The sequence below is a fragment of the Anolis sagrei genome, chromosome 2 (genome assembly GCF_037176765.1).
Source record: "Anolis sagrei isolate rAnoSag1 chromosome 2, rAnoSag1.mat, whole genome shotgun sequence".
Lineage (NCBI taxonomy): Eukaryota > Metazoa > Chordata > Lepidosauria > Squamata > Dactyloidae > Anolis > Anolis sagrei.
Window position 1 is genome coordinate 303120207 of NC_090022.1, and position 71630 is coordinate 303191836.

Here is a 71630-nt window from a genome sequence, read left to right on the forward strand (position 1 = left end):
GAAAAAGGCCTGCTTCCTTATGGCCGTGACCTGGGCCTCCATCGTCAGCCATGAGTCCAACACAACCCCTTTAAGGCTTTGAACAGTGGCTGATGGAACCAGAGCTTCCCCGTCGAAATCAGGCAGAGACTGGGTTAATTCTGGTGGCTGGCCGGGCCAGAGGATCTCCGTTTTAGCAGGATTCACTTTGAGTCTGCTCTCTCACAGCCAACTCATCACTGCTTCCAAACACAGCCTAAAGTTCTCAGGAATCGCAGTTGTTTCAGGTTTGAGACGCAAGAGTAGCTGGGTATCATCTGCATACGGGTAGCACTCTCGGCCAAAGCTCCGCACCAGTCCAGCAAGTGGCCGGACGTAGATGTTAAATAACAGGGGCGAGAGGAGGATGGCACCCTGGGGAACTCCACAGCAAAGGCAGGAGCCATGGGCCATCTAGTCCAACTCCCTTCTGTTGTGCAGGTAAAGCATGATCAAAGCAACCCTAACAGATGGCCATCCAGCCTCTGTTGAAAAGCCTGCAAGGAAGCAGATCTTTTCATGGTCAGGGAGTTCTTCCTAATGTTCAAGTGGCATCTCCTTTCTTGACATTTGAATCCATGGCTCCATTGAGAGAGACCTAGTCTCCAGGGCAGCACAACACAAGCCTGCTCCCTTTCCCTCATGACAGCCTTTCAAATATTTAAACATGGCGATTTACATGAGATTGATAAAGTGCACCCCAAAATTATTAGAATAGAATCATAGAATCAAAGAATTGGAAGAGATTTTGCATTTTGTTTGTTTGCTTTTAATGCAATACAACTGTTTTGGTTTGCTCCTGACACGATAAATAAAAAATCCAGACCGCCAGACATGCCAGTAAGGTAATGCTCAAGATCCTGCAAGGAAGACTCCAGCAATACATGGAGGGAGAGTTGCCAGATGTTCAAGCTGGGTTTAGAAAAGGCAGAGGAACCAGAGACCAGATTGCCAATATCCAGATGCTGGAGAATGGAGAAAGGCAGGGAGTTTCAGAAAAACATCTACTTCTGCTTCATTGACTCTTCTAAAGCCTTTGACTGTGTGGATCAGAATAAATGGTGGCAAGTTCTTGGTGGGATGGGCATCCCAAGCCCCCTTCCCTCTCTCCTGAGGAATCTGTACAAGGACCAAGTGGCAACAGTCAGAACTGACCACGGAACAACAGACTGGTTCAAGATTGGGAAAGGCGTACGGCAAGGCTGCATCCTCTCACCCAACCTTTTTAACTTGTATGCAAAACACATCATGCGAGGATGTGCGGGGCTTGAGGAATGCAAAGCTGGGGTGAAAATGGCTGAAGAAACATCAACAACCTCAGATATGCAGATGACACCACTCTGATGGCCGAAATGGAGGAGGAGCTGAGGAGCCTTCTAATCAAGGTGAAAGAAGAAAGTGCAAAAGCCGGGTTGCAGCTAAACGTCAAAAAAACCAAGATGATGGCAACAAGAATGATTGACAACTGGAAAATAGAGGGAGAAACCGTGGAGGCCGTGACAGGGTTTGTATCTCTAGGCGGGAAGATGACTGCAGACGCAGACTGTGGCCAGGAAATCAGAAGACGCTTCCTTCTTGGGAGGAGAGCAAGGTCCAGTCTCGACAAAATAGTGAAGAGTAGAGACATCAGACTGGCAACCAAGATCCATTGCCTAGTCAAAGCCATGGTATTCCCTGTAGTCACCTACGGATGTGAGAGCTGGACCTTCGGGAAGGCTGAGCGAAGGAAGATTGATGCTTTTGAGCTATGGTGCTGGAGGAAAGTTCTGAGAGTGCCTTGGACTGCGAGAAGATCCAACCAATCCATCCTCCAGGAAATAAAGCCCGACAGCTCACTGGAGGGAAAGATACTAGAGACAAAGTTGAAGTCCTTTGGCCACATCATGAGGAGACAGGAAAGCCTAGAGAAGACAATGATGCTGGGGAAAGTGGAAGGAAAAAGGAAGAGGGGCCGACCAAGGGCAAGATGGATGGATGGCATCCTTGAAGTGACCGGACTGACCTTGAGGGAGCTGGGGGTGGTGACGGCCGACAGGGAGCTCTGGCATGGGCTGGTCCATGAGGTCACGAAGAGTCGGAGACGACTGAACGAATGAACAACAACAAAAGATGTCAAGCACTGGTTCAGGACCTGAACAGCAGCAGGTGGGAAGGAGTGATAGAGTTGAACGTCATCTGCGTACAAATGGCATTGAACTCCAAAACTCTGGATGATCTCTCCCAGCGGTTTCATGGGGGACAGTACAGAACCCTGCGGGACCCCACAAGACAATGACTGTGTGGCAAAGCAGGTATCCTCCAGCAACACCTTCTGGGAACGATCCTCCAAGAAGGACTGGAGGCACTGCAAAACATTGCCCCCAAGCCCCATTCCCACCCGGCCTCCCAGAAGGATATCGTGGTCTACAGTATTGAAGGCCACTGAGAAGTCCAGCAGAACCAACAGGGACACACTCCTCCTGTCCAGTTCCCAGTGTGGACCATCTACTGAGGCGACCAAGGCTGTTTCAGTTCCATGGCCCAGCCTAAAGCCAAACTGTGAGGGATCTAGATAGTTTGTTTCTTCCAAGAACAGCTGGAGTTTCGAGGCCACCACACTTTCCAAGACTTTGCCCCCAAAGGGGAGAATATGAACCAGATCCTAGCCAGACACCTTCTGAGCCAACGAAGAGTTTGCACAGGAGTCACCGGCCCAGCGTACCTGTCCGAACGTATCTCCTTCTATATCCCGCCTAGGAATTTAAGATCTTCTGGAGGGGCCCTGCTCTCGGCCCCGCCCTTCTCACAAAGGAGACTGGCATGGATGAGGGACAGGGCCTTCTCGGTGGTGGCCCCCCGCTTATGGAATTCACTCCCCGGGGAAATTAGAACATCGTCATCCCTCCTCTCTTTCAGAAGGAAATTAAAAACATGGATATGGGACCAAGCCTTTGGGTAATCTGGCAGACGGACAATGACGACTAAAGCTTTGGAAACGGACTATGATAAGCGGAATGAATTTATTAATTATGGACTTGGCGAAACGATGGCCACCAGGCTGGCTTTTTATTGTATTTTTATTGTATCAATGTAATGTTTTAATTATTATAATTACTGTTATTATGTCTTTTATTGTGTGAATTGTAGGCATCAACGTGTGCCGGTTGGAAGCCGCCCTGAGTCCCCCTTCGGGGGTTGAGAAGGGCGGGGTAGAAGTCCCCGAAATAAATAAATAAAATAATTGAATAGCTTTGTGATCACAATTGCACAAAGCTCTTCAAGACTCCTGTGCAAACTCCTCACCATTCTTTTGTCCACTGACATCCTCTCAGGCCTTTGAGAATAAACCTTTGATTTTGCCTTCAACCTGTCTTAGTCATAGAATCATAGAATCATAGAATCCTAGAATCCTAGAGTGGGAAGAGACCTCCTGGGCCATCATCCAGTCCAACCCCATTCTGCCAAGAAGCAGGAATATTGCATTCAAAGCACCCCTGACAGATGGCCAGCCATCCTCTGCTTAAAAGCCTCCAAAGAAGGAGCCTCCACCACACTCCGGGGCAGAGAGTTCCACTGCTGAACGGCTCTCACAGTCAGGAATCATAGAATCAAAGAGTTGGAAGAGACCTACTGAGCCATCATCCAGTCCAACCCCATTCTGCCAAGAAGCAGGAATATTGCATTCAAATCACCCCTGACAGATGGCCAGCCAGCCTCTGTTTCAAAGCTTCCAAAGAAGGAGCCTCCACCACACTCCGGGGCAGAGAGTTCCACTGCTGAACAGCTCTCTTCCTTGTGATCAGATGGAATCTGAGACAGATGGCATTGAACTCCAAAACTCTGGATGATCTCTCCCAGCGGCTTCATGAGGGACAGTACAGAACCCTGTCTCATCTGTCCACTTGGGAAGCTTGACATGCCAGGCTCCAAACACGAGGTTCTTGTGTGGCTTCAAGTCATTTTAGACTTAGGGCAGGTATGGGCCAACTTGGGCCTTCCTCCAGGTGTTTTGGACTTCAACTCCCACAATTCCTAGCAGCCCATGCCTGAATTAGGGGGACGCTGGTGCCACACTATGGCAGAGGTTTCTCAGTGTAACCCAAATACAAATCAATCAATCAATCAAGCACCTCCAAAAGAATGCAGGATCTGGAAAATAAGATGGAACACAGGTCAACTTAGTTGCATTTTAAGTGCGGTGGATTTCAGAACCCCTTTGGCCATATTATTGAGTCACTCACAAGGATGTCGTGTAATTAACATCCTTAATGTCCAAGTCCTGAACCGGTGCTTGGCCGCTGTGACGGACTGGATGAGGGACAACAGATTGAAACTTAATCCAGACAAGACAGAGGTCCTCCTGGTCAGTCGCAAGGCCGAACAGGGCATAGGGTTACAGCCTGTGCTGGACGGGGTCACACTCCCCCTGAAGATGCACGTTCGCAGCTTGGGAGTTCTCCTGGACTCATCGCTGAACCTGGAACCTCAGGTCTCGGCGGTGGTCAGGGGAGCTTTTGCACAACTAAAACTTGTGCGCCAGCTGCGCCCGTACCTTGGGAAGTCTGACTTGGCCACGGTAGTCCACGCTTTGGTTACATCCCGTTTAGACTACTGCAACGCTCTCTACGTGGGGCTGCCTCTGAAGACTGCCCGGAAGCTGCAGCTAGTCCAATGCTGGGCAGCCAGACTACTAACGGGTGCTGGGTACAGGGAGCACACCACTCTGCTGTTACACCAGCTCCACTGGCTGCCAAATAGCTTCCGAGCACAATTCAAAGTGCTGGTGTTAACCTATAAAGCCCTCAACAACTCCGACCCTGTTTACCTCTCCAAACGTATTCTCCCCTACGAACCACCAAGATTACTAAGATTGTCTGGAGAGGCCCTGCTCTCAGTCCCACCAGCCTCGCAAGCGCGCCTGCTGGGGACGAGGGACAGGGCCTTCTCGGTGGTGGCCCCGCGACTCTGGAACTCTCTCCCACTGGAGATCAGAACTGCCCCTTCTATCCTGACATTCAGGAAACAGGTGAAGACGTGGTTATGGAGACAGGCATTCGACGAGTGAGCCAACACCCTGAGATACGGATGGAGGATGATGAACAACGATTTTAGTGTGACGACTGACCATTGTAGTTATGGATTGTAATGGCTGTTTTAATGTTTTACTGTAATATGAATTATGATGTTTTATTAACTGTATGCGATATTATGGTTGGAAACTGGTCTGAGTCCCTTAAGAGAGGTGAGAAGGCCGGCATACAAAACTTTTAAATAAATAAATAAACTAACATTGGGACTCAGGCCAAACAGAGGGTGAAAGGTCCAGCCAAACTCCAGCCAATGCACCTGTGCCCACCTGAGATCACAGGGCCTTGGGTAGCTTTCTGTGAAGGCCATCCTGAGGCCAGCAGGCTGAAAGCTTTGATGCTGAGAAGCAGAGGTGCAAACTGTCGCAGCTGACACAAAGGGGAAGTTGCCGGGAAGACGGTTGGGGTTTCCCAGATACGTGAGTCCCCTGAGGCATGCCGTGCCCTTTCCTCGCTGCCACATCACAGCCACACGTGGTTCGTGGCTCTACCCACAAGCACCACAGCCTCTCCAAGAACCTCCATCTTATGGCCAGTCACAACCAGAATGTCAGGATCCCATTGCATCCAACGTCCAGACCAGTAGTTCTCAACCTAGGGTCCCAGATGTTTTTGGCCTACAACTCCCAGAAATCCTAACAGCTGGTAAACTCGCTGGGATTTCTGGGAGTTGTAGGGCAAAAACATCTGAGGATCCCAGGTTGGGAACCACTGGTCTAGACCACTTTGCATGGTGACTTACCACCTGGCCCTTGCTTTCAGGCTCTGCTCTTGTTGAAAGTAACCATCAGAAGTTCACTTTTTGGAAGGACCCATGCCTGTTGGTTGGTGTGCCCCTTGAGACCCCGGCCTTGTGATTCCTCATGGAATGGGACCAAGGAGGAGGGGCTGCATGCATGGGGACACCTTTGCTTGCAATGAGGGAGGTGGGCTGCAGCCCCCTTGGAAAGACAGGAGGGAAGGTGCGCATAATTACACAAGGAAGCACCAGGTAGGACTTTGCAAGAGATGTCATGTGGCCTCATCTCTGGGATCCTGTCAACATTCCCAACAGGTGTCTTTTGGGTCACGTTGGAGAGTGAAGAATGCCTGAGAGGGGACCTTATCCCACCTCACCGCCCTTTGAAAACATGTCTAATACATTCATAGGATCATAGAACAATAGAATCAGAATCACTGAGTTGGAGGAGATCCCATGGGCCATCATCCAGCTCAACCCCATTTTGCCAAGAAGCAAGAAAATTGCATTCAAATCACCCCTGACAGATGGCCATCCAGTCTTTGCTTTAAAAGCCTCCAAAGAAGGAGCCTCCACCACACTCCGGGGCAGAGAGTTCCACAGCTGAACGATTCTCACAGTCAGGAAGTTCTTCCTCGTGTTCAGGTGGAATCTCCTCTCTTGTAGTTTGAAGCCATTGTTCCATTGCGTCCTAGTCTCCAAGGAAGCAGAAAACAAGCTTGCTCCCTCCTCCTCCCTGTGGCTTCCTCTCACATATTTATACATGGCTATCATATCTCCTCTCATCCTTCTCTTCTTCAGGCTAAACATGCCCAGCTCCTTAAGCCGCTCCTCATAGGGCTTGTTCTCCAGACCCTTGATCATTTGAGTCGCCCTCCTCTGGATACATTCCAGCTTGTCAATATCTCTCTTCAATTGTGGTGCCCAGAATTGGACACAATATTCCAGGTAAAGTGGTCTAACCAAAGCGGAATAGAGCATGGGGAGCATGACTTCCCTATTCCGCTTTGGTTAGACCACATCTGGAATATTGTGTCCAATTCCGGGCACCACAATTTTGTATCTTTCCATTTCATTTTTTCTGCCTAAGTGAAATATCTTGCATTTGTCCCTGTTGAACTTCATTCTCCCCCCCAAAGGGTCCCTATGCCCAGCCCCAGACCAGCTGCACCCAAACACCCCACACTTTCTCCTCTCTCTTGCAGGATGAGGCACCAACTGGTCCTCATCACTGTCTGTGTGGCCCCCGGGGAGCATGGGCCTGGCACTTCCCCCCATCAAGGAGGGGGCCTCGCACCCACCCCGACCACACCCCTCTTCCCACCCCACACAGAGGAGCCCTTCTGCTTCTGCTCCACAGACGGACTGCGTGGGAGCTCTGGTTTAGCGCTTGGCCGGCCCCATCTGTTCACCACTCTTTGCAGAAGCACAGTGGGGCTGGTCTTCAGGAGCACATCCTTGCCGTGGCTTTGGCTCCTGCACCCTGAGATCAGCTCCCAGGCACGGCCTCAGGATGTCCCAAGGCAACGACGTGACCTACGCTGACCTCAACTTTGGGAAGACCCCTCCAAAGAAGGCCCTCCATTCAGGTATTGAGTTGGGTGGCTCAGGATGGCAGACCCCAGGTCTTTCTTTCCAGACTCCCATTGCATCCCATTCCCATCACATCCCATCTTATCCTATTCCATTCCATTCCATTCCATCCCACCACATCCTATTCTATTCCATCCCATTCCCATCCCATCCCATTCTATTCCCACCTCATCTCATATCATCTCATCTCATCCCATTCTATTCCAAAATGTCATGTCATGTCATCCCATTCCATCTCATCCCGTTCTATTCCCATCTCGTGTCATGTCATCCCATCCCATTCCATTCCATCCCATCCCACCCCATTCTATTCCAATCTCTTGTCATCTCATGCCATCCCATGTCATTCCATCCTATTCTATTCCATCCCATTCCCATCCCATCCCATTCTATTCCCATCTCATGTCATGTCGTGCCATGTCCTCCCATCCCATATCATCTCATCCCATTCTAATGTCATCTCATGTCATCTCATCCCATCCCATTCCATCTCATCCCGTTCTATTCCAATCTCTTGTCATCTCATGTCATCCTATCCCATTCTATTCCATCCCCATCCTATTCTATTCCATTCCATTCCCACTGCATCCCATTCTATTCCCATCTCATGCCATCCCATCCCATCCCATTCTAATGTCATCTCATATCATCTTTCCCACTCCATCTCATCCTGTTCTATTCCCATCTCGTGTCATGTCATCCCATCCCATTCTATTCTAATCTCTTGTCATCTCATGTCATCCCATCCTATTCTATTCCATCCCATTCCCATCACATCCCATTCTATTCCCATCTCACCTCATGTCGTGTCATGTCATCCCATCTCGTCCCATATCATCTCATCCCATTCTAATGTCATCTCATGTCATCCCATTCCATCCCATCTCATCCCATTCTATTGCCATCCCATCCCTTCCCATCCCATCCCACCCCATTGTATACCAATCTCTTGTCATCTCATGTCATTTCATGTCATCCTATCCCATTCTATTCCATCCCCATCCTATTCTATTCCATCCCATTCCATCTCATCCCATTCTATTTCCATCTCATGTCATCCCATCCCACCACATTCTATTCCAATCTCTTGTCATCTCATGTCATCCTATCCCATTCTATTCCCATCTCATCTCATGTCATCTCATCTCATCCCATTCCATCTTATCCCATCCCATCCCATCTCATCCCATCCCATCCCATTCTAATGTCATCTCTTGTCATCACATGTCATCCTATCCCATTCTATTCCATCCCCATCCTATTCTATTCAATCCCATTCCCATCACATCCCATTTTATTCATATCTCATATCATCTCATCTCATCCCATCTCATCCCATCCCATTCTAATGTCATCTCATGTCATCCCATCTCATCCCATTCCACCTCAACCCATTCTATTCCTATCTCATGTCATCCCTTCCCATCCCACTCCACCCCTCCCCACCCCACCCCACCAAATCCCATCCCATCCCATTGCATTCCCATCTCACCTGGTTGTTGTCTTTTAGAGCCAAATGAAGGGGATCTTGCCTATGAGAACGTTTATGGCCCTGGGGCCAAAGAAGTGGAGGAAGAAGAGGAGGAGGAGGAGGAGGAGGAGGCACCTGGGAGAGGCAAGGCTGCAACAGGTGAGCCCTGATTTCCCTTCCCAACTGGCATGGATCATTAGGCCAAGGTGGGGCGGGGGGAGAGGGAAGAGAGGAAGGTTGGCCCAAGCGCACCCTCCTGCCTCTTGGTCCTGGGCTGGACTGAGGGTCATCTTGGCCAAGCACCAGGCTCCCTGGTCCATACTTTGAAAGTAGCTGTTCTCCTCCAGAAACTTTGTTTTTGTGGCTCCCACAAATTAGGTTCAATTGTGTTGTTGTAGGTTTTCATGGCCACAATCACGGGGGTTGCGATGAATTTTCTGAGCTGTCTGGCCATGTTTCAGCAGCATTCTCTTCTGATGTTCCACTTGCATCTGTGGCTAATGGCATCTTCTGTTGGCAGTGAAGCAAGTGGAGTGTGTGTGTGTATATATATATGTGTGTGTATATACTGTATATACTGTATATAGTCAAGTATAAGCCTAGTTTTTCAGCCCCCTTTTTACTCGAGTCAAGATTATTTATTATTTTACTCTGTTATTAATATTATTTTATTACCTTTATAATTTTACTCTATTTATTATTATAATTGCATTTATTATTTTTCTCTATTTATTATTGTTTATATTACATTTATTATTATTCTATATTTATTATTATTATTATTACATATATTATTTTACTCTCTTAATTATTATGGGAAAGATAGGTGAGCACGTTTACATGGAAGAAGGTGAGAATCATGGTTTAATCGGAGTTGGACAGTCTTATCTTAAATTACAGTTTTATGTAAATATCCAAAAGCATTTAACCTACTGAAAATTACAATTAATGTAATTTTATTGGTATCTGTTTTTATTTTGCATTTCCCACCCTCGCCTTATACTCAAGTCAATACATTTTCCCAGTTTTTTCTAGTAAAATTAGATGCCTCAGCTTATATTTGGGTCGGCTTATACTCAAGTATATATGGTGTGTGTGTGTGTGTGTGTGTGTATAAGGCTCGGGCAATCCATGGTTCTAAATGGTTCTAAAGTACTTACAAAACTAAAGTAACTCTAACAAAACTCTCAAAATTTCATAATAAATGGCAGTTCCTAATTGGTTCTGTCATTAAAACCACCAATAATGAAATAATAATTAAATTTTGAAAGTTTTGTTAGAGTTCTGAAATTTTCACCACCAGAACTTTAGTTTTGTAAGTACTTTAGAACCATTTAGAACCATGGATTGCCCAAGCCTAATATCTATCTATCTATCTATCTATCTATCTATCTATCTATCTATCTATCTATCTCAGTGGAATAATGTCCAGGGTGGGAGAAGGAACCTTGGTCTGTTTGAAGCAGGTGTGAATGTTGCAATTAGCAAGCCGGAATAGCATTGAGTAGCCATGGAGTTTGCAAAGTCAGTCAGTGAGGGTACCTGCATAGAGATAACCTAAGGGCTTTATTGCCCAGAAGGAAACAATGGAAATGAACAAAATCTGGTTACGAGTATCTAAAAACACCAGAATCAAGACAGTAAACAAGGAACACCACCCAGAAACAGGGGAACTCCAGGCAGTCAACAATCAAGTGCCAGTGAACATCTCCCAAACAGAGGGTGCCTCCAGGCAACAACAGCCAGGCTACCTCTATACAGATACCCTTACTGATTGACTTTGCAGCTTCATGGCTACTCATAGAATCATAGAGTTGGAAGAGGCCTTGTGGGCCATCCAGTCCAACCCTCTGCCACGGAGCAGGAAAATCCCTATGATTTCCCCTCTCGTGTTTATACATGGCCCTCATTGTGTACATGGCTAGGGAGGGCCTGAGGACAGGAATTGTTGAAGTCCAAAACACCTGAAGGACTGAAGTTTGCCTATGCCTGGTGCAAAAATGCATATGTAGTAATGGGTAAACTTTCACTTGGTTCATCTTTACATGCAAAAATAGGGCATTTCCATATTTTCCTCTCTGGTTGCTGAGAATCCTCTGGTTTCTAGGCGGATTCCATGCACAACTGGCCCTTGGCAACGCCATCTGAGGAATCTTCTGCACACAAAAGTGCACGGAGATGCCCTGTGCACAAAACCCTCCAGGACAAGTTGCTTCTTGAAACGCTGAAATACGGCTTCTTCCATTTCTGCCCATGCATCGAGGCATGATGAGTGCAATCTGTGTTGCTACAAGGACATGCAAATCGTGTGGATACCCTCCAGTGCCCACACACAAAACACATTTCCTAGGCCCAAAGCAGTGTTTTGTGTAAGAGTGGAATGTTTCCCGTACAGGAACTCTCAGACTACGTACACATTTCTCCCCAATCACATGCGTTTCTGAGCAGACACATTTCCTCATTGACATCCCAAAGGGACCCTGGCAGCTGTCCTCCTTTAAGTGCCAGGACCCCCTTCTTCCTGCCAGGTCAGCTGTCCAGAAGGTTCCCCCCCCCCTTGTGCACTTTGTCCGCAATGGGTCCAGCCCCAGGCTCTCCAAGAGGGTGTTTTCCTTTGGCCAGTTTGGTTCTGGGTTCTGGCAAAATTTTGCTGCTTTTGCAGGCAGCAGGGTCAGCCTCTCCCTACCTCGGATTCAGGGGTTTGGCAATGGCCAGGGGTCAAGGAGCCACATTGGCAATCCAGGGGACTTTTGGCAAGCTGTGTATCCCACTAGTTTTCCTTTGTATCCCTCCCCTTCCAATCCCTCCAGTGTCCATTGGAGTGTCCTCTGAGCAATTTGTTTCTGTCGTGACTCAGCCTGTGATTGAACCTGTGAATGTGTTTCAGTCTCCTGATGTTTCTGTGTCTGATGTGAGTAACAAGGAGGGAAACCAACCCCCTGTTGCTGCTGATGTGGGGGATACTGGGACTGACTCTGAGGTGCAAGATGGAGACACTTTGGTCAAGTAGTTTCATGCAGACACTGACAGAGAGGCTTCGGTGCAAAGGGCAGATTCTCATGAGAATGTTCCTGTCCGGCCTTGGAAGAAAGGTTTACTCCCTCCGCCTGTGAGCTCTCCAGATTCTAGTTTGGAAAACAGTCTGGCATCTGGTCAAGTTCATGAGGAGTCAGATAAGCAGAGTCGGTGGCTGGAGATTAACCAGAATCGACAAGAGGCCCAATGTTTATGTAGATCGTAAAGAATTTGTCAGTTAAAGTCAAAGACAGGAGGAAAACGAAACCAGTTTTGAGGATTTAAGGTTTGCCTGTAGGAAATCTTGTCAGATCAGACATCAGTTGGAAACCAAGCACAAGCCTCATGGAATTCCTGTTCAAGTGGTCTCGTCTTCATGGATTTTTCTACCCTTTCAAGGTGACTAGCAGCGTCTGGTCTGTTCTTGCTTCTTGTTAGATTCCTGTCTGGATAATCATTGCCTTGGATTGTATTTTCATGCTTTTTGGACATTGCTTTTGATTGCTACGTTTGGACACTGTTTTATCTTCATCATCATCATCATCATCATCATCATCATCATCATCATATTTAATTAGTTATTAATTGCCCTCCATCCGAGATGCTCTAGGCAATTTACAAGCTAAATTGTAAAGGATAAAAATACGTACATACAAATATTGATAAATTAACATAGATCAAATCTTGAGGCCTTTGAATGCCTTATTGCTTTGTGGAATCTGATCTATCTTTCCAAGCATTTATTTCTATTGGCTTTTTTGCTAAGCTTTAATAAAAAGGATTGTTCCTTCACTCAATGTGTGATGTGTTTATACTCAGAGGGGCTAATTCCTGTTGTGGAGTGCAACAGCTTCTTTGGAGCCCTCGGTGGCACAATGGGTTAAACCTTTGTGCTGGCAGGACTGCTGATCGACAGGTCAGCAGTTCAAATCTGGGGAGAGCTGGTTGAGCTCCCTCTGTCGGCTCTAGCTGCGCATGCAGAGACACGAGAGAAACCTCCCACAAGGATGGTAACACATCAAAACATCTGAGTGTCCCCTGGGCAACGTCCTTGCAGATGGCCAGTTTTCTCATACCAGAAGGGCTTAGGGAGCTGTCTAGGTTTAGCCTGGAGGAAAGAAGGCTGAGAGCAAGGGACACAAGACCCATGTTTACATATCTGAAAGGAGGTCCCATTGAGGAGGGAAGGAGCTTGTTTTCTGCTGCATTCGAGTCCAGGATACAATGGAGCAACAGATTCAAATGGAAGGGAAAGAGATTCCATTTAAACATTGGGAAGAACTTCCTGGTGGTAAGAAGAGCTGTTCAGCAGTGGAATATGCTGCTTCCTGGGAGACCAGAGAAGTCACCTTCCCAGGAAGCAATCCAGGAATCACTGGGGTGCTGTGAGTTTTTCAGGCTGTGTGGCCATGTTCCTGCAGCATTCTCTCCTGATGTTTCACCTGTATCTGTGGCTAATGGCATCTTCAGAAGGTCTGTTGGCAATGGCCATCTGTCGGGAGGGCCTGAATGTGCCCTCCTCCCTGGTAGAAAGAAGGGGGTTGGACTGGATGGCCCTTGGGGGTCTCTTCCAGCTTTGGGATGCCATGATTCTTGGCTCAGCCACTGCCCTTCGAGAGGCTTCAGCATGTCCTTCCTTGTGGGTCTCTTCTAGGATGGAAAGGATGGACCAGGAAGATTGCCCTGGGTGCCGTGGCCACCAGCCTCTTCCTCCTGGCCACCACCGTGGGACTTGGAGTACGATGTGAGTACTGGCACATGGGGGGGGGGGGCATTGGGACAAGGAAAGCAAAGGACAAATGAATGGAAATGCACTGGGAATGGAAGCTGCTTTGTCTCATGAAGCTGTTGTGGTTCCCTAGGACCACAGATAAACAGATCCATGCCTGGCGAGCTGTATGCTAAAAACCAGATATGTCAGGACAGAGAAACCAACTCGCCAAGTTCAAGACAAGCCGCAGAGGTTTATTCAATTTGGCCAAAGGGGATGAAACCACCTATCTCTGCATACACATATGCCTGGTCTTGGCTTGGAAAAAGGCCTGTGGGGCTTTGCCTAGCCTTCTTGATCTCAGGGGATTATTTTGCATGGTCATGCAGAGTTGACTATCTTGATGCATTTTGTAAAGCAGTCCATACATTTCAGATATATGCAATAGATATAGTACACAGAAAGATACCAGTTATGTAGAAAGTCGTGAAGAATAGATATAGTCTATTAAAGGGTTAGATATGATAGCTGTTGCTGGTCTGGTCTGATGCTCTGAATTTTTACTAGTCTGGAAAGGGTATATTTATTTCTATGAACAATACATCTTTTGGAGGGGGTTACCATGGCTTGATAACAACATGACACATTACTTCTGTTGTGGCTACCTTTTGTGATGGCTGAGGAGCATTTTGGCACCAGGTAGGATCCACTTCACAGGGGTCACTCTGCAAAGAAAGTCCAGGGGCTCCTCTTTGTTGCCTAAGGAGGAGTCCTTGGGGCCCTCTTAGGGCAGCCCAGGGTCTCCAGGGAAAGCCATGTCCCTCCCCATCCCACTGATGGTACCCCTTCCTTGCAGACTGGCAGGTCTCTGGACATGACTCCATGTTCTTGTCTTCCTGAGGGTCCACCTTGTGCCCCTTCCCCTCTCCTCTTTCCCTACTGATGCCTCTTCCTTGCAGACTGGCAGGTCTCTGGTCAACTCCACCGGGCATCGCAAAGCCACACTGCCCACAGCGCAGCCCTGGCGCAGAGGATCGGTGCCCAGGAGGAGATCCTGGATGAGACGGAGGGCCAACTGCAACAGGTCAGGGAGGAGCTCTCTTCCACCCGGGAGGCCCTGAGGAAGAGCCAGGAGGCCGCTAACAAGACCCAGCAGCATCTGCAAGGAGTGGAAGAGGTGTTGAGGGAAGCCAACCACAACCTGGAGACCCTGAAGCAGGAGAACAAAGAGAAGGAGGCACTGCTGCGCCAGCGGATCGGTAAGCGGAGGAGCTTCCTTGGGCTAGGAGAGCCTTTCATTGGCTTCGCTGGCTTAAGCCTCATGACGTTGTGCATCAAAAGTTCCTTCAATGGAATTTCTCATAGTTTCCTTAGAATCATAGAATCAAAGAGTTGGAAGAGACCTCCTGGGCCCTCATCCAGTCCAACCCCATTCTGCCAAGAAGCAGGAATATTGCATTCAAAGCACCCCTGACAGATGGCCATCCAGCCTCTGCTTAAAAGCTTCCAAAGAAGGAGCCTCCACCACACTCCCTCCGGGGCAGAGAGTTCCACTGCTGAACGGCTCTCACAGTCAGGAAGTTCTTCCTCATGTTCAGGTGGAATCTCCTCTCTTGTAGTTTGAAGCCATTGCTCCATTGCGTCCTAGTCTCCAGGGAAGCAGAAAACAAGCTTGCTCCCTCCTCCTCCTCCCTGTGGCTTCCTCTCACGTATTTACACATGGCTCTCATCATATCTCCTCTCAGCCTTCTCTTCTTCAGGCTAAACATGCCCAGTTCCCTAAGCCGCTCCTCATAGGGCTTGTTCTCCAGACCCTTGATCATTTTAGTCGCCCTCTTCCTCTGGACACATTCCAGCTTAGAGTCAGTATCTCTCTTGAATTGTGGTGCCCAGAATTGGACACAATATTCCAGGTGTGGTCTAACCAAAGCGGAATAGAGCATGGGGAGCATGACTTCCTTAGATCTAGACACTAGGCTCCTCTTGATGCAGGCCAAAATCCCATTGGCTTTTTTTGCCGCCACATCACATTCCTGGCTCATGTTTAACTTGTTGTCTTGTTGTCTTGACCTTGCTCTTCATGCACTGACAAAGGTGGGAGGAACTGGGCCTCCAAGGAAAGGGGTTTTTCTTGCTTCTTTGCATCCTTCCTGCCTTGCAGCCCACCTGGGAGGAGACCCCGGAGGTGCAGTGGGTTAAACCCCTGTGCCAGCAGGACAGAAGACCGACAGGTCACAGGTTCAAATCCAGGGAGAGCGCAGATGAGCTCCCTCTGTCAGCTCCAGCTCCTCATGCGGGGACATGAGAGAAGCCTCCCACAAGGATGGTAACACATCAGAAACACCCGGACGTCCCCTGGGCAACGTCCTTGCAGATGGCCAATTCTCTCACACCAGAAGCAACTTGCAATTTCTCAAGTCACTCCTGACATGACAAAAAAAAGCTCACCTGGGAGGAGGGCCAGGCTGGCCTTGAGATCACAGCAGAAGATACCTGTACAGCTCCCCCTAAGAAATGACTCCCTCTCAGTCTCTCTGTAACTCCCATGGATCCTCACTTTCGGCTATTTTGACTAGGACGATGAGAACAGTAGCCCAAGATGTACAATGCCATCTTCTTATTAGCTCACCAATACCTTTTTACTCACTTACCTTTTTGCAAATCTTAGAGGCTGTCTCATCAACGGCTGTTGTTGGTAAATTAAGCAAGCATTGGTAAAGCCATCTGACATCCCTTGTGGTCCTCTGTCGTTGGCTCAGTCTGCTCTTCCATGTTGTTGGCTGCCAAAATCAGCAGGTGTGCACTTCTGACTTCCCAGGTCCTTGAGGCCAGGTGTGCCCCAAAAATCTCTAGTATCCCTATTTTCCAATCAGACACTAGAGATGAGGAGATTTCTCAGCCAATTGGCTGAGAAAGGCAGTATACAAATACAGTAAACAAATCTATGTATATAATAAAAGTCAGTGTTTGTATGCGGCGGAAGTGCGGCGGAAGTGTGGTGGACGTAGGGCAGTGTATGTGCCAGCTTTCTGATTGGCTGCCACTGTGGTGCTATTTGCATATGGTCTCTGATTGGCCAGCCTGAAAGTTCAAAGATTCTGAGGTGACAAGAGAGGAGAGAAAAAGGGCTGAGGCTGTGTCAGAAAATTACCAATACAGACCAAACTTGGCACACAGAGCCTGCAAGACACACTCTATATCTTACGGCAGTTTGGAGGAGGATGGACCATGGATGATGGGACTTGCAGTATTTTCACTCACTTCCTGAGACCACAGCAACATTCATCCAATTACCAATAGAGACCAAACTTCGCACACAGAGACACAATTCCTTTCTCAAATAACCCGGGCAGCGCCGGGTCCCCAAGCTAGTAAATAATAAATTTAAAACACAAAGTGCACTACCGGGTGCAAGTGCCACGTTTGACTGTTCTGCATCATGGGTTTTATAGTTGACTAGAATAAAGTCAACTATATCATGGAGCCCCCGGTGGCACAGCGGATTAAAGTGCTGAGCTGTTGAACTTGCTGACCGAAAGGTCGGTGGTTTGAATCCAGGGAGCGGGGTGAGCTCATAGAATCCTAGAATCAAAGAGTTGGAAGAGACCTCCTGGGCCATCATCCAGTCCAACCCCATTCTGCCAAGAAGCAGGAATATTGCATTCAAATCACCCCTGACAGATGGCCATCCAGCCTCTGCTTAAAAGCTTCCAAAGAAGGAGCCTCCACCACACTCCCTCCGGGGCAGAGAGTTCCACTGCTGAACGGCTCTCACAGTCAGGAAGTTCTTCAGGTGGAATCTCCTCTCTTGTAGTTTGAAGCCATTGCTCCATTGCGTCCTAGTCTCCAGGGAAGCAGAAAACAAGCTTGCTCCCTCCTCCTCCTCCCTGTGGCTTCCTCTCATGTATTTACACATGGCTCTCATCATATCTCCTCTCAGCCTTCTCTTCTTCAGGCTAAACATGCCCAGTTCCCTAAGCCGCTCCTCATAGGGCTTGTTCTCCAGACCCTTGATCATTTTAGTCGCCCTCTTCCTCTGGACACATTCCAGCTTAGAGTCAGTATCTCTCTTGAATTGTGGTGCCCAGAATTGGACACAATATTCCAGGTGTGGTCTAACCAAAGCGGAATAGAGCATGGGGAGCATGACTTCCTTAGATCTAGACACTAGGCTCCTCTTGATGCAGGCCAAAATCCCATTGGCTTTTTTTGCCGCCACATCACATTCCTGGCTCATGTTTAACTTGTTGTCTTGTTGTCTTGACCTTGCTCTTCATGCACTGACAAAGGTGGGAGGAACTGGGCCTCCAAGGAAAGGGGTTTTTCTTGCTTCTTTGCATCCTTCCTGCCTTGCAGCCCACCTGGGAGGAGACCCCGGAGGTGCAGTGGGTTAAACCCCTGTGCCAGCAGGACAGAAGACCGACAGGTCACAGGTTCAAATCCAGGGAGAGCGCAGATGAGCTCCCTCTGTCAGCTCCAGCTCCTCATGCGGGGACATGAGAGAAGCCTCCCACAAGGATGGTAACACATCAGAAACACCCGGACGTCCCCTGGGCAACGTCCTTGCAGATGGCCAATTCTCTCACACCAGAAGCAACTTGCAATTTCTCAAGTCACTCCTGACATGACAAAAAAAAGCTCACCTGGGAGGAGGGCCAGGCTGGCCTTGAGATCACAGCAGAAGATACCTGTACAGCTCCCCCTAAGAAATGACTCCCTCTCAGTCTCTCTGTAACTCCCATGGATCCTCACTTTCGGCTATTTTGACTAGGACGATGAGAACAGTAGCCCAAGATGTACAATGCCATCTTCTTATTAGCTCACCAATACCTTTTTACTCACTTACCTTTTTGCAAATCTTAGAGGCTGTCTCATCAACGGCTGTTGTTGGTAAATTAAGCAAGCATTGGTAAAGCCATCTGACATCCCTTGTGGTCCTCTGTCGTTGGCTCAGTCTGCTCTTCCATGTTGTTGGCTGCCAAAATCAGCAGGTGTGCACTTCTGACTTCCCAGGTCCTTGAGGCCAGGTGTGCCCCAAAAATCTCTAGTATCCCTATTTTCCAATCAGACACTAGAGATGAGGAGATTTCTCAGCCAATTGGCTGAGAAAGGCAGTATACAAATACAGTAAACAAATCTATGTATATAATAAAAGTCAGTGTTTGTATGCGGCGGAAGTGCGGCGGAAGTGTGGTGGACGTAGGGCAGTGTATGTGCCAGCTTTCTGATTGGCTGCCACTGTGGTGCTATTTGCATATGGTCTCTGATTGGCCAGCCTGAAAGTTCAAAGATTCTGAGGTGACAAGAGAGGAGAGAAAAAGGGCTGAGGCTGTGTCAGAAAATTACCAATACAGACCAAACTTGGCACACAGAGCCTGCAAGACCCACTCTACATCCTACTGCAGTTTGGAGGAGGATGGACCATGGATGATGGGACTTGCAGTATTTTCACTCACTTCCTGAGACCACAGCAACATTCATCCAATTACCAATAGAGACCAAACTTCGCACACAGAGACACAATTCCTTTCTCAAATAACCCGGGCAGCGCCGGGTCCCCAAGCTAGTAAATAATAAATTTAAAACACAAAGTGCACTACCGGGTGCAAGTGCCACGTTTGACTGTTCTGCATCATGGGTTTTATAGTTGACTAGAATAAAGTCAACTATATTATGGAGTTCCTGGTGGCACAGCGGATTAAAGTGCTGAGCTGTTGAACTTGCTGATCGAAAGGTCGGTGGTTTGAATCCAGGGAGCGGGGTGAGCTCATAGAATCCTAGAATCAAAGAGTTGGAAGAGACCTCCTGGGCCATCATCCAGTCCAACCCCATTCTGCCAAGAAGCAGGAATGTTGCATTCAAATCACCCCTGACAGATGGCCATCCAGCCTCTGCTTAAAAGCTTCCAAAGAAGGAGCCTCCACCACACTCCCTCCGGGGCAGAGAGTTCCACTGCTGAACGGCTCTCACAGTCAGGAAGTTCTTCCTCATGTTCAGGTGGAATCTCCTCTCTTGTAGTTTGAAGCCATTGCTCCATTGCGTCCTAGTCTCCAGGGAAGCAGAAAACAAGCTTGCTCCCTCCTCCTCCTCCCTGTGGCTTCCTCTCACATATTCATACATGGCCCTCATCATATCTCCTCTCAGCCTTCTCTTCTTCAGGCTAAACATGCCCAGCTCCTTAAGCCACTCCTCATAGGGCTTGTTCTCCAGACCCTTGATCATTTGAGTCGCCCTCCTCTGGACACATTCCAGCTTGTCAATATCTCTCTTGAATTGTGGTGCCCAGAATTGGACACAATATTCCAGGTAACGTGGTCTAACCAAAGCAGAATAGAGCATGGGGAGCATGACTTCCCTGGACCTAGACACTATGCTCCTCTTGATGCAGGCCAAAATCCCATTGGCTTTTTTTGCCGCCACATCACATTGTTGGCTCATGTTCCCCTTCCTCTCCACGAGGACTCCAAGATCTTTTTCACACGTACTGCTCTCGAGCCAGGCATTGTCCCCCATTCTGTATCTTTGCATTTCGTTTTTCCTGCCAAAGTGGAGTCTCTTGCATTTGTCACTGTTGAACCTGTCCTCTGGAGTATTGGCTATCCCTCCCATTGTCTTTTCCCCAGTCTAGATGATATTACAGACTCACCATAGCACGCGGCCATATCTTGTCCTAGTAGACAGGTTCTTTAATTACATATAGCCACAAGGAGAAATATACCCTGTACATAGTTTCCTTATCTACAATTCATTCACACATAGCAATCTCTGATTGGTTACCAACTAATTGGCCCAACTAATTGACCCAACCCAAACCCAGGATAGCATCATTCACAATCACCTGCAGTAGGCCAGAATACATTCCCCAAATGATTCCCCATATACAATCAATGCATGACTCAGCATTCCCAACAGAAGCCCATTAGCAGTGCATGACTCAGTTTATTATATTACAATACATTGTAAAACCTGACATCAATAGATACTGCTTCTGTGGGAATGTAGCAACACTCCATGCAATCCTGCCAGTGACCACATGACCTTGGAGGCGTCTACGGACAATGCCGGCTCTTGGGCTTAGACATGGAGGTGAGCACCAGAGTCCCACCGCCAAACAGCTCTGCCAAACATTCCACGGCCAAACAGCTCTGATCATTGGGATTTTTTTCCTAAGGTATAGTTGGAATCTCTTTGTGGGCAAAGCGCTGTGTGTGTGTGTGTGTGTGTGTGTGGGGCTTGCCCTTCCCAGTCAGACCAGTCAAAAGCAACCTGCGGCTTCCCTTTCCTTGATGCCCTCTCCCTCACTGGTGGCCTTGCCCTGCGAAGCCTGCCCCCCTATTCCGTTTTGCACCCCTTCCTTTTCCAGGCTCCTGCCCCCCCGGGTGGAAGCTCTTCCGCTGGAAATGCTTCTGGATTTCGGATGAAATGAATTATTGGCGGAAAAGCTTGGAAGACTGCCAAAAGAAGCACTCTCAGCTGGCTATCCTGAAGAAGCCCTGGGACATCAGGGAGTTCTGGGACGCAGTGATCCTCAAGGTAAAATTGCTCTTGCTGCACTGGTTGTTGTGGTTTTTAATGGGTGTTTCCAATTGCTTTAATCTAACTAAATATTTCTTTGAAGTCCATTTTAACAATACCAATCTTTTCTGTCTTTCTAACCTGTATTTCATTGGGATCCTATTAGTCACACAGCTGCGTACATTAACACGTGTGTTGACCTTTGTTCAAGGCACTCATTCGGTTTGGCTCACGATTGTGCAAGCGGAATTTGCAACTGTCACAGAACCAAAACAAAAATAAACTTAGATACACTAACTATACTAGCTATAGACCAACACAAAGACAATTCTAGAAACCTCACATTCCTTGTCTGTTGATTTGTATTCCCTATTATATTGCTCCCTTTTGACCAGTGGTTCCTAATAGGCTTGGTTAATCCGGGGGGGGGGGGGGGATTGTTCAAAACCCATTTCGGATGTAGGAGTGCGGGTGGTTCGATTCTAAAGTCAATTCTGATTTTCACAGAAAAAAATGTTCAAAACCTTTCAAAACTTCAGAGACATCTGAATCCTTAATGGTTTGAAAGTGTTATTTCCTGTTTCATTGGGTGGTATTTACTTTGAAAGTAGTTGTTTTACTCCAGAAGAAGGGTAAAGCAAGTGGAGGAAATTCCTTCCTTCTCTGGTTTGAAACCTGGTTTCTCTGGCTTTAAAACTGGCTTCTCTGGCTTGAGCTGAGGCCAGAAAATTCTTTCCTTCTCTGGTTTAAAACTGGCTTCTCTGGCTTTAAAACTGGCTTCTCTGGCTTGAGCCAAGGCCAGGAAATTCCTTCCTTCTCTGGTTTAAAACTGGCTTCTCTGGCTTGTGCCAGGGCCAGGCAATTCCTTCCTTCTCTGGTTTAAAACTGGTTTCTCTGGCTTGAGCCGAGGCCAGGAAATTCCTTCCTTCTCTGGTTTTAAACAGAGGCTGGATGGCCATCTGTCGGGGGTGCTTTGAATGCAATATTCCTGCTTCTTGGCAGAATGGGGTTGGACTGGATGATGGCCCAGGAGGTCTCTTCCAACTCTAGGATTCTGACTGTGAGAGCTGTTCAGCAGTGGAACTCCCTGCCCCAGAGTGTGGTGGAGGCTCCTTCTTTGGAAGCTTTTAAACAGAGGCTGGATGGCCATCTGTCGGGGGTGCTTTGAATGCAATATTCCTGCTTCTTGGCAGAATGGGGTTGGACTGGATGGCCCACCAGGTCTCTTCCAACTCTAGGATTCTATGACTGTGAGAGCTGTTCAGCAGTGGAACTCCCTGCCCCAGAGTGTGGTGGAGGCTCCTTCTTTGGAAGCTTTTAAACAGAGGCTGGGTGGCCATCTGTCAGGGGTGCTTTGAATGCAATTTTCCTGCTTCTTGGCAGAATGGGGTTGGACTGGATGGACCACCAGGTCTCTTCCAACTCTAGGATTCTATGACTGTGAGAGCTGTTCAGCAGTGGAACTCCCTGCCCCAGAGTGTGGTGGAGGCTCCTTCTTTGGAAGCTTTTAAACAGAAGCTGGATGGCCATCTGTCGGGGGTGCTTTGAATGCAATGTTCCTGCTTCTTGGCAGAATGGGGTTGGACTGGATGATGGCCCAGGAGGTCTCTTCCCACTCTAGGATTCTAGAATTCTATAAACTTGCTGTTGTTGTTGTTGTTGTTGTTGTTGTTGTTGTTGTTGTTGTTGTTTTTATTGTGGTGGTGGTGATGGAGGAGGAGGAAGGGGGAAAATGTACTGAATTCATTGATTATCCAGTGAGACTAAAACTGTCCCAGAAATGGTAAACCTTGTCTTTTCCCCTCTAGAATTCTCTGCAGAATAGCGAATACTGGATCGGACTTAGCAGAACCTGGTCGACAGAGAAGAATACCTGGGCTTCCCTTTGGGCTGATGGATCCGCCTATGAAGTGTATGTCTGCAGAAGGCTCTTGGTTTCCTTTGCCCTGATCTTAGGTTGTTTTGGTACCCATCAAGCCTACATTTATCCCCAATTCCTAGGATTCGCTTTGGCCAATTGGTCAAGATGATCCTGACCCTGGGTCTGTCCTCTGGAGATATGAGGGAACTGGGATTTTGGGAGGAAAGGTGTCTCTTTTTGGAGACTCCTGGTTCATGTCAAAATAGTTAGAAGCATTCCAGGTGGGTTTAGATGGAGGTGCTTTGTCCTCCAGAAGAGTCCTGCTCGGGTTGGATGTCTCACCATCTTGTCTCAGGCAACCCTATTCACTTCTCCATCTTGTCTCAGGCAGCCCACCCTCACAAGCCTTTCCCCATTTGGGGGTCGAGGGTCTCTCCCTCACGAGGAGGCCTTTGGCAGCCCATGAGGTTCTGAAGTCGAACATGACTCTCCCCCCCATAAGAGATAGTAACTTATAGTTTTGCAAAGGGCAAGGACGCCAGGCTGGATAATAAGGGTTAAGCCTTGGTCAGTCTGGTGTGTATCATTTAATCAATGCTTTATGCTCTATTTTCATATGTTTACAGCAGAAGGTAACCCATTAATTACTGAAAATCATGCCACAAAAGTATTTGAATTTTCCCACTTGAGGCACACCTGGGCTCCTGAGGGTCCCCCATTTCACCAACAAGGGATTCTCTTTCCCCCTCAGGGATAGATTTCCCTTTATCGACCTTCCTATGAATAATATGAACTACGGACACTGGGGGAAGGTAGTTGGGTTTACTCTCTGTGTTATGACTTCTATATTTTCATATTTTCTCCTGTATTTCTATATTTCCCCTCATGTTTTCTGACCTTGCCCTGACCCTTTTGCCCCCTTCCCCTCTCCTTGGGGGAAATCTACAAGGAAGCTGCCCTGCCTCTGGAAAAGCAATGAGCCATCATGAAAAGACCCTTCTCTTTGGACATTCTTTGCATGGACAATAGTCAAGGAAATCCTTTTGACTTCAGAGTTGGGCCACCATTAGGATTTCCGTTTGGCAGACTTTTTAATCATATAACAATGGGGGGGGGGATATGACCTTAGGAAAGTCCTCTTTCCCTCCAAATCTTTCCACTAAGGACATTCACAAAAGTTTCCCCTTTGTGCCCTATCTGATTGTAAGAGGAAAACCTGGATTAAGCCATCAATGCTTATCACAGACCCATCTCAGGACAATAAAGTGGCTTCTCTGGAAGTCCGATCCCCGGACTCGATAAGCCTAAGGACATTAAAACTCCATAATCCACTCTAGAATGCATTGTCTCCCTTCATCCCGCCTCCTTTCCTTCTGATTTGCTGGAGCGTCAAGGCAGCAGGAGCCTCCTGATAGGCTCTGGCGCCTCGCGAAAGCCCTGCGATTGACCCTGATGCATGGGGGACGGCCAAACCTCCTCCCAGCTGTTTGCATCAGCCAATCCCCTTCGAGCTAAGCGGGAGGGGGGAGCGGGAATTTTGAAACTCACAGCTCTGTATTTTCTATCAAAATGGCCTTTATTTCTGTAACCACGTGCTCTGCTTGGCGAATGATTGCAGCTCTGCATCCTTTTCAGCTGAATCGCTAATAAACCTCGATGGCTTTTCTTCAACTTGGTGAGACCTTTCATTGGGAAAATCAGGGGAAAATATTGGGTGCTTCTCTGTCTCGCCAGGGAAAAAGAACTCTTTGCCTCCTGGCAAAGACCCCTAAATTCATTCTTATTTATTTATTTATTTACTTTGCTTATATACCGCAGTTCTCAGCCCAGGGGCGACTCACTGCGGTGTACAACATAGACAGAATAAGGTGCAAAATACAAGACACAGTAAAAAATAATCCACAATTCATCATTATCAAAAAACATCCTCATCTAAAACATCATCATTACTACAAAAGCCATTCCGTGTCGTCTCATCATCAAAACCACAATCCAGTATCATTTTCCATTGTTCCATTCCTATGGTCAATTAGCAATTCAAACGCCTTCTTAAACAGCCAGGTCTTTAATTTCCTGCGGAATATCATCAGGGAGGGGGCTAGTCTGATGTCCACGGGAAGGGTGTTCCACAGCCGAGGAGCCACCACCGAGAAGGCCCTATCTCTCGTCCCCGCCAGCCGTGCCTGTGACGCAGGCAGGATCGAGAGCAGGGCCTCCCTCGGAAGATCTCAAAGTCCTCATGGGCTCGTAGGCCGAGAGGCGGTCAGTTAGGTATCTTGGGCCGGAACCGTTTAGGGCTTTATAGGCCAATGCCAGCACCTTGAATTGAGCCCGGTAGCAGATCGGCAGCCAGTGGAGCTGGTACAGCAGGGGGGTTGTATGCTCCCTGCGTCCCGCTCCTGTTAGTATCATGGCTGCCGCACGTTGGACCAGTTGGAGTTTCCGGGCCATCTTCAAAGGCAACCCCACGTAGAGAGCGTTGGAGTAGTCTAAAGGGGATGTAACCAGAGCGTGGACTACCGTGGCCAAGTCAGACTTCCCAAGGTACGGGCGCAGTTGGCGCACCAGCCTAAGCTGTGCAAATGCTCCCCTGGTCACCGCCGAAACCTGGGGCTCCAGGCTCTATAACAGTTCCACCTGAATAGTCTACTACAGGTCGGGAATCCAGGTCCGGGCAAAATGGGACATCAAATCTCACAGAGGTCACCTTTCCTGGGTCAGCATCAGAAGGGATTTGATGGGCTGGGGGTGAGGGGTCCGTGTTTTGAATCCTGATCATTTCCCACATTTATTCCACAGTGGGTATTTAAGGCACCAAAAGACCTTACAGTGAGGCAGCATCTGAATTTCCTTCTGATTAAATTTTCTCTTTTTTCAGGGCTGAATCATGGAAGCAATATTATTATGGAAAAATTAGCAGCGGAAACCTGGGAGAAGGTTATTGGCAAAACCAACACCAATATATCTGTGAGGTGGCCGCCAGCAGCTCTGTAGGCCAGGCTGAAATCCCCTGGCACAACAACTGAGGAGGGCCCATGGAGTACTAAAGGGCCCCCAATACTGGCCTTTGGGGGACTGGACTCAAAGGGTGGCTCCTCCCACAACCCACTTCCCAAAAGTGGCAATGGTCCCACTGCCCAACTGCCCGATTCCCAAAGAGTCTGTCCTATGGAAAGGAGTAGAAATCCAAATCTTGGTGGAGAAGCCTTTGTCATGAGAAGTCAATCAACGCCCCAGGACTGAAATTCAATTTGCAGAGGGGGAAATTTGCCCTTGTGTATTGCCTGGAATAAATGCCTTCTGGGTCATTGCCCTGCAAAGAAGCCAGCCTCCCTTCCTTTGCTATTCCCAACACAGCGGGTGTGACGATGTGTAATTTTATTCCTATGGTTATGTGTTGTTTAAACAGTAATTAATAAATTGTAAGTATGTAGGATTATATTTCGTTGGAGATGGTGGCTGGCTTGGCCTGAGTTGCCATAGCAAAGGGGGTGGAGCAGGCCCGTAGCCAGGATTTCCTTTTGGGGGGGGGCTGAATTTTTTTCAGGGGGGATTCAGGGGGGGCTGAGTTTTGTGGGGGGGCTGAGTCTGAGTGAAAGAGGGTCTACTCTAGCAAACCTTTTGTATCATTACCCCAATACCCCCATGCATATGGGATATATTGAGTATGGTTATCAGATCATGATATGAATAAACATAACAGTTTAAATAATGCAGCAGTAATGCCTTTTCGCGAACCACCATAAGAATTTGGGGGGGGGGGCTGAAGCCCCTCAAGCCCCCCCCCCCCCCCGGCTACATGCCTGGGGTGGAGCCAACTGTCAGCTAACTGCACATCTGTTTGAAATAGGCAGTCTGTGACCGTTAGAGTTACAGAGAAAACTGAAATCTCTGGTGGGAGATTCAGGGAACTAGTCTGTGACCGTTAGAGTTGCAGAAAGGACTGATTTCTCTAGTGGGAGAAACAGGGAAGAGTCTGTAAGCTGGTGAGCTACAGAGAAGACTGAACTCTCTAGGTGGAGATTCAGGAAACTAATTTGTGATCAAAAAGATTACAGGAAAGGATCCGGTAGTGGTTAAGAATCAAGGTTTGGCTGGGAGCCAATTCTGTTAAATAAGCCTTTTAGCTTATTTGTTTTATTAGGGCAGTTGTCCAGGAAAGATATATCTACTCAAAGAAACCTCTTAAAGTCTGTACCAAAAGTTACTCATGAAACCTTACTATTGTAACTGATATCGAGCTCTTTTGGAGGGGGTTTCCCCAGTGAAGGAGTCCCCCGAGGACCGCTCAAAAGGGCCCTTGAACCTTGGTGAGGCCAGTTGAAGCCAATTGAAATAATTAAAAATATTTAAAATAAAATAATCTCACCGAAGGCGGAAGAAGTTCAGCGACAAAAGTGTTTATTGCGATTCAGCTGCAATCGGATGCAAGTGTAAGGATATTTCCACTACAAGCATGGTGTTACAGAATTTCCAAGCATTTTTATAGCACATAGACAAAGGAAAACAGTTTCAAAACTTCCGCCCGCCCTCTGCCGGCCGGCTTCGCGCTGATTGGCTGGCAGTGGAACAGCTGGGAGGGGGCTTGGCGACCCGCCTCGCCTCTGGGCCAATCAGCAAGCCCCGTCACCTCGGGGGAACCAATTGGAACGTTTCTCTCGCTCCCGAAGATGGACCAATCAGGAGCGAGGGGGCAGGCTGAGTCCTCACAATGGAGGAGTGATGGGATTACGGCCGGCCAGCTGGGACTGTAAACAAAAGGTTTTCCTGGATTTGATGGCTTTGAGGAAGGGAATATTTGGCCAGACAACGGACCTCAAAAGGTGGATCAACGTTGTCTTTGTGTGATTTAATCAGTCCTTTTCTTCTGGGTTTCTGTTAACCTCCTCCCCTCGCTGGACATGCTCCGAGGGCTAGGGTTGGGAATCAACAGTATTGTTCCATGCTAGTGAGTCAATCAGGGAGGGCTTGGGGAGAACAAAGGAGCCTCTCCCCAAGGCAATACAGTTATCTTCAGGTCACATCTTTTATGGGGCAAGGGTCGGCAGGAAAGGCGGGAAAAGGGGGCACAGTATATTCCATACAACATTTCATTACATATATTTCACAAAGCAAAACCCCATCCCCATCCCAGGAAAATTTATTATAATGTTTGATCTTTATTATGACATAAATCGGAGATTTCATAGACGTGGAAAAGGATGCGCGGAAATGGAGGCTGCCAGCGTCTCAGATCAGGCACCAGCAGAGGATCCATGGCTGTGGACGTGTAAACAGTTCAGTTCATGAGTCAGGGAGTTAAAAAGGAAAGGCAAAATAGTCCAGTGGTGAGCGCTGGGTTGGATGGCAACAGAGTCCAGTTGTCTGGCCTTTGGAGAAATATGTCTCTCTTCCAGGGCCGGGGTCCCCGCCTGGCCGCCTTCCCAGGGCCTCCCATGGGTAGTCATAGTGAGCCCCCAGCTGCGGGGCTGGGTAGGAACGAGCAGCGCTGAAAAGAAACGGGCTGCCTTGGAAGAAACCGGCCAAATTGACAAACAGCTGATTTCTGTCAAATAAAATACTTTAAACAAAATCAATTTTTTTTCTCGGGCATAGGAGTCCAAAATGAGAAAAGGGAGATAGCAGTCAGTCTTAGGATTAGTAGCAGAAAAATATAAAATTTGAATGGCGTCGATCCGCCATTTTATGATTTTCGTGGATGCGGGGGTCCAAAATGGCGGTTTCGGTATCCGCGGTTTGGGCGAACAGAGATCCGGAGTCCGGGGGGTGCCCGGAGACACCTCCCCGCAGGCTCACGGCTCTCTAGAGCCTGGAAAAAGGTTTAATTTAATGTTGAATTAGTCTGAGGCAAGGAAAGATACAAAAGTATCAAGCGGAGAGATTAAATGTTGCAAGTTTCAAGTACTTTTAATAGGAGAATGTTACAACGTAAGGAGAAGGGGAAAGCAAAAGAAAGCTGCAGGCATTCCTGGTTTTGAGCTGGCTGCTGGGGCACATTTCATCTGTTGGTCCCAAACTTGGCTCCCAGGAACTGCGGAACTCTCCGCTGCTGCTCACACCAATGTGAAGGCGGGGCTCTCGGATGCGCTCGGGCTCAAATCCCCACTCGGAAACGAATGGGGGCGGCGCACGGTAGCCTGCCAGCGGCAGCATGGCCATATGCCGAGATGGATCTGAACGTCCCCTTTTTTGGCAAATTTTGAACAGAGAGGGAATGTGCGACCAATATTGCATTCAAAGCACCCCTGACAGATGGCCATCCAGCCTCTGTTTCAAAGCTTCCAAAGAAGGAGCCTCCACCACACTCTGGGGCAGAGAGTTCCACTGCTGAACGGCTCTCAGAGTCAGGAAGTTCTTCCTCGTGTTCAGATGGAATCTCCTCTCTTGTAGTTTGAAGCCATTGTTCCATTGCGTCCTAGTCTCCAGGGAAGCAGAAAGGAAGCTTGCTCCCTCCTCTTCCCTGTGGCTTCCTCTCACATATTTATACATGGCCCTCATCATATCTCCTCTCAGCCTCCTCTTCTTCAGGCTAAGCATGCCCAGCTCCTTAAGCCGCTCCTCATAGGGCTTGCTCTCCAGACCCTTAATCATTCTCTGTGGTGGCCCCTTGGCTATGGAACACCCTCTCTAAGGAGATTAGATCGGCTCCCTCATTCTTATCATTTCAGACATATATGAGCAAGCGTTTACAAATGCAGAGTAGCTAACATAGGAAATGGAATCACTCGACAATGAAACTTGGACAATGTTATTTAGCTAGGAGACGCTGATGATAATGATGTTGGTTTTTATTGTTTTTATTGCTTTGATTGTGGTTTTATGCTGTTTTAATGTTCAATTTGTATTTTGTTGTTATGTGTACTAACTTGCTGTAAACCGCCTTGAGTTGCTGATAAGGCTGAGAAAGGAGATATACAAGTATAGTAAACAAACAAACAAACAAACAAACAAGGTTTAGAGCCAGAGGAAAGTCGGTTTTGAAAACAGAGGAAGGCAAGGGAGAAGGGAAGGGTTTGGAGCCAAAGAAGAGAGAGAAAGAAGGAAAATTTTGTTTGGGAGGCAGAGGGAGGGTGAAATTAATAAAGTCATTTTTTGAAAATTCTATTTTGCTTGCCACTAAAGCTTTGCTATGTTTTATTGGGTTCTCTCCCTTTTTTCTGAGGTCTATATTTTGGACATGTTCTAACAGTCCTGTTCCAAAGAAAAAGGAAAAGTTTGTTTGGGAGGCAGGGAGAAGGTGAAATTAATAAAGTCATTTTTGGAAAAATCTCTTTTGCTCACCGCTAAAGCTTTGCTATTTTTTATTGGGGGTCTCTCCCTTTTTTCTGGGGTGTGTTTTGGGGACTTGACGCTACATGAGAGAAATTCAATTTTTTAAATAAAAAAGGTTCGGTGAAGTCTTTAAAAATGTACCAAACATTGGTAGATGTATTAATGTGTCTGAAAGTTGGGGAGAGCGATCCCCTATACCCTTTTGCCATTTCCTTGAAAATTCAAGGCGGTCGCTCTTTTACTTTTATTTTAATAAATTATTTTATTAAAGGAAGAACTTCCTGACTGTGAGAGCCGTTCAGCAGTGGAACTCTCTGCCCCGGAGGGAGTGTGGTGGAGGCTCCTTCTTTGGAAGCTTTGAAGCAGAGGCTGGATGGCCATCTGTCAGGGGTGATTTGAATGCAACATTCCTGCTTCTTGGCAGAATGGGGTTGGACTGGATGATGGCCCAGGAGGTCTCTTCCAACTCTAGGATTCTATGATTTATAAAATTGTTTAAAACAAATTATTAAAAATCAGTAGATCATCTGAACATGTTGAAATTTAGTGTGCTAACAGAGGAGGGTGTGTTGTAGCAGTATATCAAGGTTCATCAAGATTGGTATAAAAATGAGGGCGAGAGAAGACCCTGCAGTTGCCCCAGTGCCATTCTGTTTTCTGCGTATTGCGCAATTACGTCCGCCATTAACAAAGCGATTTGGAATTTTTGGAAGTTTTGGAATGTTCTGAATTTTTTGGAAAAATTCAGAAGTGACTTTAGAATCGAACCACTAGTGCCCCCTACATCCGAAATGAGTTTTAAACCATTTTTTAAAAATCAACCTGCTTAAGTGGTGTGCTTGTATGGATTCAGATAGTCCACTATCCATTTTAATAAAATAGCCTAAAAGTGCAATAGAATGCCTGCTCATTCTCCCATGTCAATTTTCTGAGTTTCCAAAAGGTAGGAGTGCTGACATAGTGTTGACCCAGTGCATGATGCATGTTTCAACTGCACTTCAAAATGAGAGAGAGTGGAGGGACTCCCACAGATCCAGCCCTGTTCTGCCATACAAGACCCAACTCCTAGGGTTATCAAGCCACAGTACACTCCCCAAATACGTATATCCTAGAATCCTAGAGTTGGAGGAGACCTCCTGGGCCATCATCCAGTCCAACCCCATTCTGCCAAGAAGCAGGAATATTGCATTCAAATCACCCCTGACAGATGGCCATCCAGCCTCTGTTTAAAAGCTTCCAAAGAAGGAGCCTCCACCACACTCCGGGGCAAAGAGTTCCACTGCTGAAAGGCTCTCATAGTCAGGAAGTTCTTCCTCGTGTTCAGATGGAATCTCCTCTCTTGTAGTTTGAAGCCATTGTTCCATTGCGTCCTAGTCTCCAAGGAAGCAGAAAACAAGCTTGCTCCCTCCTCCTCCCTGTGGCTTCCTCTCACATATTTACACATGGCTATCATATCTCCTCTCTGCCTTCTCTTCTTCAGGCTAAACATGCCCAGCTCCTTAAGCCGCTCCTCATAGGGCTTGTTCTCCAGACCCTGGATCATTTTAGTCGCCCTCCTCTGGACACATTCCAGCTTAGAATCAATATCTCTCTACAATTTTGGTGCCCAGAATTGAACACAATATTCCAGTTCTCAGTGTCTAGGCCAGAGATTTTAAGGTTGGCTTTGAGCCCATCTTTCAATCTCTTTTCCTGCCCACCAACATTCCATTTACCGTTCTTGAGTTCAGAATATAGCAACTGCTTTGGGAGACAGTGGTCGGGCATCTGGACAACGTGACCGGTCCAGCAGAGTTGATGACGGAGGAGCCTAGATTCAATGCTGGTGGTCTTTGCTTCTTCCAGCACACTGCCATTTCCCCACCTGTCTTCCCAGGAGGTTGGCAGGATTTTTCGGAGGCAGTGCTGATGGAATCGTTCCAGGAGCTGCATGTGACATCTGTAGACAGTCCACGTCTCGCAGGCATAGAGCAGGGTTGGGAGGGGAATGGCTTTATAAACAAGCCCCTTGGTCTCCCTACGGATGTCCCGGTCCTCAAACACTCTCTGCTTCATTCAGAAAAATGCTGCACTTGCAGAGCTCAGGAGGTGTTGTATTTTGGTGTCGATGTTGACTTTGGTGGAGAGGTGGCTGCCAAGGGAGCAAAAATGGTCCACATTTTCTAATGTTACACCTAGGCTTGGGCGGTTTCGTTCGTTAATTTCGTAATTCGTTATTAATTCGTATTTAAATTAGCTTACGATCCAATATTGAGCCATGCAAGACTACTGTGAGGAGTAATTAAAAATTGAAACAATTTTTCAATTTATTATTTTTATTTATTTATTATTTCAATTACTTCTACCCCGCCCTTCTCACCCCCGAGGGGGGACTCAGGGCGGCTTACAAGCGAAGGCACAATTCGATGCCTATATCACATTATACAAAACATACAAAACAATTTAAGCAAATTAACAGATTAAAACATCAATACAATATCAAAACATAAACAATCTCATGTTCAGTGTTTAGAGTTCCGAGTGTCCATTCTGTTTCATCAATTCCTGCTCATCGTCGGGTTTTTCCTTTAGCTGCCAGAATGCCCGAAGGCTTGGTCCCACATCCAGGTCTTCAGTTTTTTCCTGAATGATAAGAGGGAGGATGCTGATCTAATCTCCCCGGGGAGTGAGTTCCACAGGTGGGGGGCCACCACTGAGAAGGCCCTGCTCCTCGTCCCCACCAACCTCACTTGTGAGAGTGGCGGGGTTAAGAGCAGAGCCTCCCCAGAAGATCTTAAGCTTCGAGATGGGATGTAGAGGGAGATCCATTCGGACAGATACACTGGGCCGGAACTGTTTAGGGTTTTGTAGGTCAAAACCAGCACCTTGAATTGTGCTCGGAATTGGATCGGCAGCCAGTGGAGCTGATGTAACAGGGGGGTGGTGTGCTCCCTGTACGCTGCTCCGGTGAGCAATCTGGCTGCTTCTCGCTGGACTAGTTGAAGTTTCCGAGCAGTCTTCAAAGGCAACCCCACGTAGAGTGCGTTGCAGTAATCCAACCGGGATGTGACAAGAGTGTGGACCACTGTGGCCAGATCAGACTTCCCGAGGTACGGGCGCAGCTGGCGCACAAGTTTTAATTGTGCGAAAGCTCTCCCGGCCACTGCTGAGACCTGGGGTTCCAGGCTCAGCGATGAGTCCAGGGTCACTCCCAAGCTGCGATCCTGCATCTTCAGGGGGAGTGTAACCCCGTCTAACACAGGCTGTAACCCTATGCCTTGTTCGGCCTTACGACTGACCAGTAGGACCTCTGTCTTGTCTGGATTCAATTTCAATTTGTTAGCTCTCATCCAGTCCGATACAGCAGCTAAACACCGGTTCAAGGTCTGGACAGCCTCCTTGGGGACAGGTGGGAAGGAGTGACAGATTTGGACATCATCTGCATAGAGATAACATCTTAGTCCAAAACTCCGAATGATCTCTCCCATTTGGAGGGTTTTTTAGCATATTGCGCAATCGCATCCGCCATTAACGAATTGATTCATAATTTTACGAAATTTCGTATATTTCGAACTTTTTTAAAGGAAAATTTTGGAATTCTTTAAAAAAACAAAACGCAAGGGCCCCCTAAAAACGAAACGAGTTTAGAACCACATTTTTCTGTGGTTACCCAAGCCTAGTTACACCATTAAGCTGTATCTCTGGCACTGGAGAGGGATGGGCTAGTGTCTGCTGGAAGAGCACCTTGGTTTTCTCGATGTTCAATGACAGGCTGAGCTTCTCGTATGCTTCTGTAAAGGTGTTTAGAGTGGCTTGTTGGTCTTCTTCTGAATGCGCACAGAGGACGTTGTCATCAGCATACTGGAGTTCTATAACAAATGTTGTTGTAACCTTGGTTTTGGCTTTCAGTCTGCTGAGGTTGAATAGCTTGCCATCTGTCCGATAGATGATTTCCGCTCCAGTGGGAAGCTTCCCATCAACAAGGTGAAGTATCATAGCGATGAAGATGGAGAATAAAGTTGGGGCAATAACACATCATCCCTGTTTGACACCCGATTCCACCTTAAATGGGTCCCTTTGGGAGCCATTGCTGTCCAAGATTGGTACAGAAAGTGTGGTTGCATCAGAACTCCATCTGACATCTTTGCTGGTTGGCTCTTCACAGTGTTGGGAAATGTAATAAACTCTCACTAGATTTTCTGAAGTGTCCACCCATTTACTGATCTGTGTGACCAGAAAGGAATGCAGTGGGGCTTTGGGAAACGAGACTATGGGTTTAATTCAGGCATGGGCAAACTTCGGCCCTCCCAGGTGTTTTGGACTCCAACTCCCACCATTCCTAACAGCCTCAGGCCCTTTCCATTTCCTTTTCCACTTAAGAGGCTGAGAGAGAAAAGGAAGGAGCCTAGGCTGTTAGGAATGGTGGGAGTTGGAATCCAAAACACTTGGAGGAAGGCCCAAGTTGACCCATGCGTGGTTTAATTGATTAGCCTTAGTCAACACAGTGCGGTCAGTTCCAGGTGCACAAGGGGTGCTCAAAGGTGAGGGGCATTCCAATGGGTGAGGCTGGCTCGAGGCATGGGAGACAGGTCTTTCTCGCAGATAGTCCTGATCTTATCAATGGAAGCAGGAAAGGGACCCAGGAACTCTGACGTGAATCCATTGATTGTTTCCTCTCATGTCTCCGAGTTCATTGTGAGAGGATTATGGGAATTGAAGGAAGGGGTCTGATGTGTTGGGGCAGCACTCCAAAAGGTCATTCATGACAAAAGGTTATTATGAGGAAAGTGTGTGCATGCTTGCTAGGTCCAGGATTTCAAATATTTTATAATTTGGGTGTCCAATTTCTCAATGTCAACACAATCCAAGCCCTCCAGACAGATGGCCATCCAACCTCTGCTTAACTGTGTGTGGTAGGGGTGAAAGACCACCATAATGGAGTCTTAAGCCCAAGGAGGGGGCTGGCCCTTGAATTGTGGTCCAGTCCTGATGTAACTCAATGGGCTCCCATGTGCCTTCTTCGTATCTGCCCAGATGTGACTTGCATCAGTTGTGGAAAGTCTTCTACTCTCGCTTCTCCTTCCATTTGAATATTTCAACCCACAACTTCCTCCCCTCTCCCTTTTTAAAAGAGATGATCACAGATGCTTACGCGGTCTTCAGAAAGTGAAACTAAGTGAAACTTTCCCCTTTGCGGGGCTGCCAAATTCAAGTGGTCAAGCTATTTTCAGCAAGGAGAGGTGTGTGCTGTACCCACCTGCCATGAAGGAAGGAAAGAAGGGGACAACCGGGGTCCATCCTGATTCAAGGCCACCAATCCAGCCAACACCTCACACTCCAAGGACATGATTTCCACCACTCTGCGGTCTCTCCCACTTTTGGACACATCAAAGCTCAATATTCGGCAGCCCAGGTATCACTGATTCGGGATGATGGGTTTTGTTTCCCGTGGACCAACCAACAGATAGCCCACATGTGCTAGAATAAAGTAAAGCCAAAGCGCAGAGCAAGTTCAGGTTTGCTTTGTTGTTGTTGATGTTGTTATTGTTGTTCATTCTTTCAGTCATTTCTGAGTCTTCGTGACCGCATGGACCAGCCCACACCAGAGCTCCCTGTCGGCCGTTACCACCCCCAGCTCCCTCAAGGTCAGTCCAGTCACTTCAAGGATGCCATCCATCCATCTTGCCCTTGGTCGGCCCCTCTTCCTTTTTCCTTCCATTTTCCCCAGCATCATTGTCTTCTCTAGGTGATCTTATGGACCAGCCCACGCCAGAGCTCCCTGTTGGCTGTCACCACCCACAGCTCCTTCAAGGTCAGTCCAGTCACTTCAAGGATGCCATCCATTCATCTTGCCCTCTTCCTTTTTCCTTCCCTTTTCCCCAGTATTATCGTCTTCTCCAAGCTTTCCTGTCTTCTCACGATATGGCCAAAGGACTTCATCTTGGCCTCTACTATCCTTCCCTCCAATGAGCAGTCGGGCTTTATTTCATAGAATCCTAGAATCCTAGAGTTGGAAGAGACCTCCTGGGCCATCATCCAGTCCAACCCCATTCTGCCAAGAAGCAGGAATATTGCACTCAAATCACCCCTGACAGATGGCCATCCAGCCTCTGTTTGAAAGCTTCCAAAGAAGGAGCCTCCACCACACTCTGGGGCAGAGAGTTCCACTGCTGAACGGCTCTCACAGTCAGGAAGTTCTTCCTCATGTTCAGATGGAATCTCCTCTCTTGTAGTTTGAAGCCATTATTCCATGCCCTAGTCTGCAAGGCAGCATAGAATCATAGAATCATAGAATCATAGAATCATAGAGTTGGAAGAGACCTCCTGGGCCATCATCCAGTCCAACCCCATTCTGCCAAGAAGCAGGAATATTGCATTCAAAGCACCCCTGACAGATGGCCATCCAGCCTCTGCTTAAAAGCTTCCAAAGAAGGAGCCTCCACCACACTCTGGGGCAGAGAGTTCCACTGCTGAATGGCTCTCACAGTCAGGAAGTTCTTCCTCATGTTCAGATGGAATCTCCTCTCTTGTAGTTTGAAGCCATTGTTCCATTGCGTCCTAGTCTCCAAGGAAGCAGAAAACAAGCTTGCTCCCTCCTCCTCCTCCCTGTGGCTTCCTCTCACATATTTATCCATGGCCCTCATATCTCCTCTCAGCCTTCTCTTCTTCAGGCTAAACATGCCCAGTTCCCTAAGCCGCTCCTCATAGGGCTTGTTCTCCAGACCCTTGATCATTTTAGTCGCCCTCCTCTGGACACATTCCAGCTTGTCAATATCTCTCTTGAATTGTGGTGCCCAGAATTGGACACAATATTCCAGGTAAAGTGGTCTGACCAAGGCGGAATAGAGCATGGGGAGCAGGACTTACCTAGATCTAGACACTAGGCTCCTATTGATGCAGGCCAAAATCCCATTGGCTTTTTTTGCTCAACACAAAGATGCCCTTTGTGTTGAGTGATTAAAATGCCCATAGACCCTATCATTCCAGGTGGTCTAGCTTTGCCCTCCGAAGCCTGGTCTGATAAGAGCCATTTACTTTATTGTCCCTGGAAGTAGGCTTGGGGATTATCAACTCAGGAAATGTGGGGGCTTCCAGAGTCAAGAGTTGCTGGTTTATGAGAAAAAAGGTTGCTTTCCTTCATGCTTTCATATAAACACACATACACATAAGGGATGGGGAATGGGGCAAGGGAACATACAAGGAATTCACAGGAAGAGAGAGGGAATCGTGCAGGGTCTCAGGGAAAACCACATCAGCCCACCAAAGTCCATAAAAGTTCATAAAGTTTGGTAAAAGTTTACAAAAGTTCCTACAAAGTTCATGAAAGTTCATGGAAAGTCCATAAGAGTTGGGTCATGGAAAAAGCCTCACGTTCCCACATGGGGGAGAGATAGGGGATTGTGGGGTCATTCCAGCCTTAGCAAAACTATGAATTCCCTGATTTTGAACTATCTTTTACAGCAGTGTTTCTCAACCCTCCTAATGCCGCGACCCCTTAATACAGTTCCTCATGTTGTGGTGACCCCCAACCATATTTTTTTTTCATTGCTACTTCATAACAGTAATTTTGCTACTGTTATGAATCGTCATGTAAATATCTGATATGCAGGATGTATTTGCCCACGATCAACAGAAAATACTGGAAGGGTTTGGTGGCCAATGACCTTGAGTTTGGGAGTTGTAGTTCACCTACATCCAGAGAGCACTGTGGACTCAAACCATGATGGATCTGAACCAAACTTGGCACGAATACTCAATATGCCCAAATGTGAACACTAGTGGAATTTGGGGAAAATAGACCTTGACATTTGGGAGTTGTAGTTGCTGGGATTTATAGTTCACCTACAATCAAAGTACAGTCTGTGTCCCATCAATGATAGAATTGGGCCAAATTTCCCACACAGAACCCCCATGACCAACAGACAATATTGTGTTTTCTGATAGTCTTTGGCGACCCCTCTGACACCCCATCATGACCCCCCCCCCCCGGGGTCCCGACCCCCAGGTTGAGAAACACTGTTTTACAGAGTCCTCGGGGGGGGGGGTCACCTCCGATCTCATACCTGGCTAATCTAAACGCATTCACGTCTCCAGAGCCAGATGAACTCTACCCAAGGGGTCTAAAAGAACTAGCAGAACCGAACAGCTGGCAATCATCTTTGAGAGTTCCTGGAGAATGGGAGAAGTTCCAGCCGACAAGAAGAAGCCTGTTTGGCAGCGGAATCTGCTGCTTCCTGGGAATCCAGCGGAGCCTCCTTTTTTGGAGGTCTTTAAGCAGACGCCGGATGGCCATTTGTCAGGAGGGTTTTGACTGGGTGTTCCTTCCCAGCAGGAGAGGAGCAGTCTGGATGGCCCTTGGGCTCTCCTCCAACTCCTCTAACTCTCAGAGAAGAGAGGGAAGGGCTACAGAGCAGTGGTTCTCAACCTTCCTAATGTCACGACCCCTTAATACAGTTCCTACTGTATTAGGAACAGAACATTAGGAAGAACTTCCTGACTGTGAGAGCCGTTCAGCAGTGGAACTCTCTGCCCCGGAGTGTGGTGGAGGCTCCTTCTTTGGAAGCTTTTAAGCAGAGGCTGGATGGCCATCTGTCAGGGGTGATTTGAATGCAATATTCCTGCTTCTTGGCAGAATGGGGTTGGACTGGATGGCCCAGGAGGTCTCTTCCAACTCTTTGATTCTAGGATTCTATGATTCTAATCCTCATGTTGTGGTCACCCCCAACCATAAAATTATTTTTGTTGTTACTTCATAACTGTAATTTTGCTATTGTTATGAATTATGATGTCAATATCTGATATGTATGATGTATATTCATTCACTGGACCAAATTTAGCACAAATATGCCTGCGTTTGAATACTGGTGGGGTTGGGGGGGTTGATTTTGTCATTTGGGAGTTGTAGTTGCTGGGATTTATAGTTAACCTACAATCAAAGAGCATTTTGAACACCACCAACAGTGGACTTGAACCAAACTTGGCACACAGAAGTCCCATATTGGAAGAATTTGGTGGGCATTGACCATGAGTTTTTGAGTTGTAGTTTACCTACATTCAGGGAGCACTGTAGACTCAAGCAGTGATGGATCTGGATCAAACTTGGCATGAATACTCAACATGCCCAAATGTGAACACCAGTGTAGTTTGGGGATACAGACCTTGACATTTGGGAGTTGTAGTTGCTGGGATTTATAGAATCATAGAATCATAGAATCAAAGAGTTGGAAGAGACCTCGTGGGCCCTCATCCAGTCCAACCCCATTCTGCCAAGAAGCAGGAATATTGCACTCAAATCACCCCTGACAGATGGCCATCCAGCCTCTGTTCAAAAACTTCCAAAGAAGGAACCTCCACCACACTCCGGGGCAGAGAGTTCCACTGCTGAACGGCTCTCACAGTCAGGAAGTTCTTCCTCATGTTCAGAAAGAACTTCCTGACTATGGTTCACCTACAATCAAAGAGCATTCTGAACCCCACCAACAACGGAATTGGGCCAAGCTTCCCACACTTCCCATGACAATGTGTTTTCTGATGGCCTTTGGCGACCCCTCTGACACCCCTTTGCGACCCCCACAGGGGTCCCGACCCCCAGGTTGAGAAATGCTGCTATAGAGCCATTAGGCCAGGCATGGACACACCTTGGTGTTTTGGACTTCAACTCCCTACTGGCTATTAGGAATGGTGGGAGTTGCAGTCCAAAACACTTAGACGGTCAAAGTTGGCCCATGATTGCATGAGGCCTTCTGCTCAGATCAAGGCAAACATGTCTGTCTGTGTGTGGACACTCCCTTCCTCTGCTCCCTCCCTGCAAGGTGGGCTTTCCCCATCAATCAGAGGAAGGAGGAGGCAGAGGAGGCGGCAAAGCTCCCAGTGACGCCAGGGGTGACTCCTCTCTGATGCGCCATCCATCAACCACATCCTGTCTCTGCTGAGAACCCGGCTCTACAAGCCACACTGAGGTCTCTCTCTGTGTGTGGCTTTCCCCTTGGGGGTCCCACAGGATGCCGCAGGACGTGACCTATGCCGACCTGAGGTTCACCCAGAGCCACCCAGAAGGTACAGAGACATAGCCCCCTCCCCTTCTGCTGCCCCCTTGGTCGGCCTTCCTAACCCCTTTCCCTCACGCTGCCCCAGGGACACGTCTGGAGGACCTCACCTATGAGAACGTCCAAGTGTCCAGGCGCCAGGACCAGAAGGCAGGTGAGTGAGGGACTAATGCAGTGGTTCTCAACCTTCTGAATGCCGTGACCCCTTACTACAGTTCCTCATATTGTGGTGACCCCCAACCATAAAATTATTTTTGTTGCTGCTTCATAACTGTAATGTTGCTACTGTTATGAATCGTAATGTGGGGTTGGGGTGGGATTGATTTTGTCATTTGGGAGTTGTAGTTGCTGGGATTTATAGTTCACCTACAATCAAAGAGCATTCTGAACTCCATTAACGATGGAATTGAACCAAACTTGGCACACAGAACTCCCATGACCAAGAGAAAATACTGGAAGGGTTTGGTGTGCATTGACCTTGAGTTTGGGAGTTGTAGTTCACCTACATCCAGAGAGCACTGTGGACTCAAACAAGCAGGTGTGCCTGTAGCTTAGTAGGCCTCTGTGTTAGTTTGCCTCAGTTGGAGAAAGGTCTCAGTCTGTGATTTTGTCATTTGAGAGTTGTAGTTGCTGGGATTTATAGTTTACCTACAATCAAAGAGCATCCTGAACTCCATTAACGATGGAATTGAACCAAACTTGGCACACAGAACTCCCATGACCAACAGAAAATACTGGAAGAGTTTGGTGAGTTTGGGAGTTGTAGTTCACCTACATCCAGAGAGCACTGTGGACTCAAACAATGATGGATCTGGACTAAACGGCATGAATAGTCAATATGCCAAATTTGAACACTGGTGGAGTTTGGGGGAAATAGACCTTGACATTTGGAAGTTGTGGTTGCTGGGATTTCTAGTTCACCTACAATCAAAAAACCTTCTATACCCCACCAATGATAGAACTGGGTGAAACTTCCCAAACAGAACACCCATGACCAACAGAAAATATTGTGCTTTCTGATGGTCTTTGGCGAACCCTTTGACACCCCCTCGTGACCCCCCCAGGGGTCCTGACCCCCAGGTTGAGAAACACTGGACTAATGGCTTTAACTGTTAATTGTTGATTGTTTTTATATGGTTATTTTATATGTAAATGTTTTGACTGTATTTTATCTTGTGGGGCATTGACTGCCAAATGTTAACCGCCTTGCGTCGCCTTCGGGCTGAGAGGGGTGGGATACAAATATAGTAAGCAAGCAAGCAAGTAAGTAAGTAAGTAAATAAGGGGGGCAGAAATTTGGGGTTGGTGGTTAGTGTCATAGCAGCAAGATTGCTTTATCATAGAATCCTAGGATCCTAGAGTTGGGAGAGACCTCCTGGGCCATCATCCAGCCCAACCCCATTCTGCCAAGAAGCAGGAATATTGCATTCAAAGCCCCCCTGACAGATGGCCATCCAGCCTCTGTTTAAAAGCCTCCAAAGAAGGAGCCTCCACCACACTCTGGGGCAGAGAGTTCCACTGCTGAACGGCTCTCGCAGTCAGGAAGTTCTTAAAATCATAGAATCATAGAATCATAGAATCATAGAATCCTAGAGTTGGAAGAGACCTCATGGGCCATCTAGTCCAACCCCTTTCTGCCAAAAAGCAAGAATATTGTATTCAAAGCCCCCCTGACAGATGACCATCCAGCCTCTGCTTCAAAGCCTCCAAAGAAGGAGCCTCCACCACACTCCAGGGCAGAGAGTTCCACTGCTGAACAGCTCTCACAGTCAGGAAGTTCTTCCTCATGTTCAGGTGGAATCTCCTCTCTTGTAGTTTGAAGCCATGGTTCCATTGCGTCCTAGTCTCTCTCCAGGGAAGCAGAAAACAAGCTTGCTCCCTCCTCCTCCCTGTGGCCTCCTCTCACATATTTATACATGGCTCTCATCAGGTCTCCTCTCAACCTTCCCTTCTTCAGGCTAAACATGCCCAGCTTCTTTAGCCGCTCCTCATAGGGCTTGTTCTCCAGACCCTTGATCATTTGATCATTTGAGTAACCCTCCTCTGGACACATTTCGGCTTGTCACTATCTCTCTTGAATTGTGGTGCCCAGAAGGAGGGAGCAAACTTGTTTTCTGCTTCCTTGGAGACTAGGATGCAATGGAGCAATGGCTTCAAAGTACAAGAGAGGAGATTCCGTCTAACATTATGAATCGCCATGTAAATAATGATCTGCAGGATGTATTTTCAGTCATTGGAGCAAATTTGGCACAAATACCCGGTATGCCCAAATTTGAATACTGGAGGGGTTGGCGGGGAAATTGATTCTGTCATTTGGGAGTTGTAGTTGCTGAGATTTATAGTTAACATGTAAACAAAGAGCATTCTGAACCCCACCAACAATGGAATTGAACCAAAGATGGCACAGAGAACATAATCAACAGAAAATACTGGAAGGGTTTGATGGGTATTGACCTTGAGTTTGGGAGTTGTAGTTCACCTACATCCAGAGAGCACTGTGCGCTCAAACATTGATGGATCTGGACCACTCAATATGCCCAAATGTAAACACTGATGGGGTTTGGGGAAAATAGACTTTGACATTTGGGAGTTGTAGATACTGGGATTTATAGTTCACCTACAATCAAGGAGCATTCTGAACCCCACCAATGATAGAATTGGGCCAAACTTCCCATACTGTGTTTTCTGATGGTCTTTGGTGACCCCGGTGACACCCCTTTGCAACCCCCTCAGGGGTCCCGACCCCCAGGTTGAAAAGCACTGCCCTAAATGGTTCTGGCCCAACTTACCTGTCCGAACGCATCTCCTCCTATCAGGCCCGTAGCCAGGATTTCGATTTGGGGGAGGGCTGAGTTTGTTTCGGGGGGGGGGGGGGGCTGAGTCTGAGTGAAAGAGGGTCTAGCCTAGCAAACCTTTTGTATCATTACCCCAATACCCCCATCATGCATATGGGATATATTGAGTAGGGTAATCAGATCATGATATGAATAAACATAACAGTTTAAATAATGCACCAGTAAGGCCTTTTCGCGAACCACTATGAGAATTGCAGGGGGGGGGGTGAAGTTCCCCAAGCCTCCCCCCCCCGCCCCCCCGGCTACATGCCTGCCTCCTATGAACTAGTTAGGACATTAAGATCATCTGGGGAGGCCTTGCTCTTGGTCCTGCCTGCATCACAGGTACGTCTGGTGGGGATGAGAGACAGGGCCTTCTCAGTGGTGGCCCCTCGGCTGTGGAACGCCCTTCCTACAGAAATTAGATCGGCCCCCTCCCTGTTGGCATTTCGGAGGAAAGTGAAGACCTGGCTGTTCGAGCAGGCGTTTGAAAAGGCAGTGTAATGAACACAGAATTACGGAACAACGGATGATGAGATTGGATCATGATTTTACTTGAGACGCTAATGAGATGTTATATTGAGGTTTAACTGTTTATTTTGTTGTGGTTTAATTGTTTTTTAACTGCTTTTATATGTCAAGCATTGAATTTTTGCTATTGTTAACCGCTTTGGGTCACTTGAGGGCTGAGAAAAGCGGTATATAAATGAAGTAAATAATAATAATCATAACTAAATAATTCCTGCCCAGGCAGGGGTGGGGTCATGACCCCAGGGGATTCCCCTTTTCTTGATGATGTCCATCTTTCTGCAGTCCTGAGGTGTCCTGGCTTCTCTTGCAGGGGCCAAGCGTCCGGCCTGGTGTGCCGCTCTGGGATTTGCAGGAGCCGCCCTCGTCCTCCTGGCTGCCCTCATAGGCCTTGGAGTCCACTGTAAGTCACCCAGATGATGATGATGATGGTGATGATGGTATTTATATTGATTTAAATCTTTCTCTTATGGATATGTATTTATATCTTGTTCCGCTGCCACCATCTTCCCTGCAAGCCGTTGCACTATGTTAACAAAACTGTGATATTTTTTTCTGTTCCTGGTTTGAAAGTGTGATTTCCTGTTTGTGCGGTACGGGGTTGTTCCAACTCCAGAAAATTTGGGGGGTTTTTTTGTGGCTGCCACAAACTATGCTGAATTGGATGAGACTCTAAACTTCATCACATTTACTAAATTCCACTGAGTCATACATTTCAGAAGTGGAAACCTATTGTGTTCATCGCATTAGGTTGGGTTCAAGTGTAGGGTTGAGCATTCTTTCCGTGTCTAAAGCGTTGGGAACAGCTTTCTTGTCATACTTTTCAGGAGCTGCTTGGGAAGTGGATTCTTGGCAATATTTATCTATTTATTTATTGTGTCATCAGCAACCATACCCTTGTATTACAATTCTAACAGAATCATAGAATCATTGAATCATAGAATCCAAGAGTTGGAAGAGACCTCCTGGGCCATCCTCCAGTCCAACCCCATTCTGCCAAGAAGCAGGAATATTGCATTCAAATCACCCCTGACAGATGGCCATCCAGCCTCATAGAATCCTAGAGTTGGAAGAGACCTCCCGGGCCATCACCCAGTCCAACTCCCTTCTGCCAAGAAGCAGGAATATTGCATTCAAAGCACCCCCGACAGACGGCCATCCAGCCTCATAGAATCCTAGAATCAAAGAGTTGGAAGAGACCTCCTGGGCCATCATCCAGTCCAACCCCATTCTGCCAAGAAGCAGGAATATTGCATTCAAATCACCCCTGACAAATGGCCATCCAGCCTCTGCTTCAAAGCTTCCAAAGAAGGAGCCTCCACCACACTACAGGGCAGAGAGTTCCACTGCTGAATGGCTCTCACAGTAAGGAAGTTCTTCCTCATGTTCAGATGGAATCTCCTCTCTTGTAGTTTGAAGCCATTCCTCCATTGCGTCCTAGTCTCCAAGGAAGCAGAAAGGAAGCTTGCTCCCTCCTCCTCCCTGTGGCTTCCTCTCACATATTTATACATGGCTATCATCATATCTCCCTTCAGCCTTCTCTTCTTCAGGCTAAACGTGCCCAGCTCCTTAAGCTGCTCCTCATAGGGATTGTTCTCCAGACCCTTGATCACTCTAGTCGCCCTCCTCTGGACACATTCCAGCTTAGAGTCAATATCTCTCTTGAATTGTGGTGCCCAGAATTGGACACAATATTCCAGGTAAAGTGGTCTAACCAAAGCAGAATAGAGGGGTAGCATTACTTCCCTAGATCTAGAACAAAACAAACACAGAGATTAAAAAGAGAAAGAAAGAAAACACACACCGATTTTGCAAACTTGGTAGTTGGTTAAATGTCCTTTGACCAGTCTCTGGCCCCTTGGAGTGCCTCTGGTGTTGCCGCAAGAAGAAGGTCCTCCATTGTGCATCATGTGGCCGGGCTCAGGGTGCATTGCAGCAGGTGGTCAGTGGTTTGTTCTTCTCCACACTCGCATGCCGAGGATTCCACTTTGTGGCCCCATTTCTTGAGGTTGGCTCTGCATCTCGTGGTGCCAGAGCGCAGTCTGTTCAGTGCCTTCCAAGTCGCCCCGTCTTCTTCTGTGTGCCCAGGGGGGAGTCTCTCATTGGGTATCAGCCACTGATTGAGGTTCTGGGTTTGAGCCTGCCACTTTTGGACTCTCACTTGCTGGGGTGTTCCAGCGAGTGTCTCTGTAGATCTAAGAAAACTATGTCTTGATTTGAGTTGTTGACGTGCTGGCTGATACCCAAACAGGGGATGAGCTGGAGATGTCTCTGCCTTGGTCCTTTCACTATTGGCTGATACTTCCCGGCGGATGTCAGGTGTTGCAATACCGGCTAAACAGTGCAATTTCTCCAGAGGTGTAGGGCGCAGACACCCCGTGATAATGCGGCATGTCTCATGAAGAGCCACATCTACTGTTTGAGCGTGGTGAGATGTGTTCCACACTGGGCATGCGTACTCAGCAGCAGAGTAGCATAGCGCAAGGGCAGATGTCTTCACTGTGTCTGGTTGTGATCCCCAGGTTGTGCCAGTCAGCTTTCGTATGATGTTGTTTCTAGCGCCCACTTTTTGCTTGATGTTCAGGCAGTGCTTCTTGTAGGTCAGAGCACGGTCCAAAGTGACTCCTCCCAGGTATTTGGGTGTGTTGCACTGCTCCAGTGGGATTCCTTCCCAGGTAATCCTCAGAGCTCGGGATGCTTGTCTGTTCTTGAGGTGAAAGGCGCATGTCTGTGTTTTAGATGGGTTAGGGATCAGTTGGTTTTCCCTGTCATAGGCAGTAAGAGCACCTAGAACTTCGGAGAGCTTCTGTTCAACCGTCTCAAAGTTCCCTGCTTAAGCAGTAATGGCACGATCATCAGCATAGATGAAACTCTCTGTCCCTTCTGGCAGTGGCTGGTCATTTGTGTAGATGTTGAACATGGATGGCTGCCACAAACTATGCTGAATTGGATGAGACTCTAAACTTCACCACATCTACTAAATTCCACCAAGTCCTACACTTCAGAAGTGGAAACCTATTGTGTTCATCACATTAGGTTGGGTTCAAGTGTAGGGTTGAGCCTTCTTTCCGTGTCTAAAGCGTTGGGAACAGCTTTCTTGTCATACTTTTCAGGAGCTGCTTGGGAAGTGGATTTTTGGCAATGACCTGGATGTAGATGGGCAAAATGGCCAATTCTATAATGTGATGGCATTCATTGTTCTCAGGTTTAGAATGAAACATTTTCCCAATTTGTGAGAGGGGGGAATTGTGGGAGGAACCAACATACCCTTGTTAGGGAAAATTTTGCCATTTCCTTTTGCTCACTGTACTGTCGCACGCTGGGCCTGTGCATCAGACTGTAGACACGACATACATTCCGTGTGCCCAACGGGACGCCGGGGCTGCTTCAGATTAGAGGCCCTTGGACCTCCCTAAAACAAAGTTCTGTAGAGGTTTAAAGTAAGTCCAACAAAGTTCTTTATTGATGAAAACAAACAGGGACTCTAAAGCTTTCTTATGAGTCTATTGGCTCTTGCAATCTTGTCCACAGGGGACAGGCACTATCTTCTTAACTGTAACTAATGGGGAAATGCTTAACTTCTCATCTGGGCAGTCTGTACTTGCCTCTGTTGGCATAGAGCCCCTGCACCCAGTACCAACTGTGTCTGGCTTCTGCGAGCGACCCTTACCAAGCAGAGCTTTGTAGACTTTTAGGGAAGCCTGTGCTTGACGGGGTGACACTCCCCCTGAAGGCGCAGGTTCGCAGCCTGGGAGTGACCCTGGACTCATCGCTGAGCCTGGAACCCCAGGTCTCGGCGGTGGTCAGGGGAGCTTTTGCACAATTAAAACTTGTGCGCCAGCTGCGCCCGTACCTTGGGAAGTCTGACTTGGCCACGGTAGTCCACGCTCTGGTTACATCCCGTTTAGACTACTGCAACACTCTCTACGTGGGGTTGCCTCTGAAGACTGCCCGGAAGCTTCAATCAGTCCAACGCGCGGCAGCCAGATTGCTAACAGGAGCAGGGTACAGAGACCATACGACCCCTCTGTTACGCCAGCTCCACTGGCTGCCTATCAGCTTCTGGGCACAATTCAAAGTGCTGGTGTTGACCTATAAAGCCCTAAACGGCTCCGGCCCAGTTTACCTGTCTGAACGGATTCTCCCCTATGAACCATCGAGGCTACTAAGATCTTCTGGGGGGGCCCTGCTCTCGGTCCCACCACCCTCACAATCGAGATTGGTGGGGACGAGGGACAGGGCCTTCTCTGTGGTGGCTCCCCGGCTTTGGAACTCCCTCCCACTAGAGGTTAGATCTGCCCCCTCCCTCCTGATGTTCAGGAAATCGCTAAAAACATGGCTCTGGAGGGCGGCATTCGAAGACTGAACCTGGAACCTTCCCTGTGATGACCTATGATGAACTGTGACTATGAATATGTTTTTGACTATGACTGGATTGACGATTTGGCATATTGTAATGATGTAAAGATGATGCTTTTATTGTACTGAGTTGTACTATTTTAATATGTATTGACCTGTAATTGTTGTTTTATATGATTGTATTTGATATGCACTGTAAACCGACCTGAGTCCCTCGCCGAGGTTGAGAAGGCCGGTAGAGAAATCTTCTAAATAAATAAATAAATAAATAAATAAATAAAAAGGAGTTCAGGTTTCGGTGATGGCTGGCTGAAGTCCTTCAGCAAAGGAGCTGTAAGGCTGTAATATCCTCAGCCAAGCTGTGGGGCCTTTTCTCCCCGGCCAAGCCGTAGAAGACGAAGCTTTCTGCAGGAGCTCTTGGTTTCATGTCCTGTATGGAAAGCTGCTCTGTGCAGACTGACTCAAAAAGGCTCCTCTTCCCTCCAAAACTCAAAAAGGGGCGGGACCAGGGCACCTAACGATAATTGACAGGTGGCTTGCCCTATGATTGCAAACTATAACAGGAAGCCACCCTGCTGCAAAATCCCAAGCCTGGGATTGCAAACAAACATTTAATGCATAGCAAACAGAATTGGAGCTCCTGGTACAGCTGTACCAGCACACTCGCTGAGATTTTCCTTTGCCAAAACCATTTCTTTTTTTTAAAATAGCCTTTCCGAGTCCTTCCCTCTAGGGCTGGGCAACCACGGAAAACTTTGTTTCTAAACTCGATTCGTTTTTTGGGGGGTTTTGCGTTCCGATATTTAAAAGAATTCCGAAATTTTTCTTTAAACAAGTTCGATATTTACGAAATTTCGTAAAATTACGAAACGTATACAAAACGAATACGAAACGAATACGAATCAATTCGTTAATGGCGGACGCGACCGCGCAATACGCTAAAAAACCTCCAAATGGGACAGGGGGAACTTCTGAAGCTTCCCTCTCCCTCTGTTGTTGACTGTTGGTGTGATATTTATAATTTTTTTCACTGATTAAACAAACAACAGCTATAAAACTTGCCCCAGACATGCGGAAATAATAACGAAACAATTTCGAAACGATTTCGAAACGAATACGAAACAAATACGAAGCAATTACGAAACGAATTGAAAAATTCATTTCGTTTTTAAGATGCTCCTGAATGGTTCGTTATCGCTTCGTAACCAAAAAAAATAACGAATTTTTAATGAATTACGAAATTACGAAACGAAACCGCCCAGCCCTACTTCCCTCCCCTCCCCTTTCCTTCCTTCAGTGTTATGTCTGTGCCTTGTGTTGAATGGGAAAACTGAGAGAGGGGGAGAGAAGGATGGCTGCATCGCCGTTTTCGCTCCCTCCTTCCTTGCTTCGGAAAATCATCCATTTTATTTCTAAATGGAGTATGACTGAGCACTACTATAAACATTCTCTACCAAACACTTCCCTGCTTCAATGTGATGATATGAACTTTAAGATCCTCTGGGGAGGCCCTACTCTCGATCCTGCCTTTGTCACAAGTACGTCTGGCGGGGACGAGAGACAGGGCCTTCTCAGTGGTGGCCCCTCGGCTATGGAACTCCCTCCCTAGGGATATTAGCTCGGCCCCTCCCTTTTAACATTCTGAAAAAACGTCAAGACTTGGCTTTTTGAGCGAGTGTTTGCAGATACAATATAAAAGACATAGATAAAAAATGGAACGACTGGACGACGCTATTGGATAATGCTTTTAACAAGGAGACTCAAACTGATACATGTTTTTTTACTGATATTGATTGTTTCATTTGATTTTATATTTAAATTAACCGTTTTAATGATAGTTTATGCCTTTGACGTTGACTGTAAACCGCCCTGAGTCGCCTGTGGGCTGAGAGGGGTGGTATATAAACATAGTAAATAAATAAAATATTGTGAGATGAGATGTCCATTGAAAAATGAATATGTGCTGCAGGACGATGTCCCTCCTGCATAATATTTAGTTTTTGCAGTTTAATAAACTTTTTCTATGTTTTTATGATAGAAGCAATTAAAAAATGACATTCACAACCCAGGAACAAAAGTCACGTGACATTGTGTTGTGGGGAGAGGAAGGGCCCTAACCGGAAGCAATGCTCAGCAGGCAATGGACTGGGATTCAGAGTTGGGTTCAGGGGCACCCGCCCTGACCGCCTCCCTGGGATCCTTGTGTTTTTGCAGACCAGCGGATCCAGAAAACCTCAGAGGAAGAGAAGGTCCAGCTGTCCGAGCGGCTTAGAGAGGAGGAAGAGAGGGTGCAGGCGGTGCAGACGCAACTCAGTTGGGCCAAACGGGAACTGAACCGCATCAGGGATACTTTGACGGAAAGCCAACATCAGGAGATGCAAAACCTCAAGAGGGAAGAGGCGCTCAACGCCAGCTGGGTCCAGGTCGCCAAAGGTGAGAGGAGACACCGGAGCAGCCCCTCCCCACCCCCAGACCCCTCTCCCCTCGCCTCAGGCCTCTTAGATAGCAATGCCCTCAACAGTTCCGGCCCAACTTACCTATCCAAATGTGTCACCCCTTACGAACCTTCCAGGAATTTAAGATCATCTGGGGAGTACCCTTGGGGGCCTTGGTACATTGGCCATGGTGGACAGAAGCCTGGTGGGCTCAGCTTGAGACCCTCAGGCCAGTACTGCCCAGGGAACCCACCTTCCAGACCCACATTTATTTCCCCTACAGACTGGTGCCCCGAGGACTGGGTTCTGTACCACGGAAAGTGCCTCCTCTTCTCCACAGGAAGGAAAATATGGGCAGAAAGCAATGCGGCCTGTGAAGCTCAGTCGTCTCGCCTTCTCATCACCCGATCTTGGAAGCCGGCTTGGTTCAAGGTATGGCTTTAATGGTCCCCGTGGGGCTGGCATCAGGTGGGACTTCAAAGAGGGCGAGTCCCCTAGGGGAGAGAGGGTGGGCTAGAAATAAAGTATTATTATCATTATTAATGAGTGAGTGGCAGACCCCTTGTGACTTACGGTTGCCCCTCCACCCCCCTGTGGTTAGCGATGGGCCAGAAGGGATGGTCAGTCCCTGCATGTCCAGCAATGGGGTTCAAGGGGCAACCTCTCTCACCCCAACTGCTTCAAGCAGTCAAAAGGCTTTGGAGGAAGTTTGGGTCAGCTTTGCTTGGCTCACTAAGAGGTAATGTTGTGGCTAACTAGGACCGCGGTTAAAGAGGGTCCATGCCTGGCGAGGGTATGCAAAACCAGATAGACCAGGACAGGTTTCTTCAATTTGGCTAAAAAGGATACAAGTACAGCAATTTGCTTCCAAACCTTCAAGCATAAGCAATGCATCTAGAGAAATACAAGACACACAGAGTGCAATAGGCTTGGCGATTATCTTGCCTTGGGGTGGGGTTTGCCCACCCCTCTTGTCCGGGAAATCTCTCAGCGGGGAGGTGAATGTGTCTCTGCACTTACATCTGGTTATATTATGGTAAATATAGTTTATACTATGTATGTATAGAATCATAGAATCATAGAATCAAAGAGTTGGGAGAGACCTCCTGGGCCATCATCCAGTCCAACCCCATTCTGCCAAGAAGCAGGAATATTGCATTCAAATCACCCCTGACAGATGGCCACCCAGCTTCTGTTTAAAAGCTTCCAAAGAAGGAGCTTCCACCACACTCCGGGGCAGAGAGTTCCACTGCTGAACGGCTCTCACAGTCAGGAAGTTCTTCCTCATGTTCAGGTGGAATCTCCTCTCTTGTAGCTTGAAGCCATTCCTCCCTTGCGTCCGAGTCTCCAGGGAAGCAGAAAACAATCTTGCTCCCTCCTCCCTGTGGCTTCCTCTCACATGGCTATCATATCTCCTCTCAGCCTTCTCTTCTTCAAGCTAAACATGCCCAGCTCCTTAAGCCGCTCCTCATAGGGCTTGTTCTCCAGACCCTTGATCATGTTGGTCACCCTCCTCTGGGCACATTCCAGCTTGTCAATATCTCTCTTGAATTGTGGTGCCCAGAATTGGACACAATATTCCAGGTAAAGTGGTCTAACCAAAGCAGAATAGAGGGGTAGCATGACTTCCTTAGATCTAGACACTATGCTCCTCTTGATGCAGGCCAACATCCCATTGGCTTTTTTTGCCTCCACATCACATTCCTGGCTCATGTTTAACTTGCTGTCCACGAGGACTCCAAGATCTCTTTCACACGTCCTGCTCTCGAGCCAGGCATCCACATCACATTATGAAGAAGACAACAACAATGAGGATGAAGATGTTTATTTATGCCCCACTTTGTCTACAAAAGAGACTCAAAGCGGTTCACAGCAGAATCAATGCAATATAATTTAAAACCTAAAAGACATACAAACATTGAAACAGAATTAAATATTAACAGTCTTAAAAATAGTTAAGACCCCCTGGAAATCGCCAGAAGCAGCCACACGTTCCCTTTTTGTGTGTCTGTGGCCACAAAGGGGCTTGATTGCTGAATTACAACGTATTAACAAACCGACTGGGCAAGTCACACTCTCTCAGCCTCAGAGGGAGATGAAGCCAACCCTCCTCTCAAGGAATCTTGCCAGGGAAGCCTTTCCTCTGTTTTGCCATTCTGAATTGCAGGCAGTTTCAGAGCAATCTTGCTGGAACTTGAGGCCAGCTGGGCGCGGGGGTGGAGTGTCCCCCTTTGCTCTTGATGTCGGGCACCCTCCCCCCCCCAAAATTAAGGGATAGTGACTTATAGTTCTGCAAAGGGCAAGGGCACCAGACTGCACAACAAGGGTTAAGTCTTGGTCACATTGCCACGGCACTGACAACAACAAGGACCCCACGAGGCTTTTTGGGAGATGGCTGGATCTTTGGACTTCTGCCTTTTTGTGAGAGTTGTAGTTTCCCAAGGACCAAAGCGTGAATCAGTTGCAGCACAGCTGGGGTTTCATCTGCCAGCCTTCCCAATGATCAGGGACTCTCTGCCTGCATGGCTTGGACTTCAGTATATACTATCTCCCTCATGAACTTTCCTCAAAGACCTTTTAAAACATTGGACTTCAGGCTTCTTCATGAAAATTGATCCTCTCATTAAATCTACTTGGGATGTGGGACAAAGATGGGGTTTTGTTGCTATAAAATGCTCATGATTTGAATGTATGTATCTTGCTATGAAACATTGCTTGTCCTCCCGCCTTTCTCTCCTGACCTTTCCCCTAGTAAAAAATGACCCAGGACTGTTGAAATGCCCGAGGGAGAGCCCATGCCTCCCTCGATACTCTTTTGTTGATCAACTCATCTGCATGAGACAATAGCCATGTATTCTTTATCTCATTTTCTGAGCATGTCTAGTGAGAGAAGGAAGTTCATGAGGACAAGGAAAAAATGATTGAAATTACAATGGGGCAGCATTGACCCCCTGGAGGTCCGCCACCCCAATCCTGTTTGTTTTTCTCCCAAAACCCATCAAGGACAGGAAAACCTTTGTTTGTGGAGATCGCACCTTGCCAGCCAAAACAATGCCCCTCTTCTGTCCTGCCTCCCTCTCCCTGATTTGCTAAGGAGCCAAAGAGGGAGGGAGTTTTGAAACTTTCAAACCTGTATTTTGTCTATAAATATGCTTGTAAATTGCCTAGCAGTATGCTTGTGGTGGAATGATTCCTGCAATGCATCCGATCTCAGCTGAATCGCTAATAAAACACCTCGGTCGCTTGAAACTTCTTCTGCTTTTGGTGGGGACTTATTATTTTAAATAATTTATCACTGAAATTGGCTCCGCCTGGCCTCACCAAGGTTTAAGGACTCTCTTTGGTGCAGTCCTCAGGGATCTCCTCCGCTGGGGAGACCCTCCTAAAAGCAGCTCAATATCACTCTCTCTGTCCAGGTCTCTCTGGACCTTTAGGGAAAGAAGTTGGTGTTTGCAGCGGCCTCAGCCAGCACTGACCAGTCTTCTTCGTTTTTGACCACAGGGTCTCCTGGGAAACAGTGAGCACTGGATTGGACTGAGAAGACAGAGTGAACAAACAAGCCCCTGGACTTGGGTTAATGGCTCAGCGTATGAAGGGTAAGTCTGAAAGAAGAGTAGAGCAGAGGGATCTGGGCTGGTGGGTAGAGGACGGGCAGAGCCCCGTACATCCACCATCAGAACCACACCCTAACACCACCACCACCATTCCAATGTACAATGCTGACACCCCCTCGCGACTCACACAGGGGTCCCAACCCCCAGGTTGAGAAACACTGCCCTATATGGTTCCAGCCCAGTTTACTTGTCCCAGCGTATCTCCCTCTATGATCCACCTCGGAGTTTACGATCATCGAGGAGGCCCTGGTCTTGATCCCGCCACCCTATTAAGTGCGACTGGTGGAGACGAGAGACAGGGCCTTCTCGGTGGTGCCCCCCCCCCCCCCAATGTATGGAATGCACTCCCTAGTGAAATCATGGCGACTCCTTCTCTCCTCTACTTCGGGAAAAAACTTAAGTCTTGGCTCCAGGGCCAAGCATTTGGGCAGCTGGCTGAGCAACAACTGTAATGACTTGTGAAAATTGTCAACTAAGAGACCTTGGATGGGAACTCTGGACTATGATTTGGATTTGCGGACTCAGACTTGGTTGTGTTAATATTTTAAGGGCCAATATTTTTAATGTATTGGTATTGCTTTTTGGAATGTCTTTTTATTGCTGTTGACCTGTTTATGTTAATGGTTGTGCTCTGACTGTTTCTTTGTCGGCATCTAATGACTGCCAATTGTAAGCCGCCCTGAGTCCCCCTTCGGAGGTTGAGAAGGACGGGATACAAAGGCTCTCAATCAATCAATCAATCAATCAATCAATCAATCAATCATTATCAACTGGATCTGAGAAGCCCAGATTCAGCCTCAACTCTCCAGGTTCATAACACCAAAAGGCTTTCCCAGGACGAATGAGAAGCTTTCCATCAGGAATCTTCCACCACACATCCATTTCAGTTTCCACCACAACACATTTACTCACTAATGCTTCCTCTTCATCTTGGAAAGAAGTGACGAGTGGAGTGCCGCAGGGTTCCCTCCTGGGCCCGGTCCTGTTCAACATCTTTATTCATGACTTAGATGAAGGGCTAGAAGGCAGGATCATCACGTTTGCAGACGGGACCAAAATGGGAGGGAGAGCCAAGACTCCAGAGGACAGGAGCAGGATTCAAAACAATCTTGACAGAGTAGAGAGATGATGGGCCAAAACTAACAAAATGAAGTTCAACAGGGACAAATGCAAGATACTCCACTTTGGCAGGAAAACCGAAATGCAAAGAGACAGAATGGGGGACAATGAGGCCTGGCTCGAGAGCAGGACGTGTGAAAAAGATCTTGGAGTCCTCGTGGACAACAAGTTAAACATGAGCCAGGAATGTGATGTGGCGGCAAAAAAAGCCAATGGGATTTTGGCCTGCATCAAGAGGAGCCTAGTGTCTAGATCTAAGGAAGTCATGCTCCCCATGCTCTATTCTGCTTTGGTTAGACCACATCTGGAATATTGTGTCCAATTCTGGGCACCACAATTCAAGAGAGATATTGACTCTAAGCTGGAATGTGTCCAGAGGAGGGCGACTCAAATGATCAAGGGTCTGGAGAACAAGCCCTATGAGGAGCGGCTTAGGGGACTGGGCATGTTTAGCCTGAAGAAGAGAAGGCTGAGAGGAGATATGATGATAGCCATGTGTAAATACGTGAGAGTAAGCCACAGGGAGGAGGAGGGAGCAAGCTTGTTTTCTGCTTCCTTGGAGACTAGGACGCAATGGAACAATGGCTTCAAACTACAAGAGAGGAGATTCCATCTGAACATGAGGAAGAACTTCCTGACTGTGAGAGCCGTTCAGCAGTGGAACTCTCTGCCCCGGAGGGAGTGTGGTGGAGGCTCCTTCTTTGGAAGCTTTTAAGCAGAGGCTGGATGGCCATCTGTCGGGGGTGATTTGAATGCAATATTCCTGCTTCTTGGCAGAAGGGGGTTGGACTGGATGGCCCAGGAGGTCTCTTCCAACTCTTTGATTCTATGATTCTATGATTCTAAGGACCCTCCACCACACTCCGGGGCAGAGAGTTCCACTGCTGAACGGATCTCACAGTCAGGAAGTTCTTCCTAATGTTCAGATGGCCGGCCCAAAGTGGCAAATCAACCCTCTGAAGGTTTGGGCGCCTGGATGTGTGCATGAAGAAAGAAGGAGGGTTCTGCCCTTGGGTTTCTTTAACAACCTTTGTCTTCCTCCTTTCAGGAAGGCCCTTCCACAAAGACATTCTCGCTACTATGGCAATTGCGCGCTGCTCAATGCTGGCAAACTGCAGCACGCCTCCTGCGACTCCTCCTTTCCCTACATCTGTGAGAGGGCCAAGGGTGGAGAGGAGCCAGGGGAGGAGAAATCCCATCGCCCACCGTCTGCTCGATAAGATCCCACCATCCATCGCTTCCAGAGGCACCGACCCGCCAATCACTCTTCACTTCTTCACTTCACTTCACTTCACTTTATTTCTTAATTAGTCGCTCTCCACCAAGGTGCTCCGAGCGACTTACCATCTAAAATAGCATTTACACAATATTTATTTATTGACAGCTTTTCTATTCGGCCCTTCTCCTCACCCCGCAGGGGACTCAGGGTGGATTACAGTGTACACATACATGGCAAACTTTCAATGCCAATTTTTGACGTATAAACATATACAGACATACACAGAGGCTATATTTAACTTTTTTTTTCTGGCCGCCAGGGGAGCTGTCGCTTTCATCGTCCATCTGCAACGCTGATGAAGCACTTCCGCATTCCCCGCATGCTTCCCCGCTGGAATGCTTTGCTGGAGTCTTCTTTATGGCCTCATAAATCATTGACATACAAACATATACAGACATACACAGAGGCTATTTAACATTTTCTGGCCGCCAGGGGAGCTGTCGCTTTCCTCGTCCATCTGCGATGCTGATGAAGCACTTCCGCATTCCCCACATGCTTCCCCACTGGAATGCTTTGCTGGAGTCTTCTTTATGGCCTCATAAATCATTGACATACAAACATATACAGACATACACAGAGGCTATTTAACGTTTTCTGGCCGCCAAGGGAGCTGTCGCTTTCCTCGTCCATCTGCGATGCTGATGAAGCACTTCCGCATTCCCCGCATGCTTCCCCGCTGGAATGTTTGCTGGAGTCTTCTTTATGGCCTCATAAATCATTGACATACAAACATATACAGACATACACAGAGGCTATTTAACGTTTTCTGGCCGCCAGGGGAGCTGTCGCTTTCCTCGTCCATCTGCGATGCTGATGAAGCACTTCCGCATTCCCCGCATGCTTCCCCGCTGGAATGCTTTGCTGGAGTCTTCTTTATGGCCTCATAAATCATTGACATACAAACATATACAGACATACACAGAGGCTATTTAACTTTTTTCCGGCCACCAGGGGAGCTGTCGCTTTCCTCGTCCATCTGTGACACTGATGAAGCACTTCCGCATTCCCCACATGCTTCCCCACTGGAATGCTTTGCTGGAGTCTTCTTTATGGCCTCATAAATCATTGACATACAAACATATACAGACATACACAGAGGCTATTTAACTTTTTTCCGGCCACCAGGGGAGCTGTCGCTTTTCTCGTCCATCTGCAACGCTGATGAAGCACTTCCGCATTCCCCGCATGCTTCCCCACTGGAATGCTTTGCTGGAGTCTTCTTTATGGCCTCATAAATCATTGACATACAAACATATACAGACATACACAGAGGCTATTTAACGTTTTCTGGCCGCCAGGGGAGCTGTCGCTTTCCTCGTCCATCTGCAACACTGATGAAGCACTTCCGCATTCCCCGCATGCTTCCCCGCTGGAATGCTTTGCTGGAGTCTTCTTTATGGCCTCATAAATCATTGACATACAAACATATACAGACATACACAGAGGCTATTTAACGTTTTCTGGCCGCCAAGGGAGCTGTCGCTTTCCTCGTCCATCTGCGATGCTGATGAAGCACTTCCGCATTCCCCGCATGCTTCCCCGCTGGAATGCTTTGCTGGAGTCTTCTTTATGGCCTCATAAATCATTGACATACAAACATATACAGACATACACAGAGGCTATTTAACTTTTTTCCGGCCACCAGGGGAGCTGTCGCTTTCCTCGTCCATCTGTGACACTGATGAAGCACTTCCGCATTCCCCACATGCTTCCCCACTGGAATGCTTTGCTGGAGTCTTCTTTATGGCCTCATAAATCATTGACATACAAACATATACAGACATACACAGAGGCTATTTAACTTTTTTCTGGCCACCAGGGGAGCTGTCGCTTTTCTCGTCCATCTGCAACGCTGATGAAGCACTTCCGCATTCCCCGCATGCTTCCCCACTGGAATGCTTTGCTGGAGTCTTCTTTATGGCCTCATAAATCATTGACATACAAACATATACAGACATACACAGAGGCTATTTAACGTTTTCTGGCCGCCAGGGGAGCTGTCGCTTTCCTCGTCCATCTGCAACACTGATGAAGCACTTCCGCATTCCCCGCATGCTTCCCCGCTGGAATGCTTTGCTGGAGTCTTCTTTATGGCCTCATAAATCATTGACATACAAACATATACAGACATACACAGAGGCTATTTAACGTTTTCTGGCCGCCAGGGGAGCTGTCGCTTTCCTCGTCCATCTGCGATGCTGATGAAGCACTTCCGCATTCCCCACATGCTTCCCCACTGGAATGCTTTGCTGGAGTCTTCTTTATGGCCTCATAAATCATTGACATACAAACATATACAGACATACACAGAGGCTATTTAACGTTTTCTGGCCGCCAAGGGAGCTGTCGCTTTCCTCGTCCATCTGCGATGCTGATGAAGCACTTCCGCATTCCCCGCATGCTTCCCCGCTGGAATGCTTTGCTGGAGTCTTCTTTATGGCCTCATAAATCATTGACATACAAACATATACAGACATACACAGAGGCTATTTAACTTTTTTCCGGCCACCAGGGGAGCTGTCGCTTTCCTCGTCCATCTGTGACACTGATGAAGCACTTCCGCATACCCCACATGCTTCCCCACTGGAATGCTTTGCTGGAGTCTTCTTTATGGCCTCATAAATCATTGACATACAAACATATACAGACATACACAGAGGCTATTTAACTTTTTTCCGGCCACCAGGGGAGCTGTCGCTTTTCTCGTCCATCTGCAACGCTGATGAAGCACTTCCGCATTCCCCGCATGCTTCCCCACTGGAATGCTTTGCTGGAGTCTTCTTTATGGCCTCATAAATCATTGACATACAAACATATACAGACATACACAGAGGCTATTTAACGTTTTCTGGCCGCCAGGGGAGCTGTCGCTTTCCTCGTCCATCTGCAACACTGATGAAGCACTTCCGCATTCCCCGCATGCTTCCCCGCTGGAATGCTTTGCTGGAGTCTTCTTTATGGCCTCATAAATCATTGACATACAAACATATACAGACATACACAGAGGCCATTTAACGTTTTCTGGCCGCCAGGGGAGCTGTCGCTTTCCTCGTCCATCTGCAACGCTGATGAAGCACTTCCGCATTCCCCGCATGCTTCCCCGCTGGAATGCTTTGCTGGAGTCTTCTTTATGGCCTCATAAATCATTGACATACAAACATATACAGACATACACAGAGGCTATTTAACGTTTTCTGGCCGCCAGGGGAGCTGTCGCTTTCCTCGTCCATCTGCAACGCTGATGAAGCACTTCCGCATTCCCCGCATGCTTCCCCGCTGGAATGCTTTGCTGGAGTCTTCTTTATGGCCTCATAAATCATTGACATACAAACATATACAGACATACACAGAGGCTATTTAACTTTTTCTGGCCGCCAGGGGAGCTGTCGCTTTCCTCGTCCACCTGCAACGCTGATGAAGCACTTCCGCATTCCCCGCATGCTTCCCCGCTGGAATGCTTTGCTGGAGTCTTCTTTATGGCCTCATAAATCATTGACATACAAACATATACAGACATACACAGAGGCTATTTAACTTTTTCTGGCCGCCAGGGGAGCTGTCGCTTTCCTCGTCCATCTGCAACGCTGATGAAGCACTTCCGCATTCCCCGCATGCTTCCCCGCTGGAATGCTTTGCTGGAGTCTTCTTTATGGCCTCATAAATCATTGACATACAAACATATACAGACATACACAGAGGCTATTTAACTTTTTCTGGCCGCCAGGGGAGCTGTCGCTTTCCTCGTCCATCTGCAACGCTGATGAAGCACTTCCGCATTCCCCGCATGCTTCCCCGCTGGAATGCTTTGCTGGAGTCTTCTTTATGGCCTCATAAATCATTGACATACAAACATATACAGACATACACAGAGGCTATTTAACGTTTTCTGGCCGCCAAGGGAGCTGTCGCTTTCCTCGTCCATCTGCAACACTGATGAAGCACTTCCGCATTCCCCGCATGCTTCCCCACTGGAATGCTTTGCTGGAGTCTTCTTTATGGCCTCATAAATCATTGACATACAAACATATACAGACATACACAGAGGCTATTTAACGTTTTCTGGCCGCCAGGGGAGCTGTCGCTTTCCTCGTCCATCTGCAACACTGATGAAGCACTTCCGCATTCCCCGCATGCTTCCCCGCTGGAATGCTTTGCTGGAGTCTTCTTTATGGCCTCATAAATCATTGACATACAAACATATACAGACATACACAGAGGCCATTTAACGTTTTCTGGCCGCCAGGGGAGCTGTCGCTTTCCTCGTCCATCTGCAACGCTGATGAAGCACTTCCGCATTCCCCGCATGCTTCCCCGCTGGAATGCTTTGCTGGAGTCTTCTTTATGGCCTCATAAATCATTGACATACAAACATATACAGACATACACAGAGGCTATTTAACGTTTTCTGGCCGCCAGGGGAGCTGTCGCTTTCCTCGTCCATCTGCAACGCTGATGAAGCACTTCCGCATTCCCCGCATGCTTCCCCGCTGGAATGCTTTGCTGGAGTCTTCTTTATGGCCTCATAAATCATTGACATACAAACATATACAGACATACACAGAGGCTATTTAACTTTTTCTGGCCGCCAGGGGAGCTGTCGCTTTCCTCGTCCACCTGCAACGCTGATGAAGCACTTCCGCATTCCCCGCATGCTTCCCCGCTGGAATGCTTTGCTGGAGTCTTCTTTATGGCCTCATAAATCATTGACATACAAACATATACAGACATACACAGAGGCTATTTAACTTTTTCTGGCCGCCAGGGGAGCTGTCGCTTTCCTCGTCCATCTGCAACGCTGATGAAGCACTTCCGCATTCCCCGCATGCTTCCCCGCTGGAATGCTTTGCTGGAGTCTTCTTTATGGCCTCATAAATCATTGACATACAAACATATACAGACATACACAGAGGCTATTTAACTTTTTCTGGCCGCCAGGGGAGCTGTCGCTTTCCTCGTCCATCTGCAACGCTGATGAAGCACTTCCGCATTCCCCGCATGCTTCCCCGCTGGAATGCTTTGCTGGAGTCTTCTTTATGGCCTCATAAATCATTGACATACAAACATATACAGACATACACAGAGGCTATTTAACGTTTTCTGGCCGCCAGGGGAGCTGTCGCTTTCCTCGTCCATCTGCGATGCTGATGAAGCACTTCCGCATTCCCCACATGCTTCCCCACTGGAATGCTTTGCTGGAGTCTTCTTTATGGCCTCATAAATCATTGACATACAAACATATACAGACATACACAGAGGCTATTTAACGTTTTCTGGCCGCCAAGGGAGCTGTCGCTTTCCTCGTCCATCTGCGATGCTGATGAAGCACTTCCGCATTCCCCGCATGCTTCCCCGCTGGAATGTTTGCTGGAGTCTTCTTTATGGCCTCATAAATCATTGACATACAAACATATACAGACATACACAGAGGCTATTTAACGTTTTCTGGCCGCCAGGGGAGCTGTCGCTTTCCTCGTCCATCTGCGATGCTGATGAAGCACTTCCGCATTCCCCACATGCTTCCCCACTGGAATGCTTTGCTGGAGTCTTCTTTATGGCCTCATAAATCATTGACATACAAACATATACAGACATACACAGAGGCTATTTAACGTTTTCTGGCCGCCAAGGGAGCTGTCGCTTTCCTCGTCCATCTGCGATGCTGATGAAGCACTTCCGCATTCCCCGCATGCTTCCCCGCTGGAATGCTTTGCTGGAGTCTTCTTTATGGCCTCATAAATCATTGACATACAAACATATACAGACATACACAGAGGCTATTTAACTTTTTTCCGGCCACCAGGGGAGCTGTCGCTTTCCTCGTCCATCTGTGACACTGATGAAAAACTTCCGCATTCCCCACATGCTTCCCCACTGGAATGCTTTGCTGGAGTCTTCTTTATGGCCTCATAAATCATTGACATACAAACATATACAGACATACACAGAGGCTATTTAACTTTTTTCCGGCCACCAGGGGAGCTGTCGCTTTTCTCATCCATCTGCAACGCTGATGAAGCACTTCCGCATTCCCCGCATGCTTCCCCACTGGAATGCTTTGCTGGAGTCTTCTTTATGGCCTCATAAATCATTGACATACAAACATATACAGACATACACAGAGGCTATTTAACGTTTTCTGGCCGCCAGGGGAGCTGTCGCTTTCCTCGTCCATCTGCGATGCTGATGAAGCACTTCCGCATTCCCCGCATGCTTCCCCGCTGGAATGCTTTGCTGGAGTCTTCTTTATGGCCTCATAAATCATTGACATACAAACATATACAGACATACACAGAGGCTATTTAACGTTTTCTGGCCGCCAGGGGAGCTGTCGCTTTCCTCGTCCATCTGCGATGCTGATGAAGCACTTCCGCATTCCCCACATGCTTCCCCACTGGAATGCTTTGCTGGAGTCTTCTTTATGGCCTCATAAATCATTGACATACAAACATATACAGACATACACAGAGGCTATTTAACGTTTTCTGGCCGCCAAGGGAGCTGTCGCTTTCCTCGTCCATCTGCGATGCTGATGAAGCACTTCCGCATTCCCCGCATGCTTCCCCGCTGGAATGCTTTGCTGGAGTCTTCTTTATGGCCTCATAAATCATTGACATACAAACATATACAGACATACACAGAGGCTATTTAACTTTTTTCCGGCCACCAGGGGAGCTGTCGCTTTCCTCGTCCATCTGTGACACTGATGAAGCACTTCCGCATTCCCCACATGCTTCCCCACTGGAATGCTTTGCTGGAGTCTTCTTTATGGCCTCATAAATCATTGACATACAAACATATACAGACATACACAGAGGCTATTTAACTTTTTTCCGGCCACCAGGGGAGCTGTCGCTTTTCTCGTCCATCTGCAACGCTGATGAAGCACTTCCGCATTCCCCGCATGCTTCCCCACTGGAATGCTTTGCTGGAGTCTTCTTTATGGCCTCATAAATCATTGACATACAAACATATACAGACATACACAGAGCTATTTAACGTTTTCTGGCCGCCAGGGGAGCTGTCGCTTTCCTCGTCCATCTGCAACACTGATGAAGCACTTCCGCATTCCCCGCATGCTTCCCCGCTGGAATGCTTTGCTGGAGTCTTCTTTATGGCCTCATAAATCATTGACATACAAACATATACAGACATACACAGAGGCTATTTAACGTTTTCTGGCCGCCAGGGGAGCTGTCGCTTTCCTCGTCCATCTGCAACGCTGATGAAGCACTTCCGCATTCCCCGCATGCTTCCCCGCTGGAATGCTTTGCTGGAGTCTTCTTTATGGCCTCATAAATCATTGACATACAAACATATACAGACATACACAGAGGCTATTTAACTTTTTCTGGCCGCCAGGGGAGCTGTCGCTTTCCTCGTCCACCTGCAACGCTGATGAAGCACTTCCGCATTCCCCGCATGCTTCCCCGCTGGAATGCTTTGCTGGAGTCTTCTTTATGGCCTCATAAATCATTGACATACAAACATATACAGACATACACAGAGGCTATTTAACTTTTTCTGGCCGCCAGGGGAGCTGTCGCTTTCCTCGTCCATCTGCAACGCTGATGAAGCACTTCCGCATTCCCCGCATGCTTCCCCGCTGGAATGCTTTGCTGGAGTCTTCTTTATGGCCTCATAAATCATTGACATACAAACATATACAGACATACACAGAGGCTATTTAACTTTTTCTGGCCGCCAGGGGAGCTGTCGCTTTCCTCGTCCATCTGCAACGCTGATGAAGCACTTCCGCATTCCCCGCATGCTTCCCCGCTGGAATGCTTTGCTGGAGTCTTCTTTATGGCCTCATAAATCATTGACATACAAACATATACAGACATACACAGAGGCTATTTAACTTTTTCTGGCCGCCAGGGGAGCTGTCGCTTTCCTCGTCCATCTGCAACGCTGATGAAGCACTTCCGCATTCCCCGCATGCTTCCCCGCTGGAATGCTTTGCTGGAGTCTTCTTTATGGCCTCATAAATCATTGACATACAAACATATACAGACATACACAGAGGCTATTTAACTTTTTCTGGCCGCCAGGGGAGCTGTCGCTTTCCTCGTCCATCTGCAACGCTGATGAAGCACTTCCGCATTCCCCGCATGCTTCCCCGCTGGAATGCTTTGCTGGAGTCTTCTTTATGGCCTCATAAATCATTGACATACAAACATATACAGACATACACAGAGGCTATTTAACGTTTTCTGGCCGCCAGGGGAGCTGTCGCTTTCCTCGTCCATCTGCAACGCTGATGAAGCACTTCCGCATTCCCCGCATGCTTCCCCGCTGGAATGCTTTGCTGGAGTCTTCTTTATGGCCTCATAAATCATTGACATACAAACATATACAGACATACACAGAGGCTATTTAACTTTTTCTGGCCGCCAGGGGAGCTGTCGCTTTCCTCGTCCATCTGCAACGCTGATGAAGCACTTCCGCATTCCCCGCATGCTTCCCCGCTGGAATGCTTTGCTGGAGTCTTCTTTATGGCCTCATAAATCATTGACATACAAACATATACAGACATACACAGAGGCTATTTAACTTTTTCTGGCCGCCAGGGGAGCTGTCGCTTTCCTCGTCCATCTGCAACGCTGATGAAGCACTTCCGCATTCCCCGCATGCTTCCCCGCTGGAATGCTTTGCTGGAGTCTTCTTTATGGCCTCATAAATCATTGACATACAAACATATACAGACATACACAGAGGCTATTTAACGTTTTCTGGCCGCCAGGGGAGCTGTCGCTTTCCTCGTCCATCTGCAACGCTGATGAAGCACTTCCGCATTCCCCGCATGCTTCCCCGCTGGAATGCTTTGCTGGAGTCTTCTTTATGGCCTCATAAATCATTGACATACAAACATATACAGACATACACAGAGGCTATTTAACTTTTTCTGGCCGCCAGGGGAGCTGTCGCTTTCCTCGTCCATCTGCAACGCTGATGAAGCACTTCCGCATTCCCCGCATGCTTCCCCGCTGGAATGCTTTGCTGGAGTCTTCTTTATGGCCTCATAAATCATTGACATACAAACATATACAGACATACACAGAGGCTATTTAACTTTTTCTGGCCGCCAGGGGAGCTGTCGCTTTCCTCGTCCATCTGCAACGCTGATGAAGCACTTCCGCATTCCCCGCATGCTTCCCCGCTGGAATGCTTTGCTGGAGTCTTCTTTATGGCCTCATAAATCAGTTAATTTAGCCTCCCCACACTTTTAAGGTGGTACCTTGTTTTCCTACTTGACAGATGCAACTGTCTTTCGGGTTGCAAAGGTCGACAACAGGCTACACACAATTGATTGGAAACCCATTCCAACCCGGGCTGGCTTCGAACTCATGACCTTTTTGGTCAGAGTGATCTTAATGCAGCTGACACTCAGCCAGCTGCGCCACAATCCCGGTGAATATAAAAAACATTCAACATAAAAACATTCAAGAGTGACTTTTTGGCAAATTAGATCTGATGACTTAAATGCACAACCAAACAGCCAAGTCTTGAGTGCCTTTACAAAAGGTTGCAACTCCAACATTGCTCTAATGTATGGAGGCCATGAGTTCCACAGAATTGGAGCATTGGTCGGAAAAGCTCTACGATGCCTTGTAGCTTCCAGGTGTCCCTCCCTAGGGCCTGGTATGTAGAGGAGATTTTCCTGGGTGGATCGAGGTGACCACGGATGGAGAAAAGGAATGAGGCGGTCCCTAAGATAGAAAGGTCCTTGGCCATTTGAAGCTCTCAATGTCAGGATCAGGATCTTGTAAGAGATCTGATGTTCTATTGGTAGCCAAGGCAGTTGTTGCAGAATCGGTGTAATATGGGATCTTAGAGATGATCCCGCTAGCAGCCTGGCAGCTGCATTTTGGACCATCTGAATCTTCTGGGTTGTTGACTCCTGCTCACGATCCGACCTGCGTCACAAGCGCGTTTGGTGGGGACGAGGGAGAGGGCCTTCTCTGTGGTGGCCCCCTGACTCTGGAACTCTCTCCCCAAGGACATCAGACAAGCCCCAACATTGACAGTCTTTAGGAGGAGCTTGAAGACGTGGCTGTTCCAGTGTGCCTTCCCAGAATAGGAAACTCCCGGCATCATGTCCCAGACGCACTTTACTAGAGATTTAAGATTGTCTGCACACCGCACCTACCCTAAAATCCTTATATGTCACCTGTCATGCCCAGCACTTTTAACTTTATCCATTACATTTGGTCCTGCCCTAGTTTTAATGTGTTATGTTGTGTTGTTTTATTGTTTTACTGTTACTGCTTTAATGTTTATTGGTTTGCTTTTTGAGTTTTATTGTTTGTATTAGGCCTGGGTAACAACGGAAAAAATTGTTTCTAAAATCGATTCGTTTTTTGGGTTTTTTTGCGTTTCGATATTTAAAAGAATTCCGAAATTTTCCTTAAAAAAAGTTCGATATTTACGAAATTTCGTAAATGGTAAAAAAATTACAAAACAATAACGAAACAATAACGAAACAATAACGAATCGATTCGTTAATGGCGGCCGCGATCGCGCAATACGCTAAAAAAACTTCCGAAGCTTCCCTCTCCCTCTGTTGTTGACTGATGGGGTGATATTATAATTATTTTTCACTAATTAAACAAAAAACAACTATAAAACTTGCCCCAGACATGCGGAAATAATAACGAAATGACCTCAAACCAATAACGAAACGAATACATAACGAAATACGAAGCATTTACGAAACGAATTGAAAAATTCGTTTCGTTTTTAAGTTGCTCCAGAATGGTTCGTTATCGCTTCGTTAACAAAAAAAATAACACATTTTTAACGAATTACGAATTAACGAAACGAAACCGCCCAGCCCTAGTTTGTATTTGTTATGCTGTTGTTTTATTGGTGGCCTTGGCCTTTGTAAGCCGCACCGAGTCCTTCGGGAGATGTTAGCGGGGTACTAATAAAGTTAATAATAATAATAATAATAATAATAAGGCGTTGCAATGGTCCAACCTCGTGGTGGCTGTTGCGTGGATGACGGTTGCCAATGCTTCTACTGAAAGGTCGGATGCCAATTTCCTTGGCCTGGCGAAGATGAGAAAAGGCCTGCTTACTTATGGCCGGGATCTGGGCCTCCGTCGTCAGCGATGAGTCCAACACAACCACTTTAAGGCTTTTAACAGGGGCAGGTGGAACCAGAGCTTCCCCATCGAAATCAGAGACTGGATTGATTCTAGATTAACTCTGCAAGACCCCTGATGTCTCAGAAAAAGGGACAGGAGTCAAGCCTATGCACCCTGCAGGGTTGGCTTCGGAGGCCAATAATACTATGTCACATGATTTTTGTTCCGGGGTTATGAATGTCATTTCCTAATTGGTTCTATCATAAAAACATGGAAAAAGTGGATTAAGCTGCAAACTCTTGGGGAGGGACATCTTGCTGCACATTTTGCTATAGTTGTTCAGTAAATATCTCATCATTGGGTCTCGTTTGTGGCGGCCATCAAAACAACGTTCCTGGGGTAGGATGTAGTGAATCCACTACCAGAATCCGCTACTTAGAGAAGCCTAGGAAGAAGTAGGTCCAAGAGGTTCAGCAGCCATCTTGGAAAGGGTGCCGGGAGAATCCATTTAGTAAAAGCAGCTTTGGAGGGAAATGAGAAAGGAATGTGATTGGCTAAGTAAAGTGGGCGGAGCCTAACTTGGCAAGAGGGGGAAATTGTCTTTAAAGAGAGGTTTTTAAATCCCTGTCAGGAGATTGAACTTGGGTGTTGGAGGAAGAGGGTGTTGGGTGATTAGGGGGTGAGAGAGAGAGAAAGGCCTGAGTTTTGCCAGAGTTACTAGCGGGGATAGCTAGTAGGAAGTTTACAGCTATTAGGAAGATAGCTGGGAAGTAGAAAGATAGATCCAGGTTAGGACAATCTGTGCTGGTTTAGGAATTACTGTCAGAGAAACTATCCTGACAGTATTCTTGTGTAACTAAGTCAGAACTGCTTTATGCAACCACATGCTTTCAAGACAAATCTCTGAAACAGCCAAGCTTTGTACCTGAATTGTTCCTGTTCTTGTAAATAAACTTCATTGTTTATTTTTCATTACATCTGCCTCAAGTGTGCCTCTGTACTTAAAGATTTTAAAAGCAGATTCCTGCAGTATTCAAGAACTTTATGGTGGCAGCATTTGTTTTAAAGAACTATCGTTAAAAGGGTACCTCAGAAACACAAGCCTGAGGGCTAAAACCATCACACTCTTTCACAAGATACCCCAAGTAAGCCAAGGGCTTATCAGCGCTTCTAAGTGGGTGGGTGCCAGTGCATTTTCAAAAAGGGGTTTTTTTGGCCAGGAAGAAAGTGCCAGTTTTCTATTACAACCTTTTATTTTTGGGGAGTATTTTTTTCCCAAGTAAAGTCATACTACATTCGTTATAATTGGTGGAACAGCACTGGGATTTTATTTATCAAATAAATCCCTATACCTTTATATCTTGCTGTCAGCTGGTGGAATTAAATATTTCCCCAAATAGATCCCCCTACTTATTTTATAGGACAACTATTTTCAAATTAAGGATTGCACAATCAAACAGGAAATAACACTTTCAAACCAGGAACAGAACATTTTTCAAATTTTGTTACCAAGTGTAATCTGCCGGAAAGAAGAGCGTGAGTCGAAGGGGAAAGCTTTTTGCAAAGTATCACACTGGCAAGAGTGAGCAGGGTCGGAGCGGATTGTGGCGCAGCTGGTTGGGAGACAGCTGCATTAAAATCACTACTGACTGAGAAGTGGCCATTTGTTTAGCTTGCTGTCGACCTTTACAGCCCGAAAGACAGCTGCATCTGTCAAGTACGAAATTTAGGTACCGCTTATGCAGAGAGGCTAATTTAACTTGTTGATTCATGTAGGAACCAATGATACTGCTAGGCATACTTTTCAAAAGATCATAAATGATTTCGAGCTCTTGGAACAAAGCTAAAGCAATGTAATGTACAGGTGGTCTTTTCATCCCTCCTCCCAGTCATAAGACACGGTCCTACAAGGGCCAGAAAAATAGTACAGATCAATAACTGGCTTAGAAAATGGTGTCAGGAGGAACGCTTTGGCTTCCTTGACCATGGCCTGCTATTCCAGGAGGATGGCCTAGTGGCAAGGGATAGGATACATCTCACACAAGTAGGAAAACACCTTTTTGCTCACAGACTCGCAAACCTCATTAGACGCACTTTAAACTAGGCCCACCGGGGGAAGGGGACAACAGCCTTGCGAACACTACTTTACCCACAATGTCTGGGAACCGCCAGAAGGCTAAACGGAGGGCTGCACAAACACAACGAGGACCAAGTACCCAAAGCACAATAATCCCAATTAAACAGCTCAAGGGAAGATCTCAGGGGCTCACATGTCTTTATACTAATGCACAGAGCATGGGAAATAAACAAGATGAACTCCAACTTTTAGCACAACACCACAAATATGATATCATAGGGATCACCGAAACCTGGTGGGATGACTCCTATCGCTGGAATGTAGACATCGAGGGCTATAACCTCTTTCACAGAAACCGAACAAAGGGGAGAGGAGGCGGAGTAGCCTTATATGTCAAAAATTCTTATGCTGCAGAAGAGATGCAAGACAGCAATCTGGGAAACCAGCTTGAAAGCATCTGGATAAGAATCAAGGGAACTGGGACTCAAAAAGATCTTGTTGTAGGCGTCTACTACAGACCCCCAAGCCAGGAGGAGGAACTTGATGAAGTCTTCTGCCAAAAGTTGACCAAACAGGCACAGAGAAGAGATGTAGTAGTCATGGGCAATTTCAACTATCCCGATATTTGCTGGAAAACAAACTCGGCCAAGATTACAAGGTCCAACAAATTCCTCGCTTGCCTTGCAGACAGTTTCATGGTCCAAAAGGTAGAAGAGGCAACAAGGGGGTTGGCTACTCTTGATCTCAATAATCTCAACAATCTCAACAAATGCGGAGGACCTGATTGATGCGGTTGAAGTGGTAGGATTCTTAGGGGCAAGTGACCATGTGCTCCTGCAATTTGAGGTACAAAGGAAGGCCGAAACTAAGACAAGTCAAACCGCATTTTGGACTTTAGGAGAGCTGATTTCCAAAAAATGAAGGAAACACTGAGCAGCATTCCGTGGACACAGATCCTAAAAGACAAGGAAGTTACGGATGGATAGGAGTTTCTTAAGAGTGAAATACTCAAGGTGCAATTGCAAACCGTGCCAACAAAGAGAAAAAATAGGACAAGTGCAAAGAAGCCAGAATGGATGTCCAAAGAACTTCTAACTGTGCTAACACACAAAAGAGACATGCACAAGAAGTGGAAAAAGGGAGAAATCACCAAAGAAGAATTCAAACGAATAGCCAACAACTGTAGGGGAAAGGTCCGCAAGGCCAAAGCACAAAACGAGCTCAGGCTTGCCAGGGACATTAAAAAGGGCTTCTTTTCGTATGTCAGTAGAAAAAAAACAAACAAGGAGGCGATAGGACCTCTTCGAGGAGAAGATGGGGCAATGCTGACAGGGGATAGGGAAAAGGCAGAACTACTTAATGCCTTCTTTGCCTCGGTCTTCTTACAAAAAGAAAGTCATCTTCAACCTCAGCAAGATGGAGTGGATGAGGGTTTGGAGGACATCCAACCCCAAATTGGGAAACAAGTCGTCCAGGAATACCTGGCCGCTCTAAATGAGTTCAAGTCCCCTTTCAGGGCCAGATCAACTACACCCAAGAGTACTGAAGGAACTAGCGGAAGTCATTTCGGAACCATTGGCAACCATCTTTGAGAGTTCTTGGAGAACGGGAGAAGTTCCAGCAGATTGGAGGAGGGCCAATGTGGTCCCAATCTTCAAGAAGGGAAAAAAGGATGACCCAAACAACTACCGTCCGGTCAGCCTCACGTCGATACCGGGCAAGATTCTGGAAAAGATTGTTAAGGAAGCGGTCTGCAAACACTTAGAAACAAATGCAGTCATCGCTAATAGTCAACATGGATTTATCAAAAACAAGTCATGCCAGACTCATCTGATCTCTTTTTTCAATAGAGTTACAAACTGGGTAGAAGCGGGGAATGATGCCGTGGATGGAGCGTGCCTGGATTTCAGGAAGGCCTTCTTTGACAAGGTCCCCCATGACCTTCTGGCAAGGAAACTAGTCCAAGGTGGGCGAGGCAAAACTACGGTGAGGTGGATCTGGAATTGGTT

The 71630-nt window shown here is 47.4% G+C and overlaps 2 protein-coding genes across 2 annotated transcripts; both read left to right on the top strand.

The window, feature by feature from the left end:
• Positions 1–7153: 7153 nt before the first annotated feature.
• Positions 7154–26306, top strand: LOC132768194 (B-cell differentiation antigen CD72-like). Its single transcript, XM_067464727.1, has 7 exons — positions 7154–7412; positions 8927–9046; positions 13557–13646; positions 14573–14872; positions 20977–21146; positions 22937–23040; positions 25868–26306. Exons 1-7 carry the CDS (start codon positions 7337–7339, stop codon positions 26013–26015), a joined length of 1008 nt encoding a protein of 335 aa, XP_067320828.1. The 5' UTR covers positions 7154–7336; the 3' UTR covers positions 26016–26306.
• Positions 26307–39976: 13670 nt separating this feature from the next.
• Positions 39977–56677, top strand: LOC132766388 (oxidized low-density lipoprotein receptor 1-like). Its single transcript, XM_067465588.1, has 7 exons — positions 39977–40296; positions 40375–40440; positions 43962–44051; positions 50222–50440; positions 50726–50874; positions 53944–54038; positions 56224–56677. The coding sequence occupies exons 1-7, from the start codon at positions 40242–40244 to the stop codon at positions 56393–56395; spliced, it is 846 nt and encodes a 281-aa protein (XP_067321689.1). The 5' UTR covers positions 39977–40241; the 3' UTR covers positions 56396–56677.
• Positions 56678–71630: the final 14953 nt, after the last annotated feature.

Excerpts from the sequence above, each read along its gene's own strand:
- LOC132766388 (XM_067465588.1), top strand. The coding sequence starts at position 40,242 with ATGCCGCAGGACGTGACCTATGCCGACCTGAGGTTCACCCAGAGCCAC. Across the intron at positions 40,441-43,961 it reads GCGCCAGGACCAGAAGGCAG|GGGCCAAGCGTCCGGCCTGG; the intron begins GTGAGTGAGGGA and ends CTTCTCTTGCAG. Across the intron at positions 50,875-53,943 it reads GGAAGCCGGCTTGGTTCAAG|GGTCTCCTGGGAAACAGTGA; the intron begins GTATGGCTTTAA and ends TTTTGACCACAG.
- LOC132768194 (XM_067464727.1), top strand. The coding sequence starts at position 7,337 with ATGTCCCAAGGCAACGACGTGACCTACGCTGACCTCAACTTTGGGAAG. Across the intron at positions 9,047-13,556 it reads GAGAGGCAAGGCTGCAACAG|GATGGAAAGGATGGACCAGG; the intron begins GTGAGCCCTGAT and ends GGTCTCTTCTAG. Across the intron at positions 13,647-14,572 it reads CGTGGGACTTGGAGTACGAT|ACTGGCAGGTCTCTGGTCAA; the intron begins GTGAGTACTGGC and ends TCTTCCTTGCAG.